Source organism: Aegilops tauschii, chromosome 2 (assembly GCF_002575655.3).
Source record: "Aegilops tauschii subsp. strangulata cultivar AL8/78 chromosome 2, Aet v6.0, whole genome shotgun sequence".
Lineage (NCBI taxonomy): Eukaryota > Viridiplantae > Streptophyta > Magnoliopsida > Poales > Poaceae > Aegilops > Aegilops tauschii.
The window spans coordinates 339,951,031-340,023,119 of record NC_053036.3 but is presented as its reverse complement, the minus strand read 5'-3'; positions in this window follow the sequence as shown (position 1 = coordinate 340,023,119).

Genomic DNA, 72,089 nt, shown 5'->3' with positions numbered 1-72,089 from the left:
AGCTGCCACGCCCGCTCCTGACCAGCCTGGCCCACCTAAAGCCCCTCCATCGCCCGCGCGCGCTTCCCGTTCGAAATGGTCAGTGTTGCTCCAAAGAATCGGTGCCACATTCATGCCCGGGCAAAGCAAACGCGACCTCTCACTGGCGCCTGCGTTGAAGGGAAAAGTGGATTCAAGAGTGATGGTTGCTTCGTCTGTCCAACTTACTGTTGGGTCTATGTGATTTGACGGCTCATTGGTCATTATTACTGAGGTGGTACGACTGCTAGATGTCCCACGCTTTTGGCGAAAGGAGGTGCTACTAGATTACAATTTTCTCCATTCTTACAGCGGAGGAGTGCGAAAGCAGTGAAAACACGCAGGCTCAGTGATTACATGGCCCACCTCACACTATCACCATATTTTCTGGACATCGTGTGACACCTAACTCTTTATATAGTACTAGTATAGTACATACTATAATTTCTCAGCGAGATAAATTTGTACAATGCTATGAAGCTTCCAGCTTCTGTTTCATGTATGTTGCGTCCAAGGTTGCCCGTTGCAACATTTCATCAAATACAAAGGAGACTAACATGCATGCTATTGCATCTCAATGATTGACAAATCATAGACAATATGTACTCCCTCCGTTCCAAAATAAGTGTCTCAACTTTATGCAAACTTTAGTACAAAGCTATACTGCTACTAAAGTTGACACTTATTTTGGAACAGAGACAGCTAAAGAAAAAAATAATCCATGCAGTCCCTAGCCCTTCAACCGTAAACCCTAACCAGGCTTTAATTTGCTGGCAACGTTGGAGCTTCTGAAGAAATGAAGTTTGCAACCCTTTGACCATCGGATCATTTTGTGCAGTTTCACCAAAATCGAGATGAGCATCCCTGTAGCAAAGAAATTGATGAAGCGTGATTAGAATAAGATTACTAGGACTAATTGATGAGACATAAACTCATCACAAATACAGTACATAGAAGCTAGTATAGGTATGTGCGGGGCAAAGAAGTAGAGAAATATCCACATGGAGTGATGTGGGAAGTTGGAGCACTGGTGCAGGCCGGCTGTAAAGGAAGTTGTACCTGAGGGATGTCAGGACGTAGCTCAACCTAGAGGAGGGCAGCGGGAGGCGGCAACTGCCCACGTCGCGGCAGTGAGCAAGGGACGAAGGCAACCTCACCGGCTTTGTGAGAGAATGGCGGGGACCCCTGATCGGGACGTGCCGACAGTGGGTTTTCGCCGTCGGCGACCGCATCTACACTAAAGCATCCACCCCTTCCCCCGACGGACGTGATCCGCCCGGATGTTAGACATGTGGCCACAGTCATTTTGTGCGAGAGAGTGTGAAGAGAGCAACCCCAGGAAGCAACCGTGTAGGCTCGTCCTGGCTATGTATATAGTGGAGCAGTTTCCTTTTCTCTCCATATGAACCTATTTATATTGCGTACGTGCCACTGAAGAGAAAAAACTTTATTTATAAATGACGCGGCACTGTTCATGCGTGGTTCCCGACCCTCCATTATTTATAAGTGAGTAACTACTACTAGACGCATCAAATTATCACATGGGCTACATAATCTTACATAAATGAGCTCCACTGTGTCACGTGTGTGGTTGGGGAAGACGCAAAGAATGCTACTAGTACACTAAGTGCGTGGGTGCGTGCACCTCTTCTCTTCGAGCATGGTTATTAAAAGTATAGCCCACTACTATACTACCACGCGGTTAGTATATATGGGCAAAGAGTATAGGCAGTAATAATGACTAATAAGTCGTGAAACCACGAGGCCCACCTTTCTCTATGTTTGACCGAGGAAGCAGCCATCATTTCACACCTCGTTGAATATCCATCCGTTGGTACCTCCGTGAATAAATAAAACTCCGCTTCTACCTCCGTAGCATGGTTAATAATATAGCCATGTCAATCACGACGTAGAAATATCATTCACTGATACAATCGGGCTGGATCTAAGGCTGGTGATTTTTTTCTCTTTCTCTTTTTGTCTCATTTACTCATTTTACATAGGAGCACGTGTAGAGGATGGCTATTCCTTTTGATGGGACTTCTTCATGGGGTTTAAGACTAAGCAGCTCCGAATTATGCCCGCTGCCCACCACTCTGAATCATGTCATCTATGATAGGGAGTAGTCCCATTGCAACAATGAGGTCCACTAGGTCTAGCACGTCCTGTAAGAAGAGACTGTCACGCAAAACATACATCTTGTTGCCTTCTTCCTCGCACAGTACGTACCACTGGTACGTACTACTAGTACTACTACTACTCGTTATCCTATAAACCTTGCGCTTGGCATCTCCAAAATATTAACCTTGCGATTGATACGTCTCCAACGTATCTATAATTTTTTATTGTTCCATGCTGTTTTATTATCAATCTTCGATGTTTTATAATCATTTTATATCATTTTTTGGTACTAACCTATTGACATAGTGCCAAGTGTCAGTTGCTGTTTTTTCCATGTATTTTACATCGCAGGAAATCAATATCAAACGGAGTCCAAATGCCATGAAACTCCACGATGATTTTTTATGGGCCAGAAGGAAGGCATGAAGGAAATATGCCCTAGAGGCAATAATAAAGTATTATATATTTCCTTATATCATGATAAATGTTTATTATTCATGCTAGAATTGTATTAACCGGAAACATAATACATGTGTGAATACATAGACAAACAGAGTGTCACTAGTATGCCTCTACTTGACTAGCTCGTTAATCAAAGATGGTTATGTTTCCTAGCCATAGACATGAGTTGTCATTTGATTAACGGGATCACCTCATTAGGAGAATGACATGATTGACATGACCCATTCCGTTAGCTTAGCATCCGATCGTTTAGTATGTTGCTATTGCTTTCTTCATGACTTATACATGTTCCTATGACTATGAGATTATTCAACTCCCGTTTACCGGAGGAACACTTTGTGTGCTACCAAACGTCACAATGTAACTGGGTGATTATAAAGGTGCTCTACAGGTGTCTCCAAAGGTACTTGTTGGGTTGGCGTATTTCGAGATTAGGATTTGCCACTCCGATTGTCGGAGAGGTATCTCTGGGCCCACTCGGTAATGCACATCACTATAAGCCTTGCAAGCATTGTGACTAATGAGTTAGTTGCGGGATGATGTATTACGGAACGAGTAAAGAGACTTGCCGGTAACGAGATTGAACTAGGTATCGAGATACCGACGATCGAATCTCGGGCAAGTAACATACCGATGACAAAGGGAACAACGTATGTTGTTATGCGGTCTGACCGATAAAGATCTTCGTAGAATATGTGGGAGCCAATATGGGCATCCAGGTCCCGCTATTGGTTATTGACCGGAGAGGTGTCTCGGTCATGTCTACATAGTTCTCGAACCCAAAGGGTCCGCACGCTTAAAGTTACGATGACAGTTTTATTATGAGTTTATGTATGTTGATGTACCGAAGGAGTTCGGAGTCCCGGATGAGATCGGAGACATGACGAGGAGTCTCGAAATGGTCGAGACGTAAAGATCGATATATTGGACGACTATATTCGGACTTCGGAAAGGTTCCGAGTGATTCGGGTATTTTTCGGAGTACCGGAGAGTTGCGGGAATACGTATTGGGCCTTATTGGGCCATACGGGAAAGAAGAAAAAGGGCCTCAAGGGTGGCCGCACCCCTCCCCTTAGTCTGGTCCGAATTGGACTAGGGAAAGGGGGGCGCCCCCTTCCTTCCTTTTCTTTTTCCCTTCCTCTTTTCCTATTCCTTATGGGAGGTGGAATCCTACTAGGACTAGGGAGTCCTAGTAGGACTCCACACTTGGTGCGCCCCTCCTAGGGCCGGCCTCCTCCTCCCTTGCTCCTTTATATACGGGGGCAGAGGGCACCCCAGGGACACACTTGATATACGATATTTTAGCCGTGTGTGGTGCCCCCCTCCACCAGATTACACCTCGATAATACCGTCGCGGAGCTTAGGCGAAGCCCTGCGTCGGTGGAACATCATCATCGTCACCACGCCGTCGTGCTGACGAAACTCTCCCTCAATACTCGGCTGGATCGGAGTTCGAGGGACGTCATCGAGCTGAACGTGTGTAGAACTTCGGAGGTGCCGTGCGTTCGGTACTTGATCGGTCGGATCGTGAATACGTACGACTACATCAACCGCGTTGTGATAATGCTTCCGCTGTCGGTCTACGAGGGTACGTGGACAACACTCTCCCCTCTCGTTGCTATGCATCACCATGATCTTGCGTGTGCGTAGGAAATTTTTTGAAATTACTACGTTCCCCAACAAGGCAATGGGCCCTGGTTGCACCTGGGGGTGCCCCGAGCGGGGCACAACCCACCAGGGCGCGCCAGGAGGCCCAGGCGCGCCCTGGTGGGTTGTGCCCACCTTGCTGCCCCCCGGACCGCCTCTTTGCTCTATAAATACCCCAAAAATACCAGAACCCTAAAAGCATCGACGGAATATTCATCCAGCCGCCGTAGAGTCCAGAACCACCAAATCCAATCTAGACACCATCACGGAGGGGTTCACCACTTCCATTGGTGCCTCTCCGATCATGCGTGAGTAGTTCTTTGTAGACCTTCGGGTCCGTAGTTAGTAGCTAGATGGCTTTCTCTCTCTAGCTGAATTCTCAATACAATGGTCTCTTGGAGATCCATATGATGTAATGTGTTTGTTGGGATCTGATGAACTTCGAGTTTATGATCAGTTATATCTTTTTATATCCATGAAAGTTATTTGAGTTTCTTTGATCTCTTATATGCATGATCTCTTATAGCCTCATATTTCTTCTCCGATATTTGGGTTTTGTTTGGCCAACTTGATCTATTTATCTTGCAACGGGAAGAGGTGCCCGGTAGTGGGTTCGATCTTACGGTACTCGACCCCAATGACACAAAGGGAACCGACACGTATGTATTGTTGCTACTAAGGATAAAAAGACGAGATTTGTATCTACCGCCATATAGATAAACGGATCTTGTCTACATCATGTCATCGTTCTTATTGCATTACTCCATTTTTCCATGAACTTAATACACTAGATGCATGCTGGATAGCGGTCGATGTGTGGAGTAATAGTAGTAAATGCAGGCAGGAGTCGGTCTACTAATCTTGGACGTGATGCCTATGTAATGATCATTGCCTGGATATCGTCATAATTATTTGAAGTTCTATCAATTTCCCAACACTAATTTGTTTACCCACCGTTTGCTATTTTTCTCGAGAGAAGCCACTAGTGAAACCTACGGCCCCCGGGTCTTCTTTCTCATATATTTGCCTTGCGATCTACTTTTCCTTTGCATTTTTATTTATTAAACCAAAAAATACAAAAATACCTTGCTGTGTTTTATCTTTATTTATTTTATTTGGCGTTCGATCTATCAATCTACTACAATTTACCTCACGTCTGCTTGCCTATCTTGAGGCGCCGTACCCTTGAAGGGATTGACAACCCCTTCAACTCGTCGGGTTGCGAGGTTTTGTTGTTTGTGTGCAGGTGATTTTTACGTTGTGTTGCTTGGTTCTCCTACTGGTTCGATACCTTGGTTTCATAACTGAGGGAAATACCTACCGTCGCTGTGCTACATCATCCCTCCCTCTCCGGGGAAATACCGACGTAGTTGCAGCTACCATCAAGGAGAATTTTTGGTGCCGTTGCCCGGGAGGATCTTCAATATAACCAGGTTCCTAATCACAAATCTCATCTGCTTGCAATTTACATTATTCGCCATTTGCCTCTTGTTTTCCTCTCCCCCACTTCAGAAAAACTTGTCGTTTTATTCGCCTCTCTTTTTTCGTTCGCCGTTTTCTTGTCGGGGCTGTTTTTTGAGTGCAATCTTGTTGTGTAGTCATCATGCTTCAAGAGAACACCAAATTATATGATTTATCAAATACCAACAACAATGATTTTATTGGCACTCCGCTTGCTCCTCCCGCCACTAGTGCGGAGACTTGTGATATTAACACTGCTTTGTTGAATCTTGTTATGAAAGACCAATTTTCTGGTACTCCTAATGAGGATGACGCGTCCCATCTTAATACCTTCGTGGAATTATGCGATATGCAAAAGAAAAAAGATGTGAACAATTATGTGGTCAAGATGAAATTATTTCCGTTCTCTTTGCGTGATTCTGCAAAAATTTGGTTCTCTTCTTTGCCTCGCAATAGTATCGATTCTTGGAACAAGTGCAAAGATGCTTTTATCACTAAGTATTTTCCGCCCGCAAAAATTATTTCCCTTAGAACCTAGATCATGAATTTTAAGCAACTTGAACATGAGCATGTTGCACAATCTTGGGAAAGGATGAAAATGATGCTATGGAATTGCCCAACTCATGGGTTAAATCTTTGGAAGATCGGGGTTGAATTTTGTTTCTCGCAATCTTTTAGATTCCGCCGCGGTAGTACTTTTATGGAAATTACTTTGGGTGAAGCCACCAAATTGCTTGGTAATATCATGGCAAATTATTCACAATGGCATACCGAAAGAGCTCCTACTAGTAACAAGGTTAATTTGGTTGAAGAAATTTCTTCTTTGAGTGATAAAGTTGATGCTCTTATGAAATTGGTTGCTAGTAAAAGTGCTCCTATTGATTTTAATGATATGCCTTTGTCTACTTTGATTGAGCAAAATAGTGATGCCATTGATGTGAATTTTATCTCTAGAAATAATCTCAACAACAATGCTTATAGAGGTAATTTTAATCCTAGGCCTTTTCCTAGTAATTCCTCTTATAATTATGGTAATTCCTATGGAAATCAATCTTATAATAATAATAGGAACACCTCTGATCTTGAGAATAATATTAAAGAATTTATCAATACACAAAAAGTTTTCACCACTTCCATAGAAGAAAAGTTGAATAAGATTGATGATTCGTCTAGAAGTGTTGATAGAATTGCTCATGATGTGGAAAATCTCAAGATGAAAATTTTTGTGCCTAAAGTAGATGAATCAATTAAAGCTCTTTATGTTTCTATGGATGAAAGTAAGAAAAGAACTGCTATGCTTAGAGCTAAAAGAGAATTTTTAGAAAAAACTTTTTCTAGTGATTATTCTTGCAAAAGTGATGAAAATCTTAAAATGATTGGTGTTTCTTCTATTGATTCCTTGTTTATTAAAGTTAAGAATGATGAAAAAGGGACTGGAGAAGAGTCAACTTTAGGTAGAAGGCGTCCCAACATTTCGGAGGGTGAAATTCTTGTTGAGAAAATTGATGAAAGTGGGTTTGGAGAGGTCAAAACTTTAGCTAGTGATGTGCCCACTCTTTTGGATTACAAAGACTTTAATTATGATAGTTGCTCTTTGATTGATTGTATTTATTTGTTGCAATCCATGATAGATTCACCCCATGCTTATGAACAAAACAAACCTTTTACTAAACATATTGTTGATGCTATGATGAAAGTTTGGAAGAAAAGTTGGAATTAGAAGTATCAATTCCTAGAAAATTGCATGATGAATGGGAACCTACTATCAAAGTCAAGATTAAAAATTATGAGTGTTTTGCTTTGTGTGACTTGGGTGCTAGTGTTTCTACAATTCCGAAATCTTTATGTGATGTGCTTGGTCTTACCAATCTTGAAGAATGTTCTTTGAATTTGCACTTGGCAGATTCTACTATTAAAAAGCCTATGGGAAGAATTAATGATGTTCTTATTCTTGCAAATAGGAATTATGTGCCCATAGATTTTATTGTTCTTGATATTGATTACAATCTGTCTTGTCCAATTATTCTTGGTAGACCGTTTTTACGCACTATCGGTGTCGTGATTGATATGAAAGAAGGCAATATTAAGTTCCAATTTCCTTTGAGGAAGGGTATGGAACACGTTCCTAGAACAAGAATTAGGCCACCATATGAATAAATCATGAGGGCATCTTATGGATCTCGAACCAAAGATGACAAAACTTAGATCCTTGCTTTATGCCTAGCTAAGGGCGTAAAACTATAGCGCTTGTTGGGAGGCAACCCAACGAATAAAATTTATTTTTGCTTTTTGCTTTCTGTTCTTGAGTGTTAGCACAATTATGCTACTGTTATGATTGTGTTTTCTGTGTTTTAATCAGTGTTTGTGCCAAGTAGAACCAGTAGGATCTTCTTGGGTGATAGTTGTTTGATCTTGTTGAAAAAAACAGAAACTTTGTGCTCACGCAAATAATTGTTAAAATTCACCAGAACGTGATAAAATGCTAATTATTTTTGCAGAAGATCAATATACAAATTATCCAGGTTGTCCTGGTTTTTCATAATTTTTGGAGTTCCAGACGTATTCGAACAAATCAGATTCCTACAGACTGTTCTGTTTTGACAGATTCTGTTTTCTTTGTGTTGTGTGCTTATTTTGATGGCTCTATGGTTTTCTTTGATGAGTTTTTGCCATAGAAAAGTTGGAATACAGTAGATATAATACAAAAAATTAAGAATTGGTTTGATACAGCACTTATAGTAGTGGTTTATTTTTCTTACACTAACGGATCTCACGAAAGTTTTGTTGAGTTTTGTGTGATTGAAGTTTTCAAGTTTTGGGTTATCATACGATGGATGAAGGAAGGATGTAAGAGCCTAAGATTGGGGATGCCCCGGAATCCCAAGCTATTATCCAAGAATGAGCAACCAACTAAGCTTGGGGATGCCCCTGAGTGGCATCCCCGCTTTCTTCCAACAACTATCGGTATTTTACTCGAGGCTATATTTTTATTCGTCACATGATATGTGTTTTGCTTGGAGCGTCTTGTATGATATGTGTCTTTGCTTGTTTTATTTTGTGTTTGAAGTCATCAATCCTTGCTGGACACAACACACCTATTTGAGAGAGCCAAAATTATATCATGACTTGTTAGAATTGCTCTCCATGCTTCACTTAAATCTTTTATAAACTAGGACTTGCTCTAGTGCTTCACATCTTTTTTAGCACGGTGTGCTTTGTTATTTTTGAAGAAATGCTCTCTTGCTTCACTTAAATAATTTTGAGAGAAAGAAAATTTGTCATGCTCATGATCTTCACTTATATTTGTTTGAGCTTATGAAAAGCAACACATGAAAATTAGTCCAAAAGTGATAGATATCCAAGAAGGATAAAGTGAAAGAAAATGTCGTGAAGATCATTGGACAAAATAAACTTGATTCTTAGTAATAGTTTTGAGATATGATAGTGTGATATGTGAGTTATGTTGATGAGTAATTGTGCTCTAGTAAGAATATTGGTGTTAAGGTTTGTGATTCCCTATGCATGCACGGAAGTCGATAGTCATGCGATGAAAATTATATCCTACTTGTGGTGCATTATTCGGTGTTAATTATGCTTAATCCTTGCTTATGAGATTATTCATTTCTTGGTTGGTCGCTTCCCAATCTCTTGCTAGCCTTCACTTTGCACCAAGTATAATCTCTACTTGTGCATCCAAAATCCTTTAAACCAGTTTTGCCACATGAGTCCACTATATCAACCTATATGCGGTATTCTTTTGTCGTTCTAATCAAATTTGCATGTGCCATCTCTAATTTTCAAAATAAAATTCTCTTTTGTGTGTTTGTTTCGCTCGCGGAACGGTAACGGGTGGCTAATATTTTCCATGCTAGATGTGTTATTCTCAAGATGAGTGTTTATTCACTTGTCATTGCACGAGAGTAAGGCAAAGGTTTTAGGGATGCCCAGTCCTGAAATGCTATTTACTTTATGTTGTCAAATAATAAATTCCTTGGAAAGTATTGGTATGGAGGGCACCGTGGATACGGCTAGCCATGGAAAGTGAAAGAATGGTGGAAAAAGGAATAAACTTTATTTTATGTTTGGGAACCGCCTATGGCATATCTAGCATGGAAAGTGTTCGTAGCACTGAGTCGTTTTCGTTGGTGGGATGGATACACCTCCCAAAATGTTTTTATCTCTAATTTTTCGCTTTGAGCTCTGGCACCTCTACAAATTCCTACTTCCCTCTGCGAAGGGCCTTTCTTTTACTTTATGCAATTTTTATTTTGAAATTTGAGTCTCCATCTTCTCTCATGAAAGGCACCAACTAGGAGGCAATATGATCGTGCTCAAGTAATGATTGTAGTTAATATTCGAGTGTGTTTCATGAATGGATCAATGTTTGAGCATGATGGGCTAGGGATAACTTATTTTAGCGTTGATATTTTGAAAGACATGGTTGCTTGTTGATACGCTTGAGTATCTAAATTATTATGTCAAAACTAGACTATTGCTTTGAATCACATAAAAATTCAAATGTCCATGCTATAAAGAAAAGAATATGATATGACTTGATGAACAGCACTCCACATCAAAAATTATGTTTTTATCACTTACCTACTCGAGGACGAGTAGGAGTTAAGCTTGGGGGTGCTGATACGTCTCCAACTTATCTATAATTTTTGTGTAACATCCCAAATTTTCAATTTGGAATGTTACACATAGGTCATCAAATGCATATCATATTTTATTTGCATTTTGGTTTTGATCCTAGAAATTCTAAGCAACTCAAGGACCCACGGAGAGAGTTGGGGATTTCGTTTATTTTCATATTTGAATTTTCTCAAATTTGAAAAGAGGATCATTTTGGTTTTAATTATTTTTCTCTCCAATATTAAAAATAAAAGAGAGGAGATAAAATGACTTCTCCAAAATAAAAGAAATATTGGAGGAAAAATGTTAAAATCGAATAAATATTTTATTTGGATTTTATTTGTTATTTTATTTGAATTAGAAAAATATGCATTTTTAGGCCAGAACAATGTTCACTTTGTTCTAAATATTTTTTTAGACGGTGAAAATTGTTATTGGCATTTTTAGAATTTTTTATTATTTTTTTGGATTTTTCCTTTTTGGCGGCATTTATTTATTTATTAAAAAACGCGTCGCCCGACTAGGCCAAAGCCCAGCGCGCCGCCGCCTCCCGCTCCGGCTCGGGACCGGAGTCCCGAGTGCCGCCGCCGCGGAGTCCACGAGGGACATGCCTCCCGAGGCCGTGCCCCCTCCTCCAAGCAGCCGGTGCCGCCCCTCCTTATAAGTCGCCCCGCCCCCGCCGCCTCTCCTCGTCCCACCCGAGCCGCGCCGCGCAGGCGAAGCCGCGCCGCCGCCGCAGGTCCGCCGCCCATGTCGCGCCGCCGCCGCTGCTCCGCCACCAGCGCGTCGCCGCCCGCACCACCCCGCGCAACCCCGCAGCCCCGCGCCGACCCGCAGCCTGCCGGAGCCACCGCCCCGCCCGCCGGAGCCGCCGTTGACCTCGTCGCCGCCGGTCTTTTTCGGTTTTAGGTATAAAACCGTTCGGTTTTTCTTATAAATCCTAGTTCAATTTTTCTTATTAGATCAGTTTTCTCGGTTTCGTTTATTTTACGAACGTTCGTTCGTTAGTTCGTTTTAACGAATGAATTCGTTCGTTTGCCTCTGTTAGCGAAAGTTCTTTCGATCGTAGTTTCAGTTCCGTAGCACCGATTCGATTGTTTCTTTCAGCGAATCAAAGTTTTTCAGTTGAACTTTCAGATTGGATCTTTTTATTTAAGTTTTACCCTTGCATCTATGCTTGAGTGATCATGTATGCTATTGTTTGTTTGCAATAGAATTCCCTGAGTGCGAAGCGTGCTACTACGAGTCTCTAGGTTTTGCAGATGGTCAACAAGGCAAGTAACACTTTGATCATACCCCTTTATTACCCAGTTTTTATGCATTAGTTACAATCCTCAAACACTGCATGATTAGGATGTGATTAACTTGTGGGTATTGGGAAGTAGATGATGAGGTAGAACCTATTGCCCTTTTATTATCAAACCCTTGGGAGTTACTTCTACCTTATGCTTACGTTGCTATGCTATGCTCGTAGACGTGGTTTGGTTTGAGTGATCCATGACAGATGTGAGATTGTTAATTAGTGGTTAACTTAAGGTGGCTACTTAAATACACATCTGGGTGGATTAGTTGCGGGCACCTGGGAATTTACCAGTGTTGTCCTTTGGTTCGCCACCCAGGCTCAAAGGGATCATAAGATTATTCATGCTAGAAACTTTCGTGTGCAGCCACAAGCTATTATGGGCTCTAGCATAGTTGAGTATGTTGCATGACCTCTCTCAGTGGTAGACTAGCAGATATAGGGGATGTAGGTTGGTACTGTCTACCCAGAGTAAAGAGTTAATGTTTCTGAAAGACTGTGTCTCGGTCATCCGTTTCTCAAACACCATGTAGTGCGAGAAATCCAACGAAGGAGATCGAGTCTTGTGGGGAAAAGTGCGCAAACCTCTGCAGAGTGTACAAACTAATCATGGTTAGCCGTGTCCCCAGTTATGGACATCTTGAGTATCTGGTTCTTGGATTATCATGTTGATCTCATCACTCTAAATTAATTTGTCGGGTTGTTAATTACTGTTTAATTGGGATTGAGATGGGGGTACCATTCTCAATGTTTATCAACTACCATGATAGTTAAACAAAATGTATTGCTTTGATGTAAGAAAAAATTGGCTTTTCGCAAAACATCATAACCATAGAGCCCCCACCAGCCATATATGCATGTAGTGATAGCATTTATCTGTTCATTGCTCTACTGTGTTATATTGCCAGCATATTCCATGTGCTAACCCGTTTCGGGCTGCAACATATCATGTTGCAGACTTTTCAGATGAAGGGTAAGGTGCGCTAGGTCGTTGTCGTGCACTCAGCTGTGCCGTTGGAGTTGATGGACTCACTTTATCTTCCAAGTCTTCCGTTGTTATCTTATTTAGATGGACTTAAGCCATATTATTGTAATAAGTTCTCTTTTGAGACATTCGATGTGATAAGTGTGTGATTGCACTCTGTTATAAAGCCTTCAAGTACTGTGTGTGTCAGCATTACCGATCTAGGGATGACACTTATGCATAGAGATTTAACCGCCTGAGGTAGGATCAGTACAAGATGGTATCAGAGCACATGCTGATTGTAGGACACGACCACTAAGATAATCCATAGGTCACTCTTCTCTACTCATTTCTGACTCCTCTCCATTTTCCACTCTATAGGATGGCGGACTCAAGGAACAAGTTTGCACAACCGGATGAAGACACCCCTTTTGGGAGACACTTGAAGGAAGTCACTAGGTACCTGAATATCAGAATACCAAGCTTCACCGGGACCTACACCGCCACTTTACCAGAAGAGGAGCGTTGGATGCTTCGAGTTCAAGTTCCAGGAAGGACATCCACACCAGTTACTGAACCCCTAGAGTTTTCCTTTGATGCACCAACCTGGAGTTTAGGTAAGAGCAAGGTAGCCCACATCACCATGGGACACATCGGCGAAGTTTATCAAAAGGATCTTAAGGACACCATCTACCAGATATGTGGGCGCCAAGATGAGCAATGGGAGATGATCAGCACCAGGAGAGACAGGTCCATTGCAGCCTTCATCCAGGAGTTAAACCAGCACATTCGTCGCCAGGAGAACCAAATGTGCGCAAGCATGCTAGATCTGAAGAAGGTGATGATCAGGAACATGGAGCTTGAAGAGGAACTCAAGTCTACACGTGACGGATATGAGGAGGAAATCGCAATACTATTGGAGAAGAATGACGACCTGACAAGGAAGCTAGGAGTATTCATGGGAGACCGTGCGCCAGGAGGAGATGACGACCATCCCGAGGACATTCGTTCTGAAGACTACATCATGATCGACGACACTGACTCCGACCCCGACAGTAGTGATGATGATTATGAAGACGAAGCTGGAGCGGATATCATGGAGTCTTCCATCGATCAAAATTTCTAGTCGACCACCACATTATCAGTAGTATTCCCCCATGTATATAGTAGTAGTCCGAGCACTCTAACGATAGTTAGATCGATTGTATGCCCTTGTTTGAATTGATTGGTGTGATATGATTGTGTTTGTCTCATGTGCATATGGGTAGTGCTTTCTCACTAGACCTCATTCTATTCTAATCTCTCCCCTCTAAACCCATCAGATGCCTCCGAGACGTGACCCCAGATTTGTCTTCCCACCGGAGCTCACTCAGTTGATCCAACAGCAGAATGCCTTGATGCAGTTACTAGTCCACAACCAAGGCAACAACAACAACAAAGCCTATGACGGAGTTGTTGAAGAAAGACACTAAGTTTAAGTGGACAGATGAATGTGAGGCAAGTTTTCAGGAGCTGAAGAAACATCTGGTTACAGCCCCAGTGCTGATTCTGCCGGATATACGCAAGGGTTTCCAAGTGTATTGCGACGCTTCTCACTTAGGACTTTGAGGTGTACTTATGCAAGACGGAAGAGTTGTTTCATATGCCTCGCGTCAGCTTTGACCGCATGAGTTGAATTATGCCACGCATGATTTGGAGTTAGCAGCTGTAGTTCATGCACTCAAGACTTGGAGACATTTTCTTATTGGAAACCGTTGTGATGTGTACACGGATCACAAGAGTTTGAAGTACATTTTCACACAGAAGGAGGTGAATCTCAGGCAAAGGAGATGGTTGGAGCTTATAAAAGATTATGACATGAAGTTGCATTATCATCCAGGCAAGGCCAATGTCGTAGCAGATGCTTTGAGCCGAAAGAGTTATGCCAATACCCTCATAAGCGGAGGATTACCAAAGGAATTAGCCGATGATCTCAGGGAGCTTCGTTTGGAGATAGTCCCTAGAGGTTTTGTTGCAGCGATGGAGGTTCAGTCAACATTATTGGGAAAGATTCGAGAAGCTCAGAAGGATGATAAGGAAATTGCTGAGATAAAGGAGAAAACGAGTAAAGGAAAGGCCAAAGGTTTTCGTGAGGATGAGCACGACACCTTGTGGTTTGAGGACCGTGTATATGTACCCAATAATGCCGAGATCAGGAAGTTAATACTTCAGGAAGCTCATCACTCGCCGTACTCGATACACCCCGGAAACACCAAGATGTATTTGGATTTAAAGGAGCGTTTCTGGTGGACTGGTATGAAGAAGGATATTGCTGAGTATGTAGCCGTATGTGATGTATGTCAGAGAGTGAAGGCAGAACATCAGAAGCCAGTAGGATTACTGCAACCTATGCCGATACCCGAATGGAAGTGGGACAAGATTGGCATGGATTTTATCACCGGATTACCTAGAACCCGATCGGGATATGATTCTATTTGGGTAGTAGTTGATCGCTTGACCAAAGTGGCTCACTTTATCCCAGTGAAGACCACCTATACAAGTGTAAAGTTGGCCAAGATATATATGACCAGGATCGTATGTCTGCATGGGGTTCCGAGGACCATCGTATCAGATAGAGGAACACAGTTTACCTTGAAGTTTTGGAATCAGCTGCACCAGACTTTGGGTACCAGGCTAGAGTTTAGTACAACCTTTCATCCGCAGACAGATGGACAGACCGAGAGAGTCAATCAGATTCTGGAGGACATGTTGAGAGCTTGTGCGCTGGATTATGGGTCTAGTTGGAATGATAATTTGCCCTACGCAGAGTTCTCATACAACAACAGCTACCAGACCAGTTTGAAGACGGCACCTTTCGAAGCTTTGTACGGAAGGAGGTGCAGGACACCGTTGATGTGGGATGAAGTTGGAGACCGTCAGTTGTTTGGACCGGATTTGTTCAAAGAGTCCAAAGAGAAGGTTAAGTTGATTCAAGATAGACTAAAGGTAGCTCAGTCCAGGCAGAAGAGGTATGCAGATTCAAAATGCAAGGAGGTAGTCTATGAAATCGGAGACAGAGCATATCTTCGAGTGTCGCCTCTGCGAGGAGTTAAACGCTTTGGAGTTAAGGGAAAGTTAGCCCCGAGATTTGTAGGACCATACCGAGTTTTGGAACGTATGGGTGAAGTGGCCTACAAGTTGGAGTTACCTGAAGGACTGTCAGGAGTTCATGATGTGTTTCACGTTTCTCAGTTGAAGAAGTGCCATGCTGAGATGGCCGATATCCCTCTGAGAGATACAGTGCCCCTGGAAGCAATTCAGTTGGATAGTGATCTGACCTATGAGGAGAAACCAGTCAAGATTCTTGAGTTCGCCAGCCGAGTCACACGCAACAAGGTTATCAAGTTTTGCAAAGTTCAGTGGAGCCACCATACCAAGGATGAAGCCACCTGGGAACAAGAGGAAGATCTACGGAAAGACCACCCACACCTATTTTCTAGCCAACCCGAATCTCGAGGGCGAGATTCATCTTAAGGGGGGTAGGTTTGTAACATCCCAAATTTTCAATTTGGAATGTTATACATAGGTCATCATATGCATATCATATTTTATTTGCATTTTGTTTTCTATCCTAGAAATTCTAAGCAACTCAAGGACCCACAGAGAGAGTTGGGGATTTCGTTTATTTTCATATTTGAATTTTCTTACATTTGAAAAGAGGATCATTTTGGTTTAATTATTTTTCTCTCCAAAATATTTCCAATATTAAAAATAAAAGAGAGGAGATAAAATGACTTCTCCAAAATAAAAGAAATATTGGAGGAAAAATGTTAAAATCAAATAAATAATTTATTTGGATTTTATTTGTTATTTTATTTGAATTAGAAAAAAATATGCATTTTTAGGCCAGAAAAATGTTCACTATGATCTAAATATTTTATTTAGACAGTGAAAATTGTTTTTGGCATTTTTAGAAAAAAATTGGATTTTTCCTTTTCGGCGGAATTTATTTATTTATTAAAAAACGCGTCGCCCGACTGGGCCAACGGCCCAGCCGAGCGAGCCAAAGCCCAGCGCGCCGCCACCTCCCGCTCCGGCTCGGGATCGGAGTCCCGAGCGTCGCCGCCGCCAAGTCCGCGAGGGACACGCCTCCCGAGGCCGTGCCCCCTCCTCCAAGCAGCCGCCGCCGCTCCTCCTTATAAGCCGCCCCGCCCCCGTCGCCTCTCCTCGTCCCACCCGAGCCGCGCTGCGCCGCCGTCGCAGCTCCGCCGCCAGCGTGCCGCCGCCCGCACCACCCCGCGCCACCCCGCAGCCCCGCGCCGACCCGCCGCCCGCCGGAGCCGCCGTTGACCTCGTCGCCACCGGTCTTTTTCGGTTTTAGGTATAAAACCGTTAGGTTTTTTTATAATCCCTAGTTTGGTTTTTCTTATGAGATCGGTTTTCTCGGTCTGGTTTATTATGCGAACGTTCGTTCATTAGTTCGTTTTAACAAATGAATTCATTCGTTTGCCTCTGTTAGCGGACGTTCGCACCGTAGTCTTTTTCTTTTTATTTTATTTTCGGCCAGGGACCTATCCGCGATTATTTTTATCGCAAATTAGCCCCTGATCTTCAAACCCTCGCAACTTTTCAACCGTTCATCCAAATCCAGTGAAACCAACGCCGAAATCTTCGTCTTGAACCCCTCTTTCTGGTTAATCAACTTGAACATGGTTTTGACAATTTAAAATTTGGTTTCAAGAAGATTTATTTTCAAAGTTCTTTTGATCGTAGTTTCAGTTCCGTAGCTCCGATTCGATTGTTTATTTTTGCAAATCGATGTTTTTCAGTTGAACTTTCAGATTGGATATTTTTATTTGAGTTTTACCCTTGCATCTATGCTTGAGTGCTCATGTATGCTACTGTTTGTTTGCCATAGAATTCCCGGAGTGTGAAGCGTGCTACTACGAGTCTCTAGGTTTTGCAGATCGTCAGCAAGGCAAGTAACACTTTGATCATACCCCTTTATTACCCAGTTTTTATGCATTAGTTACAATCCTCAAACACTGCATGATTAGGATGTGATTAACTTGTGGGTATTGGGAAGTAGATGATGAGGTAGAACCTATTGCCCTTTTATTATCAAACCCTTGGGAGTTACTTCTACGTTATGTTTACGTTGCTATGCTATGCTCATAGACGTGGTTTGGTTTGAGTGATCCATGATAAATGTGAGATTGTTAATTAGTGGTTAACTTAAGCTGGATACTTAAATACACATCTGGGTGGATTGGTTGTGGGCACCTGGGGATTTACCAGTGTTGTCCTTTGGTTCGCCACCCAGGCTCAAAGGGATCATAAGATTATTCATGCTAGAAACTTCCGTACGCAGCCACAAGCTATTATGGGTTCTAGCATAGTTGAGTATGTTGCATGACCTCTCTCAGTGGTAGACTAGCAGATGTAGGGGATGTAGGTTGGCACTATCTACCCAGAGTAAAGAGTTAATGTTTCTGAAATACTGTGTCTCGGTCATCCGTTTCTCAAACACCATGTAGTGCGAGAAATGCAACGGAGGAGATCGAGTCTTGTGGGGAAAAGTGTGCAAACCTCTGCAGAGTGTACAAACTAATCATGGTTAGCCGTGTCCCCGGTTATGGACATCTTGAGTATCTGGTTCTTGGATTATCATGTTGATCTCATCACTCTAAATTATTTTGCTGGGTTGTTAATTACTGTTTAATTGGGATTGAGATGGGGGTACCATTCTCAATGTTTATCAATTACCATGATAGTTAAACAAAATGTATTCCTTTGATGTAGGAAAAAATTGGCTTTTCGCAAAACATCATAACCATAGAGCCTCCACCAGCCATATATGCATGTAGTGATATCATTTATCTGTTCATTGCTCTACTGTGTTATATTGTCAGCATATTCCATGTGCTGACCTGTTTCGGGCTGCAACATATCATGTTGCAGACTTTTCAGACGAAAAGTAAGGTGTGCTAGGTCATTGTCGTGCACTCAGCTATGCCGTTGGAGTTGATGGACTCACTTTATCTTCCAAGCCTTCCGTTGTTATCTTATTTAGATGGCCTTAAGCCATATTATTGTAATAAGTTCTCTTTTGAGACATTCGATGTAATAAGTGTGTGATTGCACTCTGTTATAAAGCCTTCAAGTACTGTGTGTGTCAGCATTACCGATCTAGGGATGACACTTATGCACAGAGATTTGACTGCCTAAGGTCGGATCACTACATTTTGATTGTTCCATGCTGTTTTATTATCAATCTTGGATGTTTAATAATCATTTTATATCATTTTTTGGTACTAACCTATTGACATAGTGCCAAGTGCCAGTTGTTGTTTTTTCCATATTTTTTTACATCGCAGGAAATCAATATCAAACGGAGTCCAAATGCCACGAAACTCCACGATGATTTTTTATGGGCCAGAAGGAAGGCAATGGGCCCTGGTTGCACCTGGGGGTGCCCCGAGGGGGGCACAACCCACTAGGGCGCGCCAGGAGTCCCAGGCGCACCCTGGTGGGTTGTGCCCACCTCGGGTGCCCCCCGGACCGCCTCTTTGCTCTATAAATACCCCAAAATACCAGAACCCTAAAAGAATCGACGAAATATTCATCCAGTCGCCGTAGAGTCCGGAACCACCAGATCCAATCTGGACACCATCACAGAGGGGTTCACCACTTCCATTGGTGCCTCTCCGATGATGCGTGAGTAGTTCTTTGTAGACCTTCGGGTCCGTAGTTTGTAGCTAGATGGCTTTCTCTCTCTCTCGCTGAATTCTCAATACAATGGTCTCTTGGAGATCCATATGATGTAACTCTTTTGTGGTGTGTTTGTTGGGATCTGATGAACTTCGAGTTTATGATCAGTTATATCTTTTTATATCCATGAAAGTTATTTGAGTTTCTTTGATCTCTTATAGCCTCATATTTCTTCTCCGATATTTGGGTTTTGTTTGGCCAACTTGATCTATTTATCTTGCAACGGGAAGAGGTGCCCGGTAGTGGGTTCGATCTTACGGTACTCGACCCCAATGACACAAAGGGAACCGACACGTATGTATTGTTGCTACTAAGGATAAAAAGACGAGATTTGTATCTACCGCCATATAGATAAACGGATCTTGTCTACATCATGTCATCGTTCTTATTGCATTACTCCGTTTTCCCATGAACTTAATACACTAGATGTGTGCTGGATAGCGGTCGATGTGTGGAGTAATAGTAGTAGATGCAGGCAGGAGTCGGTCTACTAATCTTGGACGTGATGCCTATGTAATGATCACTGCCTGGATATCGTCATAATTATTTGAAGTTCTATCAATTGCCCAACAGTAATTTGTTTACCCACCGTTTGCTATTTTTCTCGAGAGAAGCCACTAGTGAAACCTACGGCCCCCGGGTCTTCTTTCTCATATATTTGCCTTGCGATCTACTTTTCCTTTGCATTTTTATTTATTAAACCAAAAAATACAAAAATACCTTGCTGCGTTTTATCTTTATTTATTTTATTTGGCATTCGATCTATCAATCTACTACAATTTACCTCACGTCTACTTGCCTATCTTGAGGCGTCGTACCCCGGAAGGGATTGACAACCCCTTTAACTCGTCGGGTTGCGAGGTGTTGTTGTTTGTGTGCAGGTGCTGTTTACGTTCTGTTGCTTGGTTCTCCTACTGGTTCGATACCTTGCTTTCATAACTGAGGGAAATACCTACCGTCGATGTGCTACATCATCCCTCCCTCTCCGGGGAAATACCGACGTAGTTACAGCTACCGTCAGCGATTGGCTCTTCGCCTCTTCAGGAAGTCGAGCAATAATGGTAATGCAGTATATATCGTTCTGGCTATATGAGACTGAATGAATTGTTGCACGTCCACCACGTGGGCGAGGGTCGAGGGGTGAGGGAGAGTGCGTACTATTACGTCCGTTTCAATATGGACTACATACGGAGCAAATGAGTGAATCTACACTCTAAAATACGTCTATATACATCAGTGTTTGGAGTATGTACTAGTAGTTCATACTGAAATCTACTAAAGGAGATATATTCCAAACAATATGATAATCTCTCTAACCAAGGTAGGGACGAGGAGTAAACGGAGGGAGTAGTAAAATTTTCTCCTCGTCCTACGAGCCACCGCGCGCGTGGGTGAGGGAGCAGGTGTAAGGCGTAGTAAGCTAGCTTCACCTCGTCTTGCGAGCCACCGCACCCGTGGGTGGGAAAGACGGCGTACTAAGCAAGCTTCTCCTCGTTCTGTGAGTTGACGGGACACATCAAAACTAATACGTACAGAGCATCTCGAGTGTATATAGCCTTGCCTCTAAGGTAGGCCCCACATGGTTTGCCTCTTTTTTAACATAACGCGTCAAGTCGCAATATGTTTTTTCGCCCGTGGTAGACGATCCTCCATCAAGTGGAAAACCAGTACACGTGTCAAATTACCATGTGGGCTGCCTTTTCGTACAGAAATGAGCTCCACCGTGTACCCGCGCGGGTGTGGTTGGGAAAGAAACGGGAGTACGTGCGCCGTGCGTGCACCTCTTCTCTTCATGCACGTCCCCCGCCTATGTGGGTGTGTGTGAGAGAGACACAAACCTAGACAGATGGCGTGTGCCTTCGTGAGTGTTTTTTGTTTGGGAGGTGTGAACGTGAATGTATTTGTGGGAATATGTGTTGATGACATCTCAAACAAAAATTTGACACATGCAATGTGTGTGAAATAGAGGCATATCTATATCATATATAGAGGGGGCCATCCACGAGAAGAGAGGGAGGGGTCATAGATATCGATAGAGTCGAAGAGAGGATCAAGTGGGTGGGTGCGAGATCGATGAAGAGAGCCATCGAAATTGTGTGTGTGCAAGTCAAAGATATAGGGCGACTGACCTACCGCAACGTCAGAGGGCACAGGGCAAGTTTGTGTGTGGCAGGGAGACATGACTAGAGCGCTAAATCTATCGGTGTGTGTGGGGGAAGGGGGAGGCAGAGGCCTAACTAGAGAGGTAGAATGACTCGTATATGTGTTGAGAAGGAGAGACCCGGCTATGTCTTGAGGGAGATCGGTCGACATCCATAGATAACTGAAGGACGGGAAATAGGTTGGGACAGAGAGAGAGAGAGGAGAGAGAGAAAGAGAGGGAGGGAGAGGGGTAGAGTGCTGGATGGGTGATGGAGGTGCTTTTCAAAGATGGTGGGAGAGGACTACTAGAAAAACTGAGGATAGAACTGCAATATTATCAATAAGAGTGGGGATATGTTTCTGTGTGTGCCTGTGCATGATAGATGTGTCGGGACGCATGCCTGGATGATGAAGGGGAACCATGTGTTTGGTAAGCAAACCTAACTAGATCGGTAGATCAATTGTTGTTTGTCGGGGGAAGGGAGAGACATAACTAATGAGGTAGATCGATCGACCTTGGGGGAAAACAGTTATAAGGACCTAGCTAGCTATATGTATAGCGGGAGATCGGTCGATGTACATCCATTTGTTAGAGGCAAATAAGGCCCAGCGAGACGGATAGACTGAGAGAATGGAGCTAGGAGGTGGTGCGAGAGGCCGAGCTACTAGCTAGATAGGGGGAGGAGTGTGCGATTGTGAGATCAATGAAAAGAGGGGCGAGAGTTTACACGTGTGTGGGACCGTATGAGAGACACGAGGCATGGACACAGAAAGGAGGAGGTGGAAGGTGCGTGTGTATGTTGTAGGCAGACATCGTTGGAGAGGTTTATCGATCGGTGTGTGTCGGAAAGGAGTTGTGGAGACTGTGGGAGAACGGCCTAAAGAAAAAAATGAATGTGCGCGATGGATAGAATGCCGAGGGAGGGGGAGGGCGAGGAGGGCGTGTGCATGCATGATAGAAAGTTAGTGCTAGCTACAAAGGTTAGAGGATTGTGTGGGTGTAAGAGACTAACAAAGATGATAATTTGTGTGGGCGGTTTGGCCGGTGGTGTCAGTCGACTGATGCTGCTACACGACCAGCTGCCCTGGCTCTCGCACGCGCTGCTGCCACTGCTTTTCTGCTACTAGTGCATTTAGTTTCGACAGTAAAATTCAGTTTTGACAGCAAAATTCAGTTTCGACGGTTAAGTTCAGTTTCGACAGTTAAATTCAGTTTCGACAGTTAAGTTCATAGATGAGCAGCTAATGTATTTTACATCTAGCACTTTGTGGTTATGTATTTTACGTCATCTATTGATGATGCTATTAGAATTCCACTCAGGTTAAAGTTGTCTCTCTTGTCCTGCTTCAGCCTCGGCATCGTACAACTCACCAAAGCTGCTCCAACAACGAAACCCTCAATCACAGCGGAGCAGTACCCCGGGCTCCATCTCCAGACGCCTAAGATCTTCTTCCCCTCCTCCGTCAGCCAAGTCAGCCGGCGCATCCTCACCGGCCAACCCAATCACACTGAGATCAACATGGCTCCGCCAAAGAGGTTGTACAGTTGTTGCATCTCTTTTTTACTCTACATGTTATATATATTGTCCACTGAGCACACATAGTAACGTGAAATACGATTATTTTATCCTACTATATGACAAGCAGTGAGGTACCAGGCAACTTAGCTATCCGTGATGGATTCTCTTGAACGCCATCATTATTTATCTCTGCATGTTTGAGCTGTGCATTTGTGGATGGGCCTGGGAGTTGAGCTAGTAGGGCAGTGGCATGGGTCCAAAGTAGTAGAAGTAGCACAAAAACATTTTCCGAGTGTAGGCTTTTCCTTGCTCAAGCCTGCCTACTAGAATCGCCAGTGCTTGAAAGGAAAAGTGAAGGAAAAACATAGGAATTAGAAAGTTTCCTATGGTACTACTATTCATGCATTTGGTTCAAAGGAATTGAGCAAAGGAAAACTGTAGGATTTGTTCCTTTAGTGTCTCCTTGAAATAAAAACCGTAGGAATTTTAATTTCCACTTGTCCTCCTTTTCAAATTCCTATTCATGAAGCACAAGACTAAGAGATAGTAGCGTAATAGCATTATAACCGTACATTTTCTTGTGGTTTGACTTAATCTCACCATGCTTCTTTGCATCCGGTGATCTTCCAATTCTTGCGAACCAAACACCCAGATTGGCAGAAATCCTGTGTTTTTAAATTCTCTATTTTGCACATGATTCCTATCCTATTCCTATCTATTTCCTATCCCTGCATTGTTAGAATCCTCAAATTCAAACAAGGCCTTACACAATTACTTCTGTTACAGAGATGTGTCAAAGAAAACCTTGTGTGGTTTGTCCTGCTCCTGCTGCGTTGTGTTCCACCCCAGCTCAGCTACTCCAATGACGGAAGGGTTCAACACAACAAGGATTCGCTCTCTAGACTGTCTTTCGCCGCCTCAGATCTTCTTCCCCGCCACCGGTAGCCATGACAACTGCATTACCATCATCAACTGAGCAGATGACCTCGAGGACTACATGGGTCCGCAAGAGAGGTCGCACTCTTTCGTGTATGCTTACGTTATGCATCGCTTAATATTGCATGCTACTTTATCGTCCTGTTCGCCGATTAGACTCTGAGTCAGCTCCAAAATAATGGTCAAACTTGAGTTTTTAAATGGTTGTGGGGTACATATCGGGGCCGCAATCAGTAGTATCTATCTACTATATGGTTAATCTCTGGTGTCTACTATGAGTTTCATGTTGGGTGGGAAACAAACAGTAAAGAAGCCATTATCTGTATTTTTTAACTAAAGCCATTATCTGCCTGCTATCATTGGTTTTGGGTCTATCCACAAGTTGCAACCATCACTCTGGATTTCTGCATGCACTCCTTACATAATCTCACTATGTTTTATTCCTATGCATGCCAGTTATTGTACACAATGGAACTGAACATGTAGAGTAAAAGAGACGAGCCTTGCGTGGCAATAAAATTTCATGCAAACGCCGCTCCATGGTAGGCGCAAAGGCTGCCCCCTCCACCCATTTCGGATTGTAATCGAGAGGAAGATATCTGTTCTGAGGGGGATTCAGAAGGAGAAGACCACTCCTATTTACCCCCTGAGGTCTTCGCTCTAACTTGGCATGCTGATGTTGGTTATATCATGCATATGGTGCCTTGCATTCCTTACTTTATACATCAAATATGTCATCTACTTAGTTTAGACATGCTTTGTGCGAATGCCATATGTTTAGTTTATTCATCATTTATGTGAATTATGCAACGCTATCTTGTTTAGCCAGGCATCATATATGTGAATTTTGCAATGCCATTCTGCTTAGCCAGTCATCTTATATGTGAATTATATCAGGCCATCCTTTTTTTCGTTATGTATTACATTTGTCAACAATGTTAGTACATTCAACTACTCTTCGTGTGCATCAGCCATTTGACACGGTGATGGGAAATTCTGGAGTGAAAACAAGGTCATCAGAGCAGACTATGCTATCTGACGAAGCCCATATCTCACTGGTTATGGATAGCTCCTCAGAGGAGGATTTAGAGACAGATGACCAGTCCTATCCCCCCCCCCGAGGTGTATGCTCTAACTTGGCAGGGTTATGTTGCTCATATCGTGCGTATGGTGTCTTGCATTGCTATGTCATTTGATTAGTTTAGACATGCTTTGTGTGAATGCCACCTGTTTAGTGTCTAATTACCATATATGTGAATTATGCATTGCCATCTTGTTGCAAGACATTATATATGTGAATTATGCAATGCTATCTTGTTTCAAAGGCATTATATATGTGAATTATGCAATGCCATGCTTTTTAGCCAATCATCATGTATGTGAATTATACCATGCTATCATTTTTGTGTATTACGTATTCCATTTGTCGACAACATTTGTATATTCAACTACTCTTCCTGTGCATCAGCCGTTTGAAGCGGTGATGGAAGTATCTGGAGTGAAAACAAGGTATTCAGAGCAGACAATGCTACCTACTGAAGCAGACATCTTGCTGGTTACAGAGAGCTCCTCAAAGGAGGATTCAGAGACTGATGACCAGTCCTATTTCCCCGCTGAGGTCAATGCTCAAACTTGGCAGGGTTATATTACCCATGTCATGCATGTTGTCTTGCATTTCTTAGTTTTTACATCATATATGGATTGTCATCTGCTTACTTGCTTACTATATAAATCATATATTTGAATTATATCATGCCATCATGTTTACATACACAGCATCTATCTGAATTATGGCATGGCAACCCATTTAATAAAGACATCATATAGTTGTATCATCTCATCCTATTTAGTGTTTACAGTCATCATATTTTGAGTTATGTCATTCTATCCGTGAATTATATCATGCTATCATGTTTCCATAGGCGGCATGTATGTGAATTATGGCATGACAACCTATTTAATAAACACATTATATACTTATATCATGTCATCCTGTTTACATAGTCATCATATTTTGAACTATGTCTTTCCATCTTTTTTAGTTAGCCATCATAATGTGAAATAGTGTCATGCTATCCTGTTTAGTTAGCCATCATATATGTGAAATTGTGTCATGCTATCCTGTTTGGTTAGACAACATAAATGTGAATTATTTCATGCCCTCTTTTATTCCCCACTATCCATTGCACCTGTCTATCATGTAATGTCTGTACATTCAATTACTTTTCTTGTTTATCAGCCATTTGAATTGGAGAGGGTGATGGCAGTATCTAAGGGAGTAACAACACGGTCTTCAGAAAAGATAGTGCTATCAGTTGATGCTGATAGAACCACGGTTGTACTTGCCCAAGAACCAACCCCACCACACATAACCCAGACTCCCGCAGATTGTACCCCTACCCAGTTGGACAGAGAACTAGCTACACCCCTTCTAACCCCAACCCCAGCAGATAGTAACCCAGTTCCAGTTGACACATCACCGTCTCCACCACAGAGCACCCAAACACGAGCAGTTAGTAAGGGAACTGTAGTGCCCAAAGCACGAGGACCACCACTCCGAATCCCAACTCAACCTTAAAGGAGAAGAATTGTTCTCAGGTCAGGTTCTGTAGCTATGGTTCATACTCCTTTGCTCTTGCATCACTGTATTTACTCATACCAACTATTTTCAAATTTGAAGGATGGAATTGAAACTCCAATGGCGCAACAGGTATGTTTTCAACCTCTTTCTTTAACTGGTTTGTTGTTGTAACTTGCTCTATGTTGATTTCAGTTTCAATTGAATAAACAGTTATGTTCTCATGTCATGCACATTACAAGTGTTGTTATTGCTCTATAGTTTCCCACACTTATATTCTGTCTATTCTGCTTTGTCTTGAACAAATATTATTTGAACTGTGTCTCTATCTTGATTTGGCAACAAAAACTAGAATGATATAGACCAAAAAGTGACCATGGTACATAGATATATGTTTGTTTCATGCTGTTATCCTGTCCACTTTACTACTGAACTGATTTACCAAAATGAGTTTCATATACAACATGGTAAACCTGTGATGTGTCTACTTGCTTCTCTTTTAGAATGTGGACAAAATATTGGAGAACAGTACCCCGTTATGCAATGGTAAAGGAAGTAATGCAGATAAGGTTCAAGATAGTGAGACATCCCTGTTGGTCTCCAAGAAAGCTGATAAAAAATATCTTGACGATAGTGAGAGAACCCAAAAGTCATGTCTTGATGTAGTGTTCGAGTTACTGGCCACTACTGCTGGCACAAGCTCTTCGAACTCGCTGCCTGAATCAGTTCGTCTTCTTGAGTCTCAACTTCAAGTTGAAAGACATCGATCAGATGTGCTGCGACAGGAAGCTAAAGGACTGAGGAAGTCCCTGCAGAATTCAGATGCATAATTTCTGGTGCAACAGCAAGCGATGGAGGATTTAAGCGCCAAACAAGAGAAAGTTAATAAGCTTGCTAAGCATCTTGCCAGCATTATGGGTACCCAAGATATTGTTTCTTGAGCTCTTCTGAAGTGGTTTCAGTTCTGGACTTGTTTTGCTGCGGCATTTATTTGCATTGGTCGCCAACTTTGACAACCAGTGTATATGATATGCTGCTTTGTTCCCTATATTTGCACTGGTGGCGAACTTTGATGCCCAGTGGATGTAATATGTGTAATAGCCGTGATAGCCTAGCGTAAGTTGCTTGCTTATTTATTTCCTTGTTGTCCTGTTTATTTGTTTGCTTGTAGTCAATGCAGTTCTTTTTCCGCGGTTTGCTAGTGGCCGCAATAACCTATTTTTTTTTAAACTAGGCCACAATAACCATGGGCTACATATTTACTGTAGTTACCATGGGCCTCCTACGGGCCGTAGAAACAATGGGCCTTCTAAGGGCCGTAGAAACAATGGGCCTTCTACGGGCCGTAGCATCAATGGGCCTTCTACGGGCCGTATGATCGATCGGCCAAACATGGGCCAATAACAGACCGCATTATGGGCCGTAAATGGGCTAGATTTGGAATCGTCCGTTCATGGGCCGACTATAAAAGGGTTGTCGTTAATCAGCCGTATTTGATGACGCTATGAAAACAGCCCAACGGATTAACAGGCCGATTGTAACCATGGGCTGAATTTGGCCCACAAGCATAAAAGGCCAGTAACGGGCCGTAAGTAACCGAATGCTGGAAATAAGCCCAAGAATAAATGGGCCCTGAGAAGGCCGAAAGATAACATGGGTTGGAAACGGCCCAATGGAATAATGGGCCGTCAATGGGTATAAAGCGATATACTGTTCATTGCGGGCCAGATTCACCACAGGCCGTTAATGGGCCAAGAGTTACAAATGGCCTCGTATGGGCCGAAAGACATCATGGGCCATACATGGGCCGGAAGTTGCAACGGGCTGGAATCATATTGGATGTCTCAGATGAAGCTACTGGGCTTAATTCCGATACACCGTAACGGGCCGTGAGTTAGCGGGCCGTAAATGGGCTATATACGAACAGGCCGTTAACAGGCTTTTCGTGGGCCGACCCGTTACCTTTTTACCAAGTCAAATGGGCCGGCCTTTTAACCGGAATGGGCCTCTGTTGAGCCGTGCCACATGTCGACCTATCATAGGCGCCTCCTGTCCAATGAATGGATGACATTTGTCCCAACGGTGAGCCAACATGTGTTTCCTCCGGCCAATTACAATTTTACACGTGGAAAATCCTCATTGGTCTGGCTGTTAACGGGTTATAGGATCCAAAACCGGACCCAATAGCTTAACGGTGACCCGTTACGGTGGATGCCACGTGTCGGTCACCCTTGACGAAAGCACTTCTATGACGCATGATTTATCGTCATGGAAGTGGACACTTCCGGGATGATAATTTTGGTAATGCCATGGAACACTTCTACGACAGCACAGGTATGACTATCTTGATTCTGTCATAAAATCGTCATGGATGTACATGCATGATAGAAAACGTGACCTACTGTGACAAACACTTATAACCACGGAAGTGTATTTTTTGTAGTGTTGATATCTTTAGGACATGGCATTTTCTCAATTGCATCAACCTTAGCTTTGTCCACATCAATACCTCTTTCAGAAATTTTATGACCCAAAACAATACCTTCGTTAACCATAAAGTGGCACTTCTCCCAATTGAAGACAAGATTTGTTTGCTCACATCTCTGCAAAACTCGATCAAGATTGCTTAAACAATCATCAAAAGACTTCCCATAAACAGAAAAGTTATCCATGAAAACCTCAACAATCTTTTCACAAACATCAGAGAATATAACAGTCATACATCTTTGAATGGTAGCAGGTGCATTGCATAAACCAAAAGGCATACGTCTATAAGCATAAATTCCAAAAGGACAAGTAAAAGTGGTCTTTTCTTGATCAGCTGAGAAACAGGTATTGTGAAAACCAGAATATCCATCAAGGAAGCAAAAATGTGTGTGCTTAGATAATCTTTCTAGCATTTGATCAATAAAAGGCAGAGGGTAATGATCTTTTCTAGTTGCTTTGTTTAATTTTCTAAAATCAATTACCATTCTATAGCCTGTAACAATTCTTTGTGGAATAAGTTCATTCTTATCAGTAGGAACAACAGTAATACCTCCTTTCTTAGGGACACAATGAACGGGACTTACCCGTCTACTATCAGCTATAGGATAGATTATACCTGCTTCCAAAAGTTTTAATATTTCCATTCTTACCACTTCTTTCATCTTCGGATTTAACCGATGTTGGTGATCAACAACGGGTTTAGAATCAGGTTCCATATTAATCTTGTGCTGACATAGAGTGGGACTAATGCCCTTTAAATCATCAAGAGTATATCCAATAGCAGCTCGGTGCTTCCTTAAAACTTCCAATAATCTTTCTTCTTCATGTTCTGAAAGGTTAGCACTAATAATAACAGGATATATATTCTTCTCATCAAGATAAGCATATTTCAAAGTGTCTGGAAATTGTTTTAATTCAAACACAGGATCACCTTTAGGTGGAGGAGGACCTCCCAAAGTTTCGATAGGAAAATTGTGCTTTAACAGAGGTTGTTGTTCAAACAAGATTCTATCTGTTTCATTTCTTGCGTGCATATGCAAATCATTTTCATGGTCTAGCAAATATTGTTCTAAAGGATCAGTAGGAGGTACAGCAATAGAAGCAAGTCCAATTATTTCATCCTTTCTAGACAATTCTTTTTTATGAGGTTTTCTACTAAACTTGGAAAAATTAATCCCATGAGACTCATCACCAAAGCTAACACCGGCAGTTTGTTTCTCACAATCTATTTTAGCATTAATGGTGTTGAAGAAAGGTCTACCAAATATAATGGGACAGAAGTCATCTTGTGGGGAACCAAGAATAAGAAAATCAGTAGGGTATTTTATTTTCCCACACAAGACTTCAACATCTCTAACAATCCCAAGTGGTGTGATGGTGTCTCTATTAGCAAGTTTAATAGTAACATCTATGTCTTCTATTTCAGCGGGTGCTATGTCATTCATAATTTCTTGATATAAGGTAAAAGGAATAGCACACACGCTAGCACCTATGTCAGATAAACCATGATAACAGTGATCTCCTATTTTAATTGAGACAACGGGCATGCCAACAATAGGTCTATGTTTATCTTTCCCATTGGTTTTGGCAATTCTAGCAGCTTCGCCAACAAAGTAAATAACATGCCCATGAATATTATCGAGCAGGAGATCCTTAACCATAGCAACACTAGGTTCTACTTTGATTTGTTCAGCTGGTTTAGGTGTTCTAATATAACTTTTGTTGACCATAGTTGAAACTTTAGCATGTTCCTTCATCCTAACAGGGAAAGGTGGTTTTTCAATATAAGCAGTAGGAACAACTGGATCAACATTACAAATAATAGCTTCATCTTTAGCTATTACCAGTTCTTTAATTCCTTCTTTGATAGGTGGGTGATATTTAAACCACTTATCCTTAGGGAGATCAACATGAGTAGCAAAAGATTCACAAAAGGAGGCTACTATCTCAGAGTCAAGTCCATATTTAGTGCTAAACTTTTGAAAAGCATCGGTATTCATAAAAGATTTAACACAATCAAAGTTAAGCTTAATACCTGACCCTTTACCTTTGTCGAGTTCCCAATCTTCAAAGTTGTGTTTAATTCCTTCTAAAAGATCCCACCGGAATTCAATAGTCTTCTTCATAAAAGAATCAGTACAAGAAAGCCGAGCATAAAAATTCTGATTGATAATTTCTCTTGAGAGCTCATGATTGGGGCATGAATATAATATTGACTTAAGCCTCCCCCAAGCTAGAGCGGTACTTTCTCCTACACGAGGCCAAAAATTATACATATAATTCCAATCATGATGAACTAGATGCATAGGATAAAATTGTTGGTGAAACTCCAATTTCAATCAATTCCAATTCCAAGATCCAATATCATTGCATAGCCTATACCATGCCAATGCTTTTCCCTTCAAAGATAAAGGGAAAAACTTCTTCTTAATTTCATCTCCAGGTAAACCTGCAACCTTAAACAATCCACAAATTTCATCCACATATATCAAGTGCATATTAGGATGTTCGGTTCCATCTCCTGCATAAGGATTAGCTAGCAGTTGTTCTATCATACCAGAAGGAATTTCATATTCAATTTTTTCAGTAGGTGCAGTAGGCTGAGGGGTAACTAATTCTGGTTTCGGTTGAGGTGAAGATACCCCGAACAAACCCCTCGAAGGATTGTTCTCCGTAGTAACAAGTGACAATAAAGTTCAGCACGTAGTAATAATTTTTCCTTACCAATTTCCACTTACCAAGAGCGCTTCACTCCCCGGCAACGGCGCCAGAAAAGAGCCTTGATGACCCACAAGTATATGGGATCAATTGTAGCCTTTTCGATAAGTAAGAGTGTCGAACCCAATGAGGAGCAGAAGGAAATTACAAGTGCTTTTCAGTAAGGTAATGTCTGCAAGTGCTGAAATTGTAAGTAACAGGGTAGTTTGATAGCAAGATAATTTGTAATGTGAAAGTAACGATAATAGTAAAAAAGTGCAGCAAGGTAGCCCAATGATACGTCCATTTTGCATCATGTTTTCTTACTATTATTTATAATGTTTTTATCCATAGTAATGCTTTTTGGGGGTAATTCTAATGCCTTTTCTCTCATAATATGCAAGGTATACACAAAGAGGGAGATTCCGGCAGCTGGAAATCTAGACCTGAAAAAGCTACATCAGGCTACCTATTCTGCACAACTCCAAATGAGCTGAAACTTCACGAGGATTTTTATGGAATATTTAAGAATTATTGGAGCAAATAACTACCAGAGGGGGCCCACCAGGTGGGCACAACCCACCTGGGCGTGCCAGGGAGCCCGGGCCGCCCTGGTGGGTTGTGCTCACCCAGGCTGTAACGCCCATGATGCGGCTATATCTCCCACGTGTCGAGGCACGACTTAGAGGCATAACCGCATTGTGGTTTTGTCGCAAGAAGGGTCATCTTCACACAATCCCATGTAATGAACAAGAATGGGATAACGAGAGTTGGCTTACAATCGCCACTTCACACAATACATAAATATAATACATACATCATCCAAAATCCACACATGGACCGACTACGGTCAAATCCAAATGAAAATAAGATAACCCCAAATGCTAGATCCCCGATCGTCCCAACTGGGCTCCACTACTGATCATCAGGAAAAGAAACATAGTAACGACCACGTTCCTCGTCGAACTCCCACTTGAGGTCGATTGCATCCTCTGCACTGGCATCGTCGGCACCTGCAACTGTTTTGGTAGAATCTGTGAGTCACGAGGACTCAGCAATCTCACACCCGCGAGATCAAGACTATTTAAGCTTATAGGAAAAGGATGGTGTAATGAGGTGGAGCTGCAGCAGGCACTAAGCATATATGGTGGCTAACATACGCGAAAGAGAGTGAGAAGAGAAGCAACGGAACGGTCGTCATCTAGTAGTGACCAAGAAGTGATCCTGAACTCCTACTTACGTCATTCATAACTCAAACCGTGTTCGCTTCCCGGACTCCGCCGAGAAGAGACCATCACGGCTACACACACAGTTGATGTATTTTAATTAAGTCAAGTGACAAGTTCTCTACAACCGGACATTAACAAATTCCCATCTGCCTCATAACCGCGGGCACGGCTTTCGAAAGATAATACCCTGCAGGGGTGTCCCAACTTAGCCCATTATAAGCTCTCACGGTCAACGAAGGATAAACCTTCTCCCGGAAAGACCCGATCAGTCTCGGAATCCCGGTTTACAAGACATTTCGACAATGGTAAAACAAGACCAGCAAAGCCACCCGAATGTGCTGATAAATCCCGATAGGAGCTGCACATATCTCGTTCTCAGGGCACACCGGATTGTCCAAGCTTCCGATAGGCGAGCCCAGATTTGCCCCTGGTGGCCACCGGCGACTGACAGGTTGGACCAATACTCAAAGGAGCACTGGCCCGGGGGTTTAAATAAAGATGACCCTCGGGCTCGCGAAAACCCGGGGGGAAAAGGCTTAGGTGGCAAATGGTAAAACCAAAGTTGGGCCTTGCTGGAGGAGTTTTATTCAAGGCGAACTGTCAAGGGGGTCCCATAAATCACCCAACTGCGTAAGGAACGCAAACTCAAGGAATATAATACCGGTATGACGGAAACTAGGGCGGCAAGAGTGGAACAAAACACCAGGCATAAGGCCGAGCCTTCCACCCTTTACGAAATATATAGATGCATGAATATAATAAGAGATATTGTGATATCCCAACATATCCATGTTCCGACATGGAACAAACTTCAACTTCACCTGCAACTAGCAACGCTATAAGAAGGGCTGAGCAAAAGCGGTAACTTAGCCAAACAACGGTTTGCTAGGAAAGGATGGTTAGGGGCTAACATGGCAATATGTGAGGCATGATATAGCAAGTGGTAGGTAGCGCAGCATGGCAATAGAACGAACAACTAGCAAAGCAAAGATAGAAGTGATTTCGAGGGTATGGTCATCTTGCCTGCAAGGTTCTCAGAGTTGTCGAAAGCTTGATCCTCGTAAGCGTACTCAACAGGTTCCTCGTTCACGAACTCGTCTCCCGGCTCTACCCAAGACAAGAACACAAGCAATGGAACCACAATCAATCACGGGAAATGCACAAGCAACATGATGCAAAACATGAATGATATGCAAGATATGATTTGCGATGCATATGCGTGCTCCGGAAGGAAAATGATGAACAAGGCAGTAACTTGGCAAACCAAGCATGCCACTGGAAAGATGAGATGATTTCAGTTGAAATCGATATAAAGATCACCGGAAACGGATGCACGGATTGCAAATGGCAAGCAAAACAAGAATGACACGAATCTGCGATTAACAGCATGATAGCACTTAGAATGCAACGAGCAACAATGCTACAGCACCCCAATATAACAACAAAGCATATGAGAGTAATCTACAGGAGATGCTTGACAAAAGATGAACACTGAGCTACGGCTAGATCACAACATAACAGGTTCAAACAAGCATGGCAAAAATGCAAAAGATAACAGGTTCACAGACTTGGTGAAATTACTGGACATAGCTGAAACAGCATCAGGTAGCAATGTTCAGAGCAAGAAATCAACATGTTACAGGAACTTAACATGGAGAAACAAGGCATGGAAGTATTCTACTAAATTCATATGACAAAAGTCCCTTACTGACCATAAGCCAAAAAGGACCAGAAGATATGATGGCAACCATGTAAACATAGCAAGTTTCGTTAACAGGTTACAGCCTTAGCAGAAAAACAGAGGATGGCAGAAACAATAATATGAAGGCATCTTGGTGAGCTTGATGCACTCATCACAAAGCAATGCATGACAAAACAAGTATACCTAAAGCAAGATGGCATGTTTATGAAGCTATCCATGGCAAGAGAAAGTACATAGCATGTATGAAACAACTACAACAAGCTTGGCAAAATTGAATATCATGCTAACAATCTGCCAGAAATATTTATAGCAAAAGTAGAGCAAGATTGAGTCATGCTATGGCACTCCATAATTGCAAACAAGGGCAGGAATGGATCGATTACAACAATATCTACAAAACATCCTTACTGAATATCTCCAAAAGGAGCATGGATCTCTCTGTAACCACATGGATACATAGCAACAAAATAACAGGTGTCACAGACTTAGAAAAATCACTAAGTCCCTGAAATCAGAAACATTACGAAGCCTAGTTTGCATGCTTGTGCTAGTCACCACAGAGATCACAAAAATACATGGCATACACCTCTGTAAAGATGGCATGGCATACAACAAAACACACGTAAATCTCATGCCCATAAGATGCACAGATTAAATGTAACAAAAATAACAAATCCTCAAGTTCTGATAAGTAACAGCAGTTAACAGCAACTAGCACTCTTGCACCAGAGATTTGGGCATCAAGATGGACTCAAATGAACATGGTGCAATGGAATAAAATGAAGAGCATCTCGAGACAAACATGTGTGCAAATGCAATGCACATGATGACATGATATAAGATGCATGACATGAACAAAATGCAAAAACGGAAAACAAAACCCGACCACGAAGGGATTATCATAACACATAGCCGAAAATGGCAAGAGTTGGAGTTACAAATACGGAAAGTTACATCCGGGGTGTTACACAGGCCCACCTCCGGTGCCCATCTTCTGGTATATAGGTCATTTTTACCTAGAAAAAATAAGGAGAGGACTTTCGGGATGGAGCGCCGCCATCTCGAGGCGGAACTTGGGCAGGAGCACTTTTGCCCTCTGGCGGAGCAATTCCGCCGGGGGAACTTTCCTCCCGGAGGGGGAAATCATCGTCATCATCATCACCAACAACTCTCCCATCTTGGGGAGGGCAATATCCATCAACATCTTCAACAACACCATCTCATCTCAAACCCTAGTTCATCTCTTGTGTTCAATCTTGTTACCGGAACTATAGATTGGTGCTTGTGGGTGACTAGTAGTGTTGATTACATCTTGTAGTTGATTACTATATGGTTTATTTGGTGGAAGATTATATGTTTAGATCCAATATGCTATTTAATACCCCTCTGATCATGAGCATGTTTATCGTTTGTGAGTAGTTACATTTGTTCTTGAGGTCACGGGAGAAATCATGTTGCAAGTAATCATGTGAACTTGATATGTGTTCGATATTTTGATAGTATGTATGTTGTGATTCCCTTAGTGGTGTCATGTTGTCGGTGGGAAACGACACCTATGAGATCACAAGAATCCCTACTACGGTTGCCGGGGCGCAGGGTTGCAAGAAGAGCAGGATTAGTAATCAGCACAAGGATCGTTTACCCAGGTTCGGGCCGCGAGGATGCGTAAAGCTCTAGTCCTGCTTTGGTGGGTGTATTGAGTGTTGTTGAGCCCTTGAACTAGCTGCGGTGCCTGAGTAGTTCCAAAGAGCCGAATCCTTCTCCAGTACGCCATGGGCCTCCTTTTATAGTCGAAAAGGGGTTGCCACAGTGGCACATAGGAGGTGGAAAGGCGTACAGTGCTACGAGCTTATCGCTCGTATTACAGGACAAGACACATTTAATGCATCACTTAGGTGTCCCCTAGCTTTATCGGGGACGGGAACGAGGCCCGTCCCGTCCGTCGCCGCTCCCCCTCGCTTCAACACGCGCCTTGGCCAGTGCTGCATGCGGCTCCATGTAGGCAGGCAAGCAGCTGAGGTGGCGCAGTGGTAGGGTCTTCACGAAGATCTGCATGCTGCCACGCAGGCGCTTGCTGAGTTGGCTTGGGAGCTGCATGTTGCCACGCAGGTGCCTGCCCAGCTGGTTAGGCTGGCAGCTGCATGCGAACGGCGGTGGAGACTTGGCTTGTGCGGGCCTGGAGGTGGCCCTGCTGGCACCCTTGGCGAGGGCCTTTCCGGGTGGGCCGGCAAGGGCCTTGCCGTGGCGTGCTATTGTCCCCGACAAGGATCTTGCCGGGGGTCTTGTGGCTCCCCTCGGCAAGGATCTTGCCGAGGATCGTTGTCTTTTAATCCTCATCTGATCTTGAATATTCCTTGTCTTCACAAAGATCTGCATGCCACCATGGAGGTGCCTCCCGAGCCCTGGCCCAACGTGGTTGATGGTGTTGGAGACCGTGGGCTCAAGGGTGGTGCGCTCCGCTAGTGTTGGACGAGCCGAGACTGCCCCGGCAAGGGTCTTGCCGAGGGAACCTGCTTCGTCTCTCTGCTCTTTTGTGGTCTCGGACTTGGCGTTGCTCTGGCTGTCTTGGGCTTCGGTTTTACCTCGGTTCACCTCCCCTGTTTTGCTTGGTGCAGCCGTGGGCGCAGCTCCGACTGTCCATGCACAGGTAAAGGGGTACAAAGGTGCGCCCCTTCTTTTGTACACCGACAGGAGCCCCCGGGCCTGGGCCACACATAAGCGCGACACGTTGTTGGGCCAGGCCCAAAACGGTGCGCAGGCAGGAGGGGCGGTTTTTACCGCGATAATTTTCCGTCTGCTGCGCTTCCCCACGACCCGCGCGCGACGTGGAGGGTCGTCCGTGGGGCGGTTCCCGCATGCATGCGTCACATCATGGTAAAGAGGCGGCTCGCGCCTTCCCCGTAAAAAGAGGGAGGCGAGGAGGCGCAGCTCATTTAAGGCGCCCACGCCCCCCTGATCACGGGGCGGGGAACGGATGCCTCACCCATCCTTTCGACCCTGCACGCTCGCCACGGGTCCTTCATGCAGGTGGCGAGCTGTTGAGGCGGGAAACCGGGCCGTCGCTGGTTGGGGCAGCGGGTCGGTCCTGATTCCCTGCGCCCTCGATGGCTGGATTGGCTGAGCGGGGCGGCCGAGCCCCGACCCCGCCCCTTTATAAGGAGAGGGAAAGGGGGGTATGGCACTCCGCACTCTTCTATCTTCTATCTCCTCCTGCTTCTGCTTCTTCCTCTCATCTGCCATGGAGAAGGGGAACCCCGGTCCCTCGATGGTGGTGGCGAGGGTCGCCGCTCGACACAGCGTCCCTCCTCCTCATGAGCCCGCGGTGGCGGAGCTGGCCGCGAGGGGAAGGGGGAGGGGCGAGGCCGTGGGCGAGGTTGTGGCAGAGGTAGTGGTGCCCAGGGAAGAGGAGGACGGGGCGGCGCGCCGGCCTCGCCCCCGCCAATGACGCCTTTCCTGATGGAGGGCCACGTTGGAGACAAGCCTCGCGAATTCTTTATCAGGCTGCGCCGGCCTCCGTGTCGCCGTCTTCGTCTTCCCGCCACGTTTTCTCGGGGGATGGAGCGTGACCCGCCCTAGACCCTCAGATTGCACATGAGGGGCTGTGGGAATGGGGGCACGCGGGTCGACGTCGACTTCCCGGCTCCTCGGGTCATGTACCTCTGCCGTGGATGGAAGACATTCGCTCGCATCCACAGCCTGACGGCGGTGCTCGTCCTCTACTTCAAATTAATGGAGGACGGCCTGCTCTCCGTCAAGGTCTTCGGGATCTTGGAACTTGCCTGAAGTGCTGCGTGGAGAGCTCCTCTGACGGAGATTCCGACGATGGAAGCTCTTCCTCGAGCGAAAGTGACCAGGAGGACAGCAGGGCAGATGACGGGGACGAGTCCGACTAGGCGTCAGACGCCCCGCGCCTGGGCAGGTGCGGCAGCAGCAGCATCTGCACCTGGCCGCTCCTCCGGCGGAGTTTTGCCGGGGGAGGGGCCAGCTCCTTGAACTTCTCGGGGCCGTCTCCTTGGGCAGCTGCCGTCGGGGGGCTGCGGAAGAGGAAGAGGACGGGCGGCAAGGCCGTCAACTCGGAGTACGCGGACACCGACGCCTTCGTCACGTGTTCGGCGACCTGCTGCCTCGTCTTCCAGCTCCTTTCCCGGCACCATCATCACCGTCCCATCCGTGGGCAGCCACCGAGGTGTTCTCTTGGTGCTTTGTGCTGCTCGTAGTTCGCCTAGGCACCCCTTTTGCCCTTCCGCCTCCTTGACCTGCCTCCTGAGGAGAGGGACAAGAAAGGGATCACGGGCATCTCATCTCTTTTTTAATATGTAAGCCTTCGGGCCTTGTTAAATTTAAAGCTTGTAATCCCCCTTGTTCATGTTTTTCTTTCCGTACGAACTGTACCTGTATGGGACGTTTTTAATGAAAAAGGGTGCTTGCCGGGTTCTTCATGCGTGAGCGAGGCCCATGCCAAGGATGAATCCTTGTTATTTTCATTATAAACGTTATCGCCCGGCAACAGGCCTTGCCGTTTCTCTTCTTCGGCCGACCGTTCTCGCGCTTTTGGCGGAGGCAGGGGCGAACTAGAGTTAGGCTCCTCGTTCATTTCTTTGCCACCGCAACTACTACCAAATTCCGACCTAGTAAGTAACTCTCGGGTACAGGGAAAAAGGGAGTATGGTGGTTTTAAGACATAAACGAGGCTTCACATGTCCCAGTTCCATACGGAAACGTACAACAGGGGGATGAAAAACTTATCTGAATCCGCAGCCCCCGGCAACCTTTGCTCGCCGCGGTTGGATCCTTACATCTTCATCCCCCGGTAGCCTTGCCTTGCCGGGGTCGGAGCGTCAGTTCATTCTCCTTTTCCCAAGTGGCTTAGCAGAAGTGCCCTGCGAACCAAAGAAAACAGAAAAGACGCACACCCGGCCTCTAGGCTAGGGGTTAGTCGCCGCTAAGCACTATCAACCCTAACCGAGGAAGAGACTCAACTTAGCATGCATGCTATAACTTAGGGCGCCAGCGCTTCATTTATTTATGCTCAGGGTCCGCGCCTGGCTTTGTACAGAGGGTTACATGCCTTGCCGGCAAAGCTTGTACAAAAGGTGGCTTGCCGGGGGGCCCGGCAAGCCGCACCTTACGGGTAAAACTTGCGAAGATGCTCGATGTTCCAGGAATTACTCACTGGGACAGCATCTTCGGTCTCCAGGCGGACGGCGCCGGGCCTGGTGACTCGTATTACCCGATAAGGGCCTTCCCACTTTGGCGTCAACTTGTTGGTATTCTTGGCCGACTGAACACGCTGAAGAACAAGGTCGCCTTCCTCAAAGCTTCGGGCATGAACCTTGCGGCTATTGTAGCGGCGCAAGGCTTGCTGGTAGCGTGCTGCTCTCACAGCCGCCCGAAGACGATCTTCCTCAAGGAGCATTGCATCATCTTGCCGCAACTGCTCTTGCTCAAGCTCATCATAAGCGGGCACTCAAGGTGACCCGTATATGAGTTCTGTGGGGAGAACTGCCTCTGCCCCATATACTAGGGCAAAGGGTGTCTGACCGATGGCTCGATTTGGCGGCGTCCTGATCGACCAAAGAACCGTCGGCAACTCATCAATCCAGCACCTTCCGCTCTTGTGCAGCCTGTCAAAGGTCTTCATTCTCAGGCCTCGCAACACTTCAGCATTCGCCCTCTCCGCTTGGCCGTTGCTCCGAGGGTGTGCCACGGAAGCAAAACAGACCTTGCTGCCGAGGTCTTGAACGTACTGCATGAAGGTGTGGCTCGTGAACTGCGTGCCGTTGTCGGTGATAATTCTGCTTGGCACACCAAAGCGGCAGACCAGTCCCTTGAAGAACTTGACGGCTGACTGTGTTGTCACCTTTCTCACTGCTTCCACTTCCGGCCACTTTGTGAACTTGTTGATTGCAACGTACAAGTACTCAAAGCCCCCGACAGCATGGGGGAAGGGGCCCAGTATATCGAGCCCCCAGACTGAGAATGGCCAGGAGAGAGGGATTGTTTGAAGGGCTTGAGCTGGTTGATGAAGCTTCTTTGAATGGAACTGACACGCTTCACACTTGGTTACTAGTGTCGTCACATCCTGGAGGGCGGTGGGCCAGAAGAAAACCTTGCCAGAATGCCTTGCCGGCAAGGGCCCTCGACCCTATGTGAGAGCCACATATGCCTCCATGTATCTCCGCCAACAGCTTCAGTCCTTCCTCCCGAGGGATGCACTTAAATTTCACACCGTTTGGCCTCCTCCTGTACAGGACGTCATCGACGAACTGGTACAGGGCAGACCGACAGGCTACTTTTTCCGCTTCTTCCTTATCCTCAGGAATCTCCCTTGTTTGGAGGAATCGGACGGTATGCTGCGCCCATGCCGGAGCCTGGGGCTCGACGGCAAGGACCAAAGGCATCTCTTCTGCCATGGAAGCGGCTGTCTCCACGGCCAGGGCTTGACGCCCTGCCGGAGCCAGTTGCTCTTTGGCAGGCTCAGTGTGCACGGCAACATCCTTGCCGGCAGTCCCAGGGGGCTCGGCGGGATCCATGCAATTTATCGTATGATAATGAATCGAGTTTCGAAACACGGTTGTTGTAGGGAGTTATTTCTTTCTTAAAGGAAGGCTCTTTGCTCCATTGGATGTCGAATCGGGATTCACTAACACAGAAATAAAGCATTGGGTCGAACTCTTCTTTGGTGTTAAGGTGGTAGCTCTGAATAGCCATCGACTACGTGGAAAAGGTAGAAGAATAGGACCTATTCTGGGCCATACAATGCATTACAGACGTATGATCATTACACTTGAGGATTTTCTACAAGCCGCCGCCTCACCCTGCTCGCCCTCTTTTTCTCTTGCGAACCTACGTTGAGATTGGGACAACCCGCGACTGGCATAGGATATTTCAAAAGCGCCAGGATCCATCCTTCTTACGAACCAAGAGCACTAGAGAAGCGAAGGGGCTCGTACTAGCCAGGTACCATTTCCCAAACTTGATTTCCTTTTTATGCACCTGTTTATGCACCTGGGCTCCGGGATATACACCAGGGCAACTAATGTCGAGCATACGATGATGCCGCCCGTTTTCATTTCGTGAAAGTCCCCGGCAGAGGAAAGGGTTGTAGGTGATGGCGCCTCAGAGCTATTTAACAATGGGCCCAATGAAGACTTCTTCCCCCTGAGGATAAGTCGATTCTAGTTTCGGGTCTGCTTTGGAGAGTAGAAGTCGATATTTGTTTCTGGTCTGCATAAAAGATGATCCCCACAATGGATGTCAGGCCTTGGCTTTATACAAGAAGCAGCAGAAAGCAAAACAGTATAAGGGTCGTTCGGATATTAGCTGGGTAAGGAAAACGCTTTCGAAGATTGAGATGTCGATTTGTTTTTCATCGAAAAGGAAGAAGGCCAATGCGCTAACGATTTCTTTAGTTTTCTTGCTTGATTTTTATATGATTTTTTATTTCGGACTGCGTTCCGGAAAAAGTAGCCTACTTGACAGAAAGGGCGGGCACTCTCGGCGCGGAGGTAGGCACTCTCGTCTTTCAACCCCACCGTCACTTTGAATTTAGTGGCCCAAAAATTTGAAAAATGTGAGTTTTCAAAAGTTTGGGCCTCTATGGGAAGGGCACCTTCCCTCGATCAGTGGCTTCGACCCTCGTTGGGCATATCAGTTGGCGTGTCTGAATAAGAAAGAGTTGGGCGATGGTTTTAGAAAACCCGAAACTAGCCATGCCCTAAAGAAAGTGAATTCCAATCTACGTGAATCACGAAAGAAGGCTTCCACCCCTGAGAGAGCTTGATTTACCATAAATCCTGCCGAGTCCTAGTGGGCCTAGATTCCGGGTGAGCAACAGCCGCTTTGTCACAGTACTGACTTATGGGCTAACAGGTCACACTTTGGCCAAGTATCCTACAAAGAGACTCCCGAGAGCCAAAAGTATTAAAGGAATGGCCATAGGAATGGGAAACATTTGTTGGTACTTTTCAAGGAAAAGAACTACTCCTCCCTCTAAAGCCGAAGGAAAGACTGCGGACTAACGCATCAACCTTTCCAGAAGCCCAGGAGACAAGGAGTTAGCTCTATGCATTCCTCTATTGAAGGTAAAGAAACTGAACATTTTTTCATACCACCCGGGAGGTGAATCGGAGTGAGGAAAAGTACTTGTCGGGACCTGACTTCCTCCGCTTGTTCTGCCCTATTGATGGTTCGACAGTTGGCTAAGTTAACCGGAGCAAAAAGGTACCTGGTTCCACAGGTAGCTTGAATGCGGCACGCTTCGACAGGTAATCGGCGATGTCGTTCTCTGCTCGGGGAACGTGTTCTGCTTGGATACCGTCAAAGCGCTCCTCCAGCTTCCTCACTTCATCTACGTAGGCCTCCATCAATGGCTCTGGTAATCCTTGTTGACTTTCCTGACGACAAGCTGCGAGTCACCCCTGACGATGAGCTTCTTCACCCCCGAGGTCTGCCGCGATTCTGAGACCGGCAAGCAGCCCCTCATACTCAGCTGTGTTGTTTGTGGACATCTCCCTGGGAAAGTGCATCTGGATCACACACTTGAGGTGCTCTCTAGTGGGTGCAACAAGCAGCACACCGGCACCGGTGCCTTGCAGCGAGAAAGCCCCATCAAAGTACATGATCCAGTCGCAGTCTGCTTCCTTGCCGGGGAGAGCGGTCTCCTAGATTTCTTCGTCGGGCGTTGAGGTCCATTCTGCAATGAACTCTGCCAGGACTCTGCTCTGGATTGTCGAGGTACTTTCAAACTTCAACCCAAAACTTGACAACTCCAGGGCCCATTCCACAATCCTTCCGGTCGCATCTGGGTTATGCAGTATCCGTTGCAATGGGAGGCGGGTGACGACAGTGATCTCGTGGGCTTGGAAGTAATGACGCAGCTTCCTCGAGGCCATAAGGAGGCCGAAGAGCAATTTCTGCACACCAGAGTACCTCGACCTAGCCCCCTGCAAGAGGGAGCTGACAAAGTAAACCGGGTGCTGCATCATCATCTTCTTCTGCACCACCTCACTTGACTGCGTGTCGGGGGTTGGGTGCGACATATGCCAATGGATGGCTTATCATGGTGGGAGCGACTAGAATGTCGCTGGTGCCTGGAAGCGGGATAAGGCGTAGACACGAACGCTGGCGCACTTTACCCAGGTTCGGGGCTCTCCTACGAGATAACACCCCTAGTCCTGCTCTGCGGGGTCTCCGCATGATCACTAAGGCACTAGTGAGTACAATGGTGCTCCTCGAGCTGTATGCTAGAGGTAGAAGAAGGCAAGGCTTGCTCTCCTCTCCCCCTAGGTGTGAGTCTAATTCTAACAGGTTGGAACCCTTTGCATGGGCGCCCTGGGGGGTTTATATAGGCCTACCCCCAGGGGTACAATGGTAATCTGGCCGGGTGTAGGACCCGGCTGTCAGTCTCTCTGGTCGCCGGCTTCTCCGCCGCCTGGTGGGCCCCGCCGGCTGGTCCGGTACGGAGCCGACAGGCCGCCTCCGCCGCTCACAGGTCTTGCCGGCTGCGGATTACTGTAGCCGTGATGCTAATGACGCTTGCTTTGTCAGGGGAATGTGGCTACAGTCCCGCCGCCTGGCGGGAGATCACTGTAGCCACTCCGCGTCTTATCTGGTTAATGGTGCATGGGGCCCCGAGGAAGGAACGGGCCAACTGCTGGGAGCCGGCCTCCCTCGGGTCCGACTGGTGAGGCCCCCGCCCTCTTCCAGGCTCTCGCTGACCGGCAGGGCCCGCCGTCTTCGGGCCATACCGACAAGCAGTCGTGGGAACAGGGCTTCGCCTGACAGGAGTGATGTCAGGGGCGGAGTGGCAACAGTGCTGCGCCAGGCGGAGATCTCCGCCTCTACGGAGCACTGTGGCCACACCCAGCCCTGGATACGGGGGTGGGCTATACTGCAGCCACACCCTGTCTTGTCTTCTTAATGAGGGCGCAGACTTTGAGGGCGCCATGGGCCGACTGCTAGGAGCTGGCCTCTCTAGAGGCCGCCTGCTAGGAGTCGGCCCGTCTTGGAGCCGCCTTCCTGAGCATGGCCGCCTTCTGGTAGTCAGCCGTTCGGCCAGCCGACCGACAGAAGGCGGAGCTCTATCTTGACGTCTTGAGGGGCACAGCCGGCCCCGATGTCTTGAAAGGTTCTGGGGCTCGGGTTAGGCTACCCGTGGCCCATTACTCCGACGGTAGTCCCCGAAGCTGGTGAGGTGCCACGGCTGAGGAGCCGAGGAGCCTCAACAGCTTCCTCCTCCGGGTGCTCTGAAGGAAGCTTCATCCGACTCTTGGGAAGCTGGTTGGCAGGAGTCGGGTACGTCCAGTCGGATCTTTCTGGAATTTCGAATGCAACGGCGGGAACCAAGTGGTGTGCTAGCTAAGCTTCTCGGCCCGCCGCCCGTCGTGGGTGTGCCACATGGCGCCAGCCAGCCGGGCCAGCCTGCAAGCCCACGCGCGCGATGGGACGCGACTGCAGGCTGGTCCCGCCACCACCAGGCCTCGGCACGCAAGCGAATCCGCTGCGGCCGAGCGGGCGGTTGGGTTTCTCCGCGGAGTTACTGCGCGCAGTAACTCGTGCGGTAAAGGCGGGAGCGTGGGGTCGTGGGCACAGTTAATCCCATGATCCCACGCCCGCCCCCTCGGCTTCATAGCCCGTAGGCTATAAGTAGGGAGAGGAGAGGGAGCGGCAAAGCACGCGCGCCCCTCCACCCCATTTTCCCTCCTTCTTCTTCCTCTCGTCGTAGCGCCCCCGAGCTCCGCCGGAGCGCCGCCGCTGCTCGTCTCCGAGCCCTCTCAGCCCCGCCCCAATCTCAGCTCTCCCGCTGCACCGTTCTCTTCGTCGAGCCCTCCATGGCGTGCGAGCATGGAGGGGACTGGGACGGGTCGAATGTCCACGAAGACCACATCGCTTTCCTCCGCGACACGCGGCGTCTCCCCGGCACGGGCTTCGTGAAGGCACGCATGCCGCCGGAGGGAGAGATCTCTCCGGCATCGGGGGAGGGCGAGCGAGTCATCTTCCGCTCGCACTTCATCTGCGGCTTCGGCCTACCGGCGAGCGGCTTCCTCCGCTCGTTCCTCGAGTTCTATCACCTCCAGCCTCATCACCTTACGCCCAACACGGTGATGCTCCTGGACGCCTTCGTCACGATGTGCGAAGGCTATCTCGGCATCCTCCCCACCATCGAGCTGTGGGGAGCGTTTTCCTACACCAAGCTGGGCACCTCCGTCCGGGAGGTGGCTGCCTAGTGTGGTGCCTTCATCGCAGTTCGCCGGACATCGTCGAAGAACGCCTTCCCCACCATCAAGCTGCCACAGTCGGTTAAGATGTGGCAGCAATCTTACTTCTACGTGGAGAACGTGGACCCGGCCGTCGACTTCCTCAACCTGCCGGCTTACGTAGCCGGCCCGCCGGCTGAGCCTCGGGCCAGCTGGGGCTACAAGCCGAAGCCAGTGTCGGCAGACGGCGCCGCCGCCATCCAATGACTCCGAGAGCTGACCAACACCGAGGGCCTCAACGCGACCGACTTGTTGGTTTCCTTCGTCGCGCGTCGGGTTCTCCCGCTCCAAGGCCAGCCTTACCTGATCAGCCGGATGAGCGGGCATCGCGACCCATGCCGGCTGAGCACCAAGGAGATGTCGGGTGCCGAGGTGGCCAACTTGGTGAACGAAATCTCCAGCTTCAAGCTGGAGGGGTCCTGACAGTTCGGCAAGCCACCGTACTCTCGCGCAGACCCGCCACCCGCCGTAAGTCTTTCAGTCTCTCCTTTCTTTAATACTTCATCTTGATTCCGTCTGGTGGTCTTGAGCAATCGGACTTTGGGATGCAGATATACATGTCGCCAGCGACGGCTGCCATCGTGGGGTCGGGTGGTGACTACGCGCCGGACCGGGCCGTGAGCGACGTGGATGACCCCGACTTGGGGGCGGCCGCCTTGGAGGACACCGCAACAGGCGGCGTCTATGGAGCCGGAGGCTCCGAGGAAGGCGGCATCGAGACCTGGCCCGACGACGACGATGAGGAAGACGAGCCGTGCCCTTCACGAGGCTCGGGCAAGACGGACGCGGGCCCCTCCGCCGAGCCGACTGCTCGAGGCGGCACGCGGAAGCGAAAACAGGGTGCCGCCTTGTTCGGCGGCGCGCCGAAGAAGGCCAAGAACCCGACTGCCGCGAAGGCGGCCAAATTTCAGAAGCTCCCAAAGGTGCCTCCCATGGTGGACCGGCTGAGTGCCAATAGCCGGCCCTCTTGCAGCAGATCGATGCCGTCTTGTCGTGCTTCTTCTGCCTCCTCTTCAGTGTACATGGTGACTCGAGGGGAGTCGAATTCTATGTCCGTCGGGATGATGGCTTCGGCACCGTAGACGAGGAAGAAAGGCGTGAAGCCGGTTGACTTGTTCGGACTTGTGTGCAGGCTCCAGAGGACGGCCGGCAGCTCATCGAGCCAACAGCCGGCTGAACGCTCCAGAGGCTCGACCAGTCGGGGCTTGATGCCGTACAAAATGAGGCCGTTTGCTCGCTCCACTAGGCCGTTTGACTGTGGATGGGAAACGGACGCTAAGTCCAGTCGGATGCCCTGCGTCGCGCAGAAACGGGCCAAGGCGCCTTTGGCAAAGTTTGTGCCGTTGTCGGTGATGATGATGTGTGGTATGCCATACCGGATGGTGATGTCGGAGATGAAAGTCACAGCAGTCGGACCATTTAATTTCTTAATTGGCTTTGCTTCTATCCACTTGGTGAACTTGTCCACCGCGACAAGCAGATGAGTCATGCCGCCGCGCGCCGTCTTGAATGGTCCCACCATGTCTAGGCCCCAGACAGCAAAGTGCCAGGCAATGGGGATAGTCTTGAGTGCAGAAGCCGGCTGATGTGGTTTCGAGCGGAACTTCTGGCACCCTTTGCGTTTCTGGACCAAGTCTTTGGCGTCTTCTAGAGCAGTCGGCCAGAAAAAACCGTGGCGGAAAGCTTTGGCCACGAGTGCTCTTGAAGCTGCGTGGTGACCACACTCGCCTTGATTGATATCTTTGAGGATTGCTTGGCCTTGCTCCAGCTCTATGCAGCGCTGGTAAACACCAGTGACACTGCGCCTCACAAGTTCTCTGTTGACTATGGTGTATGCTGCTGCCCGGCGTTGCACTTGCCGGGCCGAGATCTCACCAGTCGGCAGCTCTTTGTTCACCAGAAAGTTGAGGATGGGCTGGGCCCATGAAGGTGCTGCAACCTCTTCGACTGCTAGGACTGCTACTTGCACGAGGGCGGTTGGGCTAGGAGGCGGCGGGTTGGAGTCGGCTGCCACTTGCTGAGTCGATGAAGTCCCCGGGCCGACTGCTGCAGTCCCCGGACCGGGTTCGGAAGTCCCCAGGCCATGTGCGGCTGCTGCAGTCCCCGGGCCGGTTTTGGAAGTCCCCGGGCCGGGTGCGGCTGCTGCAGTCCCCGGGTCGCCTGTCGAATTCCCCGTGCCGGCTGCTGGGGTCCTCAAGTCGGATCCGACTGCTTCAGGAGGAGCCGGCACAAAGATGGAATCCGACTCTGGCGATGGCTTGACGGACGGCTTAAGGAGGCGTTGTAGGGTGACACCGGCTGGTATTGCTTGCCGGGTGGAGCCGATCCGTGCCAAGGCATCAGCTTCCTCGTTGTCGTTTCTTGGCACATGGAGAAACTCGCACCCTTCTAAGTATCCACTGAGTTGCTGTACGAGGAAGCGGTAACTCGCCATGTTTGCATCCTTGGCATCCCAATCACCTGACGATTGCTGGACCACCAAGTTGAAATCTCCATAACACAGGATACGGCGAATGCCGAGTTCCTTGGCAAGCCAGAGCCCGTGAATGAGTGCTTCGTATTCGGCAACGTTGTTGGAGGCGGCAAAGTGAATTTGCAGCACATATCTGAGCTTGTCGCCTTTGGGAGAGGTGAGGACGATGCCGGCTCCCAAACCGGTGCACATGTTGGAACCATCAAAGTGCATTAGCCAATGGGTGGAGTTTGGCGCTGGTGGCAAGTACTGGGTTTCGTCCCAGTCGACGAGGAAGTCGGCCAGTGCTTGTGACTTGATGGCGGTGCGAGGCTGGTAGTAGATGGTGTAGGGGGCCAAATCTATGGCCCATTTGGCCACTCGGCCCTAGGCATCTCGGCTTCCAATGATCTCGGCAAGGGGAGCAGTGCAGACCACAGTGATTGGGTGCTCTTGAAAATATGGCTTCAATTTCTTGGCGGCAAAGTGCACGCCATAGCACATCTTCTGGTAGTGGGGGTAGTTTTGCTTGGAGGCGGACAGCACTTCACTAAGGTAATACACCGGCTTCTGGACTAGTAGTGCTTTGCCTTCTTCCTTGCGTTCCACCACTATGACTGTGCTGACCACCCGGCTGGTAGCGGCGATGTAGAGGAGCATGGGCTCCTTAGGAGTCGGAGCCGCCAGAACAGGCGGAGTGGTCAACATCTTCTTGAGCTGGAGAAAAGCTTCATCCACCTTGTCGTTCCACTCGAAAAAAGTGGTCTTCTTCATGAGCTGGTACAGGGGAAGAGCCTTCTCGCCCAGCTGACTGATGAAACGGCTGATGGATGCCAAGCAGCCGGTGAATTTTTGCATGTCCAGCAGTCGGGTGGGCACTTCCATCCTCTCGATGGCCTTGATCTTCATAGGGTTGCACTCTATGCCGCGCTCTTAGACCAGAAAGCCAAGAAGCTGGCCGGCTGGTACTCCAAAGACGCATTTCTCCGGGTTGAGCTTGATCTGAAATCAGCGCAAATTCTCAAAAGTCTCCTTGAGGTCTTCTAGCAGCATTCCACGCTTCTCCGTCTTCACCACAACATCGTCCACATAGACGTGGGCGTTTCTGCTGAGTTGCTTGAGGAGGCACTTCTGCATGCAACGCTAAAACGTGGCGCCGGCATTCCTCAAGCCGAACGTCATGGTCAGGTAGCAGAAGGCTCCGAACGGCGTGATGAAGGCGGTCTTCAGCTTGTCGGCCGGGTTCAGCTTGATAATGATACCCCGAGTATGCATCCAAAAAGCACAACAGCTCGCATCCGGCTGTGGAGTCTATCACTTGGTCAATCCTTGGTAAGGCAAAGGGATCTTTGGGGCACGCTTTGTTGAGGCTGGTATAATCAATACACATGCGCCACTGCTTGTTCTTGTTCAGTACAAGGACTGGGTTGGCTAACCACTCTGGAAAGAACACTTCCATGATGAAGCCGGCTGCTAGAAGTCGGGCTATCTCTTCTCCAACAACTCTTCTCTTCTCCTCTGACAGGCGGCGCAAGGGCTGCCTGACTGGCTTGGCATCAGACCGGACATGTAGCTTGTGCTCGGCGAATTCCGTCGGAACACCCGGCATGTCTTTGGGAGACCATGCAAAGATGTCCCGATTCTCACCGAGGAAATCGACGAGCTCACCTTCCTATTTGCTGTCAAGGTTTGCACCTATGACAGCGTGCCTCTCCGAGTGCTCTGGGTCCAAGGGTATCTTCTTTGTTTCCTTTGCCGGCTTGAACGATCCCTCAGCTTCCGACTCCTTGGGGTTGGGTGATATTTCCGGCTGCTTGCCGGCCATTGCCACAACCTGGTCAAGGAGCCGCTTCTCAGCCGCGATCACGAGGGACTCGGCTAACCGGCTGCTCTCTGCCGTGCAGGCGGACGACTTCTTGTAGTCTCCTGCTATGGTCAGGATTCCCTTGGAGCTCGGCATCTTCATCTTCAGGTAAGCATAGTGGGGGACCGCCATAAACTTGGCCAGGGTAGGCCGGCCAAGCAGTGCATGATAAGGGCTCTCAAGGTCCACCACCTCAAACCAGACTGGCTCTCGGTGGAAATGATTTTTGTCCCCAAAGAGGACATCTATCTGAGTCTTGCCGATTGGTGAGCAGGAAAGGCCTGGAACAACGCCATGGAAAATAGTCCGGCTGGGCTAAAGATGTCTCTGCTTGATTCCCAACTTCTCCAAGGTATCTTTGTACATGATGTTGATGTTGCTGCCGCCATCTATCAGAACTCGGGAGAAGCGAGCAGCTCGCCTCTCCGTGGCAAAGGTGGCATCCAACACCAGAGCATAAGAGCCGGGATTGGGCATCACCTCCGGGTGGTCGGCTCTACTCCAGCTGATGGGCTTCTCAGACCAGTGCATGAATTCAGGGGTTTCTGATGCTACTGCATTCACTTCTTGTTGCTGCTGCCGTCTGCTGCGCCTGTCGTCGGCCACGCTGGTGAACACGACATAAGCTCCATGCTCTTCAGGATAATCATCTTGTATGGCGCCGACTGGCCGAGCCGCCGGCTGCTGTGGAGGAGGAGGCGGCGGGCCGGCTTGCGGGGGAGGCTGGAGTCCGTCACCCTTGGCAATCCTGGTGAGCCAGTGGCACTTCCGAGTGGTGTGATTGGATGGCTTCGCGCCACTATGGAACTTGCAGGGTGCATCAAGGGTCTGCTTGTATGAGAAGGCGGGCAACCAGTTGGGCTTGCCGCCCTTCTGGCGCTTGGAGGGAGGCTGCCCTTCCAGCTGCTGATCTTCGACTGTTGCCACCTGTCGGCTCGTGGAAGCCGGCTGCATGGCCTTGCGCTTGTTGTCGTTTGGTTGCTGTCGCCGACTGGTGTCACCAGCCGGAGTCCGAGGGGCTTGAGGGGCCACCTTGCCCGACGCGTTAACTTGGATCTCCGCCTTCATGGAGGGGTCGGCCGTGGCATACTTGTCTGCTATGATCAGCAGTTTGTCGAGGGTTGCCGGCTCGTCACAGAGGAGCTTGTGCTTGAGGAGGGTGCCCTCTCGGCACCCGGCAGTGAAGTACTCGATGGCCTGCACCTCGTGCACGCCCTCGCAAGAGTTGCGCAGCTCGGCCCGGCGCGTGAGGTAATCGCGAGTCGACTCGTTGGGGCCTTGGACGCACAAGGAGAGCTGGCGGGGCTTGGGCGGTCGTTTGTACGTGCTGGTGAAGTTGCAGATGAATGCTTCAGTGAAATCAACCCAGCTATTGATGCTGCGGGGCTTTAGGCTGTTCAGCCATGTCCGGGCCGTGCCCTGGAGCATGAGCGGAACGTACTTCACGGCAACGCGCTTGTTGCCGTTTGCGATGCTGACGGCTGTGGAGTAGTCGACCAGCCAGTCCTCCGGCTTCACGGAGCCGGTGTACTTGGGTGTATCTCTCGGGAGCGTGAACCCTTTGGGGAAAGGTTCGTCTCGGATGCGGGGGCCGAAGCATGGCAGACCCAGCTCATCTTCTTCTTCTAGCGCTAGGGATCGATTGAGGCGATCGATCCGGTGGCGGGCATCATTTTCTCCGATTCCTTCTCGGCGGCCAAGGCGGTCGCCGAGTGACGGGTGATCAACAGGCGGCGGGGTAATGCGCCTCTTCTTGCGGGGAGGAGGAGGCGGGCAGTCGTCTCGTCGCGGCACTGCTCTTGGGCGGCCATCTTGGTCGCGCTCGATGGTGATGCGAGTCCGGCAGCGGCTAGCAGCCGGCTCCTTGTCTCTTCTATCGCGGGCACCACCAGTCGGCGTCCGGGATGTCGCGCCTTGGTCTCGGCGAGGAGGCGGGTCGTCGTTTCACCGGTTGGGCACTTCAGTGCGGCACCCGGCCTCTTGCTGCTCAGCAGCCACGTCGAGGAGCTGCTGGACTTGCTCATGTGGCGACGCTCATCGCCTTCGAGCTTGTCTAGCTCGTCTGCTGTCGCCTGGGCAGCTCGTATGTTCTCCGCAGGCGTGGCGTAGATGGGACGATCAGCCCCGAACATGCTAGCGATGGTCGCGTCGTGCTGCCGGATCCGGTCAATACAGCTAGGCCCACCAGGAGCCGGTGTGCCGCCGACAGCATGGTCCATCTCCCGCTGGTAGGCCTCCGAAAGGATTCTCATGCTGGCCAGCCGGTTAGCGCTCTCGACGAGCTGGACGCGGCGTGCTTCCAGCGTCTCAGCGTCGGCGTCTTCCGGGATAGGCGCAGCCAGGTCCTGCATCGCCGCCTGCAACGGATCCTGGCCACCTCCGCCAGAGTGCTTGCCGTGGCTGATGACGAGCACCTCCGTGACGGTGCTGCCGCCGCTGTCCGCGCGAGGAAGTGGCTCATCGTAGACCACCACGTTGGTGGGGAACGCGTCAAGCGACGCCGTGTCAGAGTCGACCAACATCGGGTCGGTGGAGCCAACCGACTCCAAGTCGGCAGCAGGCTCGCCGGCGACGTGGAGCTGATCAAGGAGGCTCACGAGGTGGCTCTCAGGGACATCGGTGCCCACATCAGACATGGGCTCGTCGGAGAGGCGAATCTCGCCAACAAGATCGGTGACGCAGCTCACCGCGCAGGCGACCTCCGCGCCGTGCAGCGCGTTGGCGCAGACGCCGTCTGGCGTGCTGGGCTGGCTGCGCTTGCCGGGAAGGAATAGGGTTCCCGTCCAGAACAGGTCTCCGGGAGACGGTGCACCTCACCCTATGGTGGGCGCCAAATGTTGGGGGTTGGGTGCAACATATGCCAATGGATGGCTTATCATGGTGGGAGCGAGTAGAACGTCGCCGGTGCCTGGAAGCGGGATAAGGCGTAGGCACGAACGCCGACGCACTTTACCCAGGTTCGGGGCTCTCCTAGGAGATAACACCCCTAGTCCTGCTCTGCGGGGTCTCTGCATGATCACTAAGGCACTAGTGAGTATAATGGTGCTCCTCGAGCTGTATGCTAGAGGTAGAAGAAGGCAAGGCTTGCTCTCCTCTCCCCCTAGGTGTGAGTCTAATTCTAACAGGTTGGAACCCTTTGCATGGGTGCCCTGGGGGGTTTATATAGGCCTACCCCCTAGGGGTACAATGGTAATCTGGCCGGGTGTAGGACCCGACTGTCAGTCTCTCTGGTCGCCGGCTTCTCCGCCGACTGCCGGGCCCCGCCGCCTGGTGGGCCCCGTCGGCTGGTCTGGTACGGAGCCGACAGGCCGCCTCCGCCGCTCACGGGTCTTGCCGGCTGCGGATTACTGTAGCCGTGATGCTAATGACGCTTGCATGGTCAGGGGAGCGTGGCTATAGTCCCGCCGCCTGGCGGGAGATCACTGTAGCCACTCCACATCTTATCTGGTTAATGGTGCGTGGGGCCCCGAGGAAGGAACGGGCCGACTGCTGGGAGCCGGCCTCCCTCGGGTCCGACTGGTGAGGCCCCCGCCGTCTTTCGGGCTCTCGCTGACCGGCAGGGCCCGTCGTCTTCGGGCCGTACCGACAAGCGGTCGTGGGAACAGGGCTTCGCCTGACAGGAGTGATGTCAGGGGCGGAGTGGCAACAGTGCTGCGCCGGGCGGAGATCTCCGCCTGTACGGAGCACTGTGGCCACACCCGGCCCTGGATACGGGGGGATGGGCTATACTGCAGCCACACCCTATCTTGTCTTCTTAATGAGGGCACAGACTTTGAGGGAGCCATGGGCCGCCTGCTAGGAGATGGCCTCTCTAGAGGCCGCCTGCTAGGAGTCGGCCCGTCTTGGAGCTGCCTTCCTGAGCATGGCCGCCTTCTAGCAGTCGGCCGTTCGGCCAGCCGGCCGACAGAAGGCGGAGCTCTATCTTGACGTCTTGAGGGGCACAGCCGGCCCCGATGACTTGAAATGTTCTGGGGCTCAGGTTAGGCTACCCGTGGCCCATTACTCCGACACTGCGCAGGCACTGCCTTGGTGGCATCAGACTCTGCCGGTGGCCTTGCCTTGCCGGCACCAGGCCCTACCGTGGGGGTCTTTGGCTTGCCATCCGCTAGTTCTGCCGTCGCCACTGCCTCCTCGTCGACCTCCCTCTGTGCCACCAGTGCGGCGCTGCCCACTTGATTTTTCACCGCCAGATACAGCAGCAACGGCTCTTGTGGTTTAGGCGCAACCAGTATTGGCATGGAGGAAAGGTATTTCTTCAGATCCTGCAACGCCGCCTCGGCTTCTGGGGTCCACTCCATTGGGCCTACCTTCTTCAAGATTTTGAAAAAGGGAAGGGCACGCTCGACGGACTTGGAGATGAATCGGCTCATGGCGGCGACGCAGCCGGTGAGCCGACGCACATCTTTGATCCGCTTGGGCGCCTCAATCTGCTCAATAGCCTTGATTTTGTCTGGGTTTGCCTCGATCCCGCGCTGCGACACGAAGAACCTGAGAAGCTTGCCGGACGGAATGCCGAAGACACACTTCTCAGGGTTCATCTTAAGGTTGATCTTGCGCCGGTTGGCAAATGTCTCTTCTAGATCTTGCACAAGAGTTGCCCCGTCCTTGGTTTTGACCACTATGTCATCCATGTATGCTTCCATATTTCTATGGAGCTGGGGTTCAAAACCGATTTGGACTGCTCTTGCAAATGTCGAGCCAGCACTCTTCAACCCGAAAGGCATCCGTAAAAAGCAATACGTACCACATCGGGTGATGAATGTTGTCTTCTCTTCATCCTCTCTTGTCATGAAGATTTGGTGGTAGCCCGAGTAGGCGTCGAGGAATGACAACAGATCCCACCCGGCCGTGGAGTCAACAATCTGGTCGATGCGCGGCAACGGGAAGGGGTCCTTAGGACAAGCCTTATTGATATCTGTGTAGTCAATACACAGCCTCCACTTCCCATTTGCCTTGCGCACCACTACCGGATTGGCCAACCATGTCGGGTGGAGCACTCCTCTCACCAAACCTGCCACTTCCAACTTCCTGATCTCCTCTGTGATGAACTCCTGCCTCTCTAGAGCCTGCTTTCTGACCTTCTGCTTGACGGGCCGCGCATGAGGGCAGACAGCTAGGTGGTGCTCAATCACCTCCCTGGGAACACCAGGGATGTCGGATGCTTGCCACGCAAACACGTCGACATTCGCCTGCAGGAAGGTGACGAGCGCGCCTTCCTATTTGCTGTCGAGGGTGGAGCCTATGGTGAAGGCCCCTCCCGTGCCATCCTCCCTGATGGACACCTTCTTGGTCTGCGGTGGCTCGGCTCTGGATTTCTTACTCTTGCCGGTAGAGCTCTCTGGCACGTCCTCGACGGTAGCGCAACACTCTGAGGAGGTGTGCTTGCCGGAGTGGGTGCGAGAGGTCTTGTCGGGCTTCTTCTTCCCTCCCGGGCCTTCAGCGGTAGGAGCAAGTGCCTTGACGGCAGCTGCTGCAACTGCTTCCCAGTAGAGTTGGTCGGCGCAAATCAGCGCGTCCTTCTTGTCGGAGGGGGCGGAGATGATGGTCAACGGCCCGGGCATCTTTAGCATGTTGTAGGCGTAGTGTGATGCCGCCATGAACTTGGCTAGTGCCGAGCGGCCGAGGATCCCGTTGTAGGGCAAGGGGCTCTCGGCCACGTCGAAGACGATCCTCTCCGTCCTGTAGTTGAACTCTCCTCCAAACGTCGCGGGCAGTGTGACCTTCCCCTTCGGCTGGCTCCTCCCCGGATTGACCCCTTGAAACGTGCCAGTTTCCTCAAGGACTCCATCAGGAATTTGCAGCCTTTTGATCACGACGGGCGAGATCAAGTTCAGGCCGGCCCCGCCGTCGACCAACATCTTGTTCACCTTGAGGTCGCATATCGTTGGTGAGACCAACAATGTCAAACACCCGACCGCGGTTGTGCGGTCAGGGTGGTCCTCGGCGTCAAAGATGAGGGGCATGCTGGACCACTTCAGCGGCTTCTGAGCGTCGAACGACGGCTCCGCTGCTGTAATCTCGCGCACCCACTGCTTGAGCTGGCGGTGAGAAGTATGCAGCGAGGCACCACCATCGACGCACATGGCCTTCATAGCCTTCTAGAACTCTTGCTCACCGACTCGTCGTCCTCGTCGTGATCATCGTCTTCTTGTTTCTTGTCACGGCCCCGGGCGGGCCTCTCTGGTTGTCCTTGCCGGGGCAGTCTCCTTAGCCGCCACGCTTCTTGCCGGATCCCTCGGCACCGTCCTGACCTTTCACCTTGTTCCGCCTTTCATACTCGGCCTTTTGCTTTTCAGCAAGCAGCTCGACTTGCCGGCAGTTCTGGAGGTCGTGGCCCTTGGTGCGGTGGATCTTGCAGTATTGCTTGCCGGAGCCCCCTGGCTTGTCGGCAGCTGCTAAGGCCCGGTAGGCGGTGCACCCGGCAATCTCCTTGTCGGGGCCGTCTGCCTTGACCTTCTTGGCAGCGCCAGTGTTGTCAGATCCTTCAACGGCAAGTACGGCCATGCCCTTGCGTTTCCTATTGCGACGTCGGCCCTTCTTCGTCAGGGCGGTGGCGTCTTCGTGGTAGAGTCAGTTTCCGCACCGGCGTCTTCGCCGGGGTACTTCCTTCCCTCTTCAGCTCGGGCGCATCTATCGGCCAGAACGTAGAGTTCGGCCATATCCTTAACCTTGGTCATCGCCAGCTCTTCGCGCATCTTGCGGTTGCGCACGTTCTAATGGAATGCACTGATCACAGTGGCGGGATGAACGTCGGGGATGTTGTACTGCACCCGGCTGAACCTCTGGATGTACTTGCACAGGGTTTCCCCTTCCTTCTGGGGAATGATATGCAGATCGCTGGCCTGGCCATGAGCTTGGTGGCCTCCTGTGAAGGCGCCAACGAACTCATGGCACAGATCCGCCCAAGAAGAAATGGAATCCGCCGGCAAGTGCATCAACCAAGACATAACATTACGCTTCAGTGCCAGCGGGAAATAATTGGCAGGCACCTTGTCGTCGCGAGCTCTGGCAGCCTGCATCGCGATGGTGTAGATGCTGAGGAACTTGGACGGATGGGCCTTGCCAATGTACTTCTCGCTGACGTCGGGCTTGAACGTGCAGTGGGACGGCCACTGGAACTGCCGCAGCTCGCGGGTAAAGGTCGGGCAGCCCACCTCGTAAGGTAGGCCGCCGGGGCCCCCCGGTGCTGGGTGGTCCATAGCGGGTCCCGGCCGCTTGTCCGACTGGTGGCGTGTATCACACCAGCGCTCGATAGTGGTTCGAGCATCTTCGTGAGCTCGTTCTCGAAGAACTTGGCGCTGGTCGGGTGGGTCCGCGGGTCGGATGACGCTATAGAGATGTTATCACAAGCGTCGTCACGACGGGCCGACGCCCGCGGCGGCTGGCGAGGAGGAGGAGAGTGCACCGTGACCGCAACACCCCTGGTCCTCCTAGCGCTGGCATGTGGTGGCTCGGTGGAGCGTCGGCCCGAGGGTCCCGCCGGTCGCGGGTCGTCTTTGTTGGTGACGGTGACGAGGCTCCGGATGGTGGCCCTCCACTCGTCGAGCTTCTCCGCAGCAGGAGGGAAGTCGAGGAGCAGCTGCGCGCGCGCCAAAGCTTCTGTTGGCGTGGGTGGCGGCGACAGCTGCGTGGACCGTGGCGCGCTTCGACTTCTAACCACGTAAGAAGGAGCTCCATCACGACCCAACGGCTGCGCGCCATTTTCGCCAGCACTTCGGCGGGCATGCAGAACTCCTTCATCCCGCGGACGACGCACAGGGCTCTTCCCACGGCGGTGCCCAGGGTCACCGGCGTGGTGACGCTGCTCGTCGCGCACACCATGGGAAGAGCGCGTAGTGGTCGCCGGCGTGGGCGTCCTGGAGGTTGCTGCGCCGCCCGTGGGTGGCACAACGACACTCCTGGAGGGCCCCGCACCGCCCGCGGGGGGCCCAGCCCCATCTTTAGACTTGGTGATGTGCGGCCCATCGCCGCGCGCGAACGGCGCCGCTCGCCAGGCTCTGACTGCCAAGGCAATGCTGGTGCTCGCGGACCGCGGCTCGGATCATGTCCGCTCGCCGTACTAGCACGAGCCGTTCGGCCCCCGACGAGCCGATCGCTGTGGCCGTCTTCTTCTTGGGAGCCATGGCGGTGAAGAAACGCTAGGCTAACTACTAGACCAGATTCTCACAATTGCGCCCCCTACCTGGAGCGCCAAATATGTCGGTGGGAAATGACACCTATGGGATCACAAGAATCCCTACTACGGTTGCCGGGGCGGAGGGTTGCAAGAAGAGTGGGATTAGTAATCAGCACAAGGATCGTTTACCCAGGTTCGGGCTGTGAGGATGCGTAAAACCCTAGTCCTACTTTGGTGGGTGTATTGAGTGTTCTTTAGCCCTTGAACTAGCTGCGGTGGCTGAGTAGTTCCAAAGAGCCGAATCCTTCTCCAGTACGCCATGGGCCTCCTTTTATAGTCGAAAAGAGGCTGCCACAGTGGCACACAGGAGGTGGAAAGGCGTACAGTGCTACGAGCTTATCGCTCGTATTACAGGACAAGACGCATTTAATGCATTGCTTAGGTGTCCCCTAGCTTTATCGGGGACGGGAACGAGGCCCGTCCCGTCCATCGCCGCTCCCCCTCGCTTCGACACGCGCCCTAGCTAGCGCTGCATGCGGCGCCATGTAGGAAGGCAAGCAGCTGAGGTGGCGCGGCGGTTGGGTTTCACGAAGATCTGCATGCCGCCACGCAGGTGCTTGCTAAGTTGGCCTGGGAGCTGCATGTTGCCACGCATGTGCCTGCCCAACTGGTTGGGCTGGCAGCTGCATGCGAACGGCGGTGGAGACTTGGCTGGTGCGGGCCTGGAGGTGGCCCTGCTGGCGCCCTTGGCGAGGGCCTTGCCGGGTGGCCCGGCAAGGGCCTTGCCGTGGCGTGCTGTTGTCCCCGGCAAGGATCTTGCTGGGGGTCTTGTGGCTCCCCTCGGCAAGGATCTTGCCGAGGATCGTTGTCTTTTAATCCTCATCTGATCTTGAATATTCCTTGTCTTCACAAAGATCTGCATGCCACCATGGAGGTGCCTCTCGAGCCCTGGCCCAACGTGGTTGATGGTGTTGGAGACCGTGGGCTCAAGGGTGGTGTGCTCCCCTGGTGTTGGACGAGCCACCCCGACAAGGACCTTGCCGGTGTCGCTGAGGCTGCCCCGGCAAGGGTCTTGCCGGGGGAAGCTGCTTCGTCTCTCTGCTCTTTTGTGGTCTCGGTCTTGGCGTTGCTCTGGCTGTCTTGGGCTTCGGTTTTACCTCGGTTCACCTCCCCTGTTCTGCTTGGTGCGGCCGTGGGCGCGGCTCTGACTGTCCGTGCGCAGGTAAAGGGGTACAAAGGTGCGCCCCTTCTTTTGTACACCGACACATGTGAACATCGACTACATGACACTTCACCATATTTAGCCTAAGGGAATGCATTGTGGAGTAACAATTAGATGATGGGTTGCGAGAGTGATAGAAGCTTAAACCCCAGTTTATGCGCTATTCTGTAAGGGACCGATTGGATCCAAAAGTTTAATGCTATGGTTAGAATTTATTCTTAACACTTTTCTCATAGTTGCGGATGCTTGCGGGAGGGTTAATCATAAGTAGGAGGTTTGTTCAAGTAAGAGCAACACCTAAGCACCGGTCCACCCACATATCAAATTATCAAAGTACCGAACACGAATTAAACCAACATGATGAAAGTGACTAGATGAAATTCCCGTGTACCCTCAAGAACGCTTTGCTTATCATAAGAGACCGTTTTGGCCTGTCCTTTGCCTAAAAAGGATTGGGCTACCTTGCTGCACTTTTTTTACTACTATCGTTACTTGCTCGTTACAAATTATCTTGCTATCAAACTACTCTGCTACTTACAATTTCAGCACTTGCACACATTACCTTACTGAAAACCACTTGTCATTTCCTTCTGCTCCTCGTTGGGTTCGACACTCTTACTTAACATTTATATAGTGTGCTGAAATTTGTTGTCACTTGTTACTATGGAAAACAATCCTTTGAAGGGTTTCTTCGGGGTATCTTCACCTTGACCGGAACCATGATTAGTTACTCCTCAACCTACTGCACCTACAAAAAAATTGAATATGAAATTCCTTCGGGTATGATAGAACAACTTCTACCTAATCCTTATGTAGGAGATGGAACCGAACATCCTGATTTGCACTTGATATATGTAGAACAAATTTGTGGATTGTTCAAGCTTGCAGGTTTGCCCGGAGATGAGGTTATGAAGAAGGTTTTCCCTTTATCTTTGAAGGGAAAAGCATTGGCATGGTATAGGCTATACGATGATATTGGATCTTGGAATTGGAATCGATTGAAATTGGAGTTCCACCCAAAAAATTATCCTATGCATCTAGTTCATCGTGATCGGAATTATATATATAATTTTTGGCTTCCTGAAGGAGAAAGTATCGCTCTAGCTTGGGGGAGACTTAAGTCAATGTTATATTCATGCCCCAATCATGAGATCTCAAGAGAAATTATTGTCCAGAACTTTTATGCTCGGCTTTCTTGTAATGATCAAACCATGCTTGATACTTCTTGTGCTGGTTCTTTTATGAAGAAGACTATTGAATTCCGGTGGGATCTTTTGGAAAGAATTAAACGCAACTCTGAAGATTGGGAACTTGACGAAGGTAAAGAGTCAGGTATTAAACTTAAATATGATTGTGTTAAATCTTTTATGGATACCGATGCTTTTCAAAAGTTTAGCACTAAATATGGACTTGACTCTGAGATAGTAGCCTCCTTTTGTGAATCATTTGTTACTCATGTTGATCTCGCTAAAGAGAAGTGGTTTAAATATCACCCACCTGTTAAAGAAGAAATTAAAGAACCAGTACCAATTAAAGAAGAAACTATACTTTATAATGTTGATCCAGTTGTTCCTACTTCTTATATTGAGAAACCACCTTTTCCTGTTAGGATAAAGGAACATGCTAAAGTTTCAACTGTGGTTAACAAAAGCTATATTAAAACACCTAAACCTGATGAACAAATTAAAGTAGAACCTAGTATTTCTATGGTTAAAGATCTCTTGGAAGAAGATATAGATGGGCATGTTATTTACTTCTGTGAAGAAGCTGCTAGAATTGCTAAACCTGATAAAAAGGATAAACAAAGATCTGTTATTGGCATGCTTGTCATCTCAGTTAAAATAGGAGATCACTGTTATCATGGTTTATGTGACATAGGTGCTAGTGTAAGTGCTCTTCCTTACACCTTATATCAAGAAGTTATGAAAGACATAGCACCTGCAGAAATAGAAGACATATATGTTACTATTAAACTTGCTAATAGAGACACTATTTCACCAATTGGGATTGTTAGAAATGTTGAAGTCTTGTGTGGGAAAATAAAACACCCTACTAATTTTCTTGTTCTTGGCTCCCCACAAGATGACTTTTGTCCCATTATCTTTGGTAGACCTTTCTTAAACACCGTTAATGCTAAGATAGATTGCAAGAAACAAACTGTCGGTGTTAATTTTGGTGATGAGTCTCATGAGTTTAATTTTTCCAAGTTTAGTAGAAAGCTTCATGAAAAACAATTGCCTAGTAAAGATGAATTAATTGGTCTTGCTTCTATTGTTGTGCCACCAACTGATCCTTTAGAACAATATTTGCTAGACCATGAAAATGATTTACATATGCATGAAAGAAATGAAATAGATAAGATTTTCTTTGAACAACGTCCTCTGCTTAAACACAACTTGCCTATTGAAACTTTAGGAGGTCATCCTCCACCTAAAGGTGATCCTGTGTTTGAACTAAAACAATTGCTAGACACTTTGAAATATGCTTATCTTGATGAAAAGAAGATATATCCTGTTATTATCAATGCTAACCTTTCAGAACATGAAGAAGAAAGATTATTGAAAGTTCTAAGGAAGCACCGGGCTGCTATTGGATATAGTCTTGATGATTTAAAGGGCATTAGTCCCACTCTATGTCAGCACAAAATTAATATGGAACCTGATGCTAAACCCGTTGTTGATCACCAACGTCGGTTAAATCCAAAAATGAAGGAAGTGGTAAGAACAGAAATCTTAAAACTTCTGGAAGCAAGTATAATCTATCCTATAGCTGATAGTAGATGGGTAAGTCATGTTCATTGTGTCACTAAGAAAGGAGGTATAATTGTTGTTCCTAATGATAAAAATGAACTTATTACACAAAGAATTGTTACAGGCTATAGAATGGTAATTTATTTTAGAAAATTAAATAAAGCAACTAGAAAACATCATTACCCTTTGCCTTTTACTGATCAAATGCTTGAAAGAATATCTAAGCACACACTTTTGCTTCCTTTTGATGGATATTCTGGCTTTTCACAAATACCTGTTTCTCAACCTGATCAAGAAAAGACCAGTTTTACTTGTCCCTTTGGAACCTATGCTTATAGACGTATGCCTTTCGGTTTATGTAATGCACCTGCTACCTTTCAAAGATGTATGACTGCTATATTCTCTGACTCTTATGAAAAGATTGTTGAGGTTTTCATGGATTGTTTCTCTGTTTATGGGAAGTCTTTTGATGATTGTTTAAGCAATCTTGAGGGAGTTTTGCAGAGATGTGAACAAACAAATCTTGTCTGGAATTGGGAGAAGTGCCACTTTATGGTTAATGAAGGCATTATATTGGGTCATAAAATTTCTGAAAGAGGTATTGAAGTGGATCAAGCTAAGGTTGATGCAATTGAGAAAATGTCATATCCTAAAGATATAAAGGTATTTGTAGTTTCTTAGGTCATGTTGGTTTCTATAGGAGGTTTATTAAAGACTTCTCTAAAATTTCTAGGCCTCTCGCAAATCTTTTGCAAAAGGATATCTCTTTTGTTTTTTATCATGAATATTTAGAAGCCTTTGAAACACTCAAGAAAGCCTTACTTTCTGCACCTATTGTTCAACCACCTGATTGGAACCTGCCTTTTGAAATTATGTGTGATGCTAGTGATTATGTTGTTGGTGTTGTTCTAGGACAAAGAGTTGATAAGAAATTGAATGTTATTCATTATGCTAGTAAAACTCTAGACAATGCTCAAAGAAATTATGCTACTACTGAAAAAGAATTCTTAGCAGTGGTGTTTGCTTGTGATAAATTTAGACCTTATATTGTTGATTCCCAAGTAACTGTTCACACAAACCATGTTGCTATTAAATATCTTATGGAAAAGAAAGATGCTAAACCTAGAATTATTAGATGGGTTCTCTTGTTACAAGAATTTGATTTACATGTCATTGATAGAAAGGGAGCTGAGAACCCAGTAGCTGATAATCTATCTAGGCATGAAAATGTCCCTGATGACCCACTACCTATTGATATAGTTTTCCTAATGAGTAGTTAGCTGCAATAAATGTTGCTCATAGTACTCCTTGGTATGCTGATTATGCTAATTTCATTGTTGCTAAATATTTACCACCTAGCTTTACATACCAACAAAAGAAAAAATTCTTCTATGATTTAAGACATTACTTTTGGGATGACCCACATCTTTATAAAGAGGAGTAGATGGTACTATTAGACGTTGTGTACCTGAGCATGAACAGGGACAAATCCTACGGAAATGTCACTGCGAAGCTTATAGAGGGCATCATGTTGGAGATAGAACTGCTCACAAGGTATTACGGTCCGGATTTTATTGGCCTACTCTCTTCAAGGATGCCCCTAAGTTCGTCTTATCTTGAGATGAATGCCAAAGAATAGGTAATATCGGTAAGCGTCAAGAAATGCCCATGAATTATTCACGTAATGTTGAACCATTTGATGTTTGGGGATTTGATTACATGGGACCTTTTCCTTCCTCTAATGGGTATACACATATTTTGGTTGTTGTTGATTATGTTACTAAATGGGTAGAAGCAATTGCAACCAGTAGTGCTGATCACAACACCTCTATTAAAATGCTTAAGGAAGTCATTTTCCCAAGGTTTGGAGTCCCTAGATATTTAATAACTGATGGTGGTTCACACTTTATTCACGGTGCTTTCCGTAAAATGCTTGCCAAGTATGATGTTGACCATAGAATTGCATCACCTTATCATCCTCAGTCAAGTGGTCAAGTTGAACTTAGCAATAGAGAAATAAAATTAATTTTGCAAAAGACTGTTAATAGGTCCAAGAAGAATTGGTCTAAGAAATTAGATGATGCACTTTGGGCTTATAGAACAGCATATAAAAATCCTATGGGTATGTCTCCTTGTCAAATGGTTTATTGAAAAGCTTGTCATTTGCCTCTTGAGTTAGAACATAAAGCATATTGGGCCATTAAAGAGCTCAACTATGATTTCAAACTTGCTAGTGAAAAGAGGATTTTGATATTAGCTCTTTAGATGAATGGAGAACCCAAACTTATGAAAATGCAAAATTATTTAAAGAAAAAGTTAAAAGATGGCATGACAAAAGAATCCAAAAGCGTGAGTTCAAAGTCGAAGAATATGTTCTTTTGTACAATTCTCGTTTCAGATTCTTTGCAGGAAAACTCCTCTCAAAATGGGAAGGCCCCTATGTTATCGAGGAGGTTTATCGGTCTGGAGCCATCAAAATAAATAATTCCGAAGGTACTAACCCGAAGGTTGTCGATGGGCAATGAATAAAGCATTATATCTCATGTACGCCCATTAATGTTGAAAGTAATATTATCCAAACTTTGACACCGGAAGAACACATAAAAGAGTCCTTCCGGAACACTCCAGAATCGTGAAAATAAGGAGGTACGTGATACGGTAAGTAAACGGACTCCGATAAATCCGCAAAAATATTTTTTATCATTTTTTGAATATTTAAAATTTTGGAAATAAAGAAACTTCCAGGAAGCGTACCCTGGTGGGCACAAGACACCAGGGCGCGCCAGGCTTGCCTGGCATGCCCAGGTGGGTTGTGCCCACCCGGGACACCTTCCGGACTCCGTTTTTCTGCCTTATGCTTGTCCTCCAAGATAAAAAATTCTATATATACTTCCCGAACCTGTTAACCACTGTATCGCGAAGAAATCATCTGTTTTCGTTTATTGTTGTTTTATGTCAGATTCAGCTAGACCAGCTTCATGTCTTCCTTACCCTCCAACAACGGAGAAGAAGAGGCATGGGCGGTTCAGGAGGATCTAAGAAGAGAGGAAGCTGAAGAGGTTGCTATGGAGGAAGAGGAGGAGAATTCTTTTGGGGTTCACTCTCTGGCTTCCGAGAGAGGCACCTTGGCTGGCATCTCCACTCATCTGAATCCTCATCAAGCTATGAGGTCATCAAATAACCAAGAGAGCCTCGAAGTGCAAGAAGGAACCCCACCAAGGAGGCCTTTACACAGGTTACATCGTAACAATTTTCGCAATTTGATTCATAACTATGGGTTCGAGAATACTCCTCGTAGGCACATACCATCCAATTGGGACATATCTCGCCCAGAGAAACCAGTGTAGGAATAAAACCTTGGGGCCCAGAAAATAAACACATAATGGACGAAGTGAAGAAAAATAGTGAGCTAATTCATCAAGCCCTTCGGGAGATTCAAGGTTTAAAGGATCTACTCATGGTTATATTGGAGACTACACTACACCACCACCTTCTTCTTCATCACCAAAAGAGAACTGGGTATCGGGTATGGGCACTCCCCTTGGCTTCCGCCAAGCTTGTGGGAGGTGCCCCGGTATCGTATCATCCCATTATCTTTTTGCCTTTACTTATTTTAGTTCGATCTTTTGCTTTAGATGAATAAAAATTTAGTTCGATCCTTTCTTCTTTGAAAGTTTGCTTAGTGATTTATCATTGTAATCGTGTGCAAGTTATATAATAAAGTTTAGTTTGAGTTTTTGCCTTCTTTACTTTCATGTTGCAAATAAAAGAAAAGAAATAATAAAAGAAAAAGAGAAAGGAAATAAATAAATAAATAAAGGAAAGGAAATAAAGAAAAGATCATGTACTAATCTTATGGTAGCTGATGACACCACATAAGGAAAAGTATAAGTAGAAACTTTTATTAGAGATTAACAAACATAGCTTTAGTCAATGATGCAACTCATGAAGGAATTAATAAGGGAAGAGAAGATTCACATATAAATATACTATCCTAGAAATCTTTTGTGATTGCGAGCCCTCATCAAAATATTATATACCAAAATTGTTGATGTTGGACAAGGAAGACAACTTAATGGTTTATATTTGTTTATATTCACATAGAAGTCATATTGTCATAGATCCTTTAACATATGGTGCTTGCCCCCTATCTTTGCTAGCCAAAAGTTCCGCACTAAGTAGAGATACTACTTGTGCATCCAAAAACCCTTAAACCCAAATCTTATTTTCAAGTGTCCACCATACCTACCTATGAATTGAGCAAGATCCTTCAAGTAAGTTGTCATTGGTGCAAAAAGGCAATAAAAATTGCTTCTAAAAGTGTGAGATCATTTAGTGTAAGAGAAAATTGAGTGTTGCACGAACTTGTGATGGTGAAGAATAAAAGCGACAAACTACATAATAAAGGTCGCTATAACAGGGGGCAATGTAACGTGGCGTTCTTTTGCACTAAGGGATTGAGCATACAAACAAATAAGCGCATGCCTCTGCTTCTCTCTGCGAAGGGCCTTTCTTTTACCTTTCATGTATTTGCTTTTATGCAAAGAGTCAAAGTATCCTTCCTATTCCCTTTTATTTTTCTCCTTTGGCAAGCATCATGTGGTGAGGAAAGATCTAGGCACATATGTCTAGTTGGATATAGATAGCATGAGTTATTACTGTTGACATCACCCTCGAGGTGAGTATGTTGGGAGGCGAAACAATAAGCCCCTATCTTTCTATATGTGTCTGGTTGAAACGTTTTGCTCGTGTGTATGAGGTGAGTGTTAGCAATCATAGAAGACTATATGATGGTTGAGTATGTGGACTTGCCTAAAGGCTCCAATACATGACCCTTTCTGAAAAGATGATGAATTGAAGTTGCAAAGTTGACTGAGAACATAGTTTGTTGATTTTTAATAGAGTTTTTGCTTTATACTTCAATTGTGTGATGAATTGTTATTTATTCATGAGAAGTTTATGATAGAAAGTTTATGATAAAAGTTCATGATAAGAGTATTATGTTCAATTTGTTGCTGTTATAATAATCAACATGATGCTTCTATGTCCATATTTTATTTTTATCGACACCTCTCTCTCAAAGCATGTGGACATGTTTTTCGATTTCGGTTTTCGCTTGAGGACAAGCAAGGTCTAAGCTTGGGGGAGTTGATACGTCCATTTTGCATCATGTTTTCTTACTGTTATTTGTAAGTAGGAGGTTTGTTCAAGTAACAACAACACCTAAGCACCGGTCCACCCACATATCAAATTATCAAAGTAGCGAACACAAATCGAACCAACATGGTGAAAGTGACTAGATGAAATTCCCGTGTACCCTCAAGAACACTTTGCTTATCATAAGAGGCCGTTTTGGACTGTCCTTTGCCTCAAAAGGATTGGGCTACCTTGCTGCACTTTTGTTACTACTATCGTTACTTGCTCATTACAAATTATCTTGCTATCAAACTACTCTGCTACTTACAATTTCAGCACTTGCAGACATTACCTTACTGAAAACCACTTGTCCTTTCCTTCTGCTCCTCGTTGGGTTCGACACTCTTACTTATCGAAAAGAGCTACAATTGATCCCCTATACTTGTGGGTCATCACCTAATCCTTTTGAAGCAAAGGACAGGCCAAAACGGTCTCTTATGATAAGCAAAGTGTTCTTGAGGGTGCACGGGAATTTCATCTAGTCACTTTCACCATGTTGGTTTGATTTGTGTTCACTACTTTGATAATTTGATATGTGGGTGGATCGGTGCTTAGGTGCTGCTCTTACTTGAACAAACCACCTACATATGATTAACCCCCTCGCAAGCATCCGCAACTACGAGAAAAGTATTAAGAAAAAATTCTAACCATAGCATTAAACTTTTGGATCCAATCGGTCCCTTACGGAATAGCACATAAACTAGGGTTTAAGCTTCTGTCACTCTCGCAACGCATCATCTAATAACTACTCCACAATGCATTCTCTTAGGCCCAAATATGGTGAAGTGTCATGTAGTTGACGTTCACATGACACCACTAAGGGAATCACAACATACATACTATCAAAATATCAAACACATATCAAGTTCACTTGATTACTTGCAACAAGATTTCTCCCGTGACCTCAAGAACAAAAGTAACTACTCACAAATGATAATCATGCTCAAGATCATAGGGGTATTAAATAGCATATTGGATCTGAACATATAATCTTCCACCAAATAACCCATATAGTAATCAACTACAAGATGTAATCAACACTACTAGTCACCCCCAAGTACCAATCTGAGGTTCCGGTGCAAAGATTGAACACAAGAGATGAACTAGGGTTTGAGAGAAGATGGTGTTGTTGAAGATGTTGATGGAGATTGCCCTCCTCAAGATGGCAGAGTTGTTGGTGATGATGATAACGATGATTTCCCCCTTCAGGAGGGAAGTTCCGCCGGCGGAATCGCTCCGCCGGAGGGCAAAAGTACTCCTGCCCAAGTTCCGCCTCGAGACGGCGGCGCTTCATCCCAAAGTCCTCTCCTTATTTTTTTTATAGGTCAGAATGACTTATATACCAGAAGAGGGGCACTGGAGGTGGGCTGGGCTGAGCACAACCCACCAGGGCGCGCCTGGGGGGGCAGGTGCGCCCCGGTGTCTTGTGCTCACCAGGTGGCCCCCTCCGGTAGTTATTTGCTCCAGTATTTCTTATTTATTCCATAAAAAATCCTCGTGAAGCTTCAGCTCATTTGGAGTTGTGCAGAATAGGTAGCCTGATGCGGAGCATCCTACGGACATCACCATGTCAAGAGTCCGTTTGGCAAGTGACACGTGCGATATCTACTTCACATACACAAAGGTGAATCATCTCCTTTACATGTGTTCACTTGACCCCTTCGAGGATGGTATACTACTTGACTTTCCTCTCATGTGCATGCATAGGTATTGCCGAAGCTTCACGAATGACGAGGAGGAGTGCAAGCGCCAAGGAAAAACTACCCCATCCGCAAGGGAAGCATGGAAGAGAAGACGGAAGAAACGGAGCCGCTACAAGTTCCATCTCTCGGACGACCGACGATCTTCGGACGTCCGACACCTAGAGACTACAGCAGACGAAGACGCTACAGCGGCCGGACGACCGACGACCACCGGACGTCCGACAAGTCCCAGTGCCCGGACGACCGGTGCCACCAGTCCAGAGAAGAAATGTTGGAAGTTTGACACCCTCCGAACGACCGGACCCCCGCGAGCGACCTGACGTCCGACCTCGACCGGACGTCCGACACTGCCTGTGCACAGCTGGGCCTTTGGCCTTGTATCCCTCTCCCACTTAACCCTTCGTGGCTTAGACTATAAATAGACCACCTCCACCTCCTTTCTAGGGGTAGCAAAGTGATAGCTCATTTGTATGTGAGCTTTGATCCTACCTTCTCTTGAGAGAGAGAGAGAGAGAGAGAGAGAGAGAGACTACTCCATTGGAGGCCAAGACCTCTTCAGAGAAGATCCCGAGGGATATCAAGACCCCTTCAGGGAAGGATCTATCTAGATCATCAAGCCCCCATCTCCTTTGGATTTGGGATGAACTTTACCTTGTATCTTTCCCTTTGTTGTTCATGTACCTTTTGGATCTTGTGTGTTTGATTGTCTAGTGGATGTGTGATTGGACTTGTTCTTGAGTGTTTCCTCTTGTGATTTCTCTCTGTTCTTCCCCGTGTTCTTCGAGGGAATCCACTCCAATCGTGAAAGATCGGCCTACACCGGGTTAGCCCCATATCATATGGTATCATGAGCCACGTTGATCACGAATTTGGAGCCCCTACCCCCATTTTGTAGCCTTCTTTTGCTTGATTTCGTCCTAAATTTCAAAAATCCCCACCAAAAATAGCCCCAATTTTTTTTGATTTGTTGGTTTGATAATGTTTTGTTGATTTTGATCCATGGATTTGCTTGGTTTCGAGTGGATCTAGCATCACCCCAAGTTTCCCCACTTTTCATCCACGAAATATCATCAATTTTGACCCCAAAATCTCCATTTTTTTTCCCAAAATTGCGTCTTGGATCTAAATCTCGAGTTGACCCAGACCCACCGGACGATCGACGTTTTCTCGGACGTCCGACGTCCCCGGAACCATCGGATGACCGACACTTACTGGACGTCCGACACCCCCGATCTAGAACGAAAACATCGGATTTCCGGTCTTTTCCGGACGTCCGTCCCCCTCCAGCCATCGGAAGTCCGACGTTTCTCGGACGTACGACACCTGTAGATATCAACTTCGGCTGATTTTTGTTTCGGCCATAACTAATTCATCTGAACTCCGATTTTGATGTTCTTTAGCTCGTTTTAAAGCTATTGACATCCTACATCCCATGAAAATACTTCCAACATCATTTGACTCCATCAAAGTTTTGGAACTTTTGCATCTTTGCCTAGGGCCTTCACCACATCATCCGCATTACCACCATATCCTTCAGCATCCTAACCCATTTTGTTCCATATAGTATTAGTGGTTGCTTGAGTAGTGATTCGAGTCTCATAAGGTGTTTCGGCTACTTAGTGACAGTTACTTCTTCATCAACCACCATCACCATAACTTCCGCATAACCTTGCCCACCATACACTTTCACCACCTCAACTTAACCCAATTTTGTTTGAGTTGTGAGTTATGTCTCCTAAGGTGTTTCGTCTACTTAGGGACGGTGGCCTTCGACTCCGACTCGCATAGCCAAATAACACTCCACTTCCGCATTGCCGACTCGCATAACCCATCATTGCATTACCGCTTTCCGCTACCACCATTTGACATTTGACATTTGAGATTTTGAGTTCGCGGTTTTTCCATTTCCTAAGGTGTTTCGGCTCATTAGGAACGGTTCGACATCGAGAACACCGCCACTCATCATCGCCCCGGTCTCGACATCGTCATTGCCCACTTCATCATTTTGACAACATCATCCATCCTTATGTACAAATGCCAAAACATTGACGGTAACCTCGACGACACCATTGTATATTCCCCTTGCAATTGCATCAATAAACTCTAGCCCATTTTGCGTCACTTGCCTATCGAGACTAGCCATTTGAGTATTGCCGGCAACGTTACTTGTGCACATTAGTGATCATCAATCCGCCCTTCCATTGCATACATACCATATCATATTGGTATCATCTTGGTATCATAGTACCATCCCTTGTGTCACAAGATTGTTCCCGCATATACACAATCGCTATCTTGGTTTGTGCATTTCGCATAGTGGCCAACGAAAAAAGAATAAGCTTTTAAGCAAAGAATGAACAAAGAGCTTGTAAGCAAGAGCCATAGCATCGTATCATAGTTCATTACAATATATCATATGGTATCATACTCGATCATCTTGGATCATCTTGTGCTAAAGCACCGGAACATACATACATAGCATACTTGTAGAAGTCGCTACATTTTGTCTCATATAGGTAGTGCACAAGTCGTATCCGCCTATTTGTGTGTGTGCTTCTGTGTGCCATTCATTGATATTGGTCTACTTGTTTCACTTGCGAATTTGTGAATCTCTTCCAACATTATTGATTCTTGCTAAAAATTTGCATCAAATTTTTGTACCACTATCCTCACCAAGCTACTCCATAAGCTTTACTTGATATGTGTGAGTGAACAAGTCCGGTACCAATTCCACTATTCTTTCATTTCACATTGAGTGAAATGGGATACATCCTCAACTTTGGGAAAAGGTAACTTGGTATTGTTTATCTCATTTCCTACTCACCTCTACTCGAGTCTTGTGATGGATAGGCAAAGCACACCTCCTCCGGTCTACAACA